A 54,841-nucleotide genomic window follows, 5' to 3' on the forward strand; every position below is an offset into this window, starting at 1 on the left:
TCCCCTCTCTCTAATAAATAAATAAATAAAATATTAAAAGGGAGGAAAAAAAGGCCAAAAAGCCAAACAAGGTCATGTGGTTTCCGTTGCAACTCCTCAGTGATGCGTTTGTAGCACAAAAGCAACTGTAAATGAACGAGGTGGCTGGTTCCAATTAAACTTCATGGTCTCTGAACTTGAATTTTATATAATTTGTCACATGTTATAAAATATTATTTTTCTTTTGATTTTTTAAACTATTAAAAAATGCACATTTTTAACTCACAGTTTGTAAATAATTCAGCAGAAGGTTGGACTTTTGGGCCATAATTTGCTGACTTCTCTTCCATAAAATTAATAGACATTATTATGTCTATTATCTTTATATAAACTGTTTTTAATGGTTGCTTATAACAAGATTGTTTGGATGTCCTATAATTTACTTAGTTCCCTAATGTTAGAATTTAGATTATTTCCAGGATTCATTATATAAGTCACACTCCAATGAATATCCATGCAAAATCTTTGTGTACATTTATCAGTACATCTGCATCCTAAAGTGTATTTAGTGGTAGCTACCAAAATAGCTGGCAGAGCATCAAGAAAGAAATACTTGGAAGAAATGGCCTTGGAAACTAATCTTATGTAGTTAGAGCAAATTTCAAACATGTTAGAGGAGCTTTGTAACATATATTTATATACACAGACCTATGTATCATGTGCCATTCTAAGTCATATATGTGTGTATACATATATATACACACACATACATACACACACAAAATAATCTATTAGTCTTCAGATAATTCTAGGAGGTACAGTTGCAGTTGTCACCAGGAGCAGCAGTAGCAGCCCCATAGAACAAAAGAAGAAGAAACTGAGGCATAGTAAAGCCCAGTAACTTCCCCAAGGTTACACAGGTAGCTGGTAGCACAGGCAGAATTCAAACCTGGTCTGTCCAGCCTGTGATTGAACCCAATGCTGAACTGACCCTTCACGGGTGAGACTTGGCACTCCTAGCTACATTATACTGTACCTATAGTCTTTTGTATATTTTGAGCATGTTTGGCACGCACGAGGGACCTCAGACTCTAACAGGCACAAATTTTATCCCATAATGGGACCTTGTGTGGGAACTGTGAACGCCCACCTAACCTTCTTCTTTTGTCCTCCAACCCTCCCCTCATGCCAACTCTTCATTAATTTGCCCTGCATGTCTTACCCAAATAGTTGTCCTCTATAAACAGTAAAGATTGATTGGAGCATCTTTTCACATCTTCTTTTCCAATTTAAGGCCCCAAATATATCAAATTTACGCGGCAAATTTGGTGAAGCTTTGCTTATAATGGAGGGACCTGCAACGCAACTGGAATGCAAATTTCGGGGAAACACTTTCCTTTGAAAGCGGCTGGTGTCAAAAGTCTCCAGCTTGGCGACAGCAGCGGCAGCAGCAGCAGCAGCAGCAGCAGCAGCAGCAGCGGGGCGGGCTTGCTCGGCCCCTGCCGAGTCCCCGAGGGAGGTGTCCTGCTTCTGGGGACCAAACCGCCAGCCTCCGCGGGAAAGCTCAGACGGAGTGCGTGCTCTCCTGGCCGTTCCCTGCTCGTGCTGTAGGCGACTGTCCCAGAAAGGAGTTATGGGAGTGAGTCGCTTGACTTTTGAGGGGAAATGCAGATCATAGTTCTCATTTCTTATCCTGACTTCTCTCTCCGCTGGGACTTTACTGCTCGAGTTGTACCCCCGGTATAAAGGACCGACGCCGCCGGTCCCAAGATGCCGCCCCCCACTCGTGCCCAAACAAGGATAGACTCGAGAAGTCGGGAGGAAACCAGGAAAGACTGAAGCGGGTGTTTCAAAGTGACCACCGTTGTGCCCTAGGCGGTGCGGGTCACGGAGCCGGAGGGGGAGTCCGGTGGCAGCCCCGGCTCCGCCCGCCGGGGGACGCGGGGGCGCCGGGCGCGTGCGCGGTGAGGCCCCGGCCCGGACGCGCGGCGGCGATGCCTATTTTAGTCAAAGGCACTGCCCGCGCGGGGATCCCACCCAAGCCGGGGAGCCACCGATCGGCGCGGGCTCTCTCCTCGGGCGCCCGTGGAACCGGCGCACCCGCGTCCCTGCGCCCCGCTGGCGGCTGCCCCAAACTTTGGCCGGCGCCGGGGACAAGCCAGGTAAGGAGCCGAGGCGCAGCCGCCAGCGAGAGCCCGGCGGTGTGCAGCCTCGCGCTCCCAGGGCTGAATCGGGACGCGAAAGTTGGGTCCCCGCTCGGCTGTGAACTTCTCCGTCCCGGCGGCGGCTGCGTGCTCTCCGCGCCCCGGCCGCCCGGCCGCGCCCTCTCCTGGCCGGCCGCGCCCTCTCGGGGTTCCCTGCCCTTGGAAGCCGCTCCTCTCCCCGGGTGTCGGCGCGGAGGCCACAGACCCTCCGGACTCAGCTTCGGCAACTCGGGTTTGGGAGCGCCGGCGTCCCCGGGCGCTCGGGTCCCCTCGCGTGCGGGTTCCCGCGCTTTGCCCGGGGCTTATCCTGGTGACCTCGGCCTGTCTCTTCCTGCTGGGCTCCGGGGGTTCCCTGCCCCTGAACCGCTACGGCTCCTCCTCTCGCCCTGTAGGGCCGCCGGGTCCTGCTCGGAGGCGGTGTACGGTGGTGCGAGGTGGAGGTGGAACACCGCGCTCAGTCCCGGTCTCTCGTGGTCCGAGAGCTTCGGGTCGAGGAGAACCGTGGGCACTGACCCTCCTTTAAGGAACCAGGTGAGCGGGGCCTTTGCGGGCGGAGAAGGCTAGAGATCCTCGCCACTACTACCCCCACCACACACACAGACACACACACACACACACACACACACACACACACACACACACCGCTTGTCCAGACAAGTCATAGAAACTGCTTGTTTTTAAGTGATAAAAGACTCAACGACATAATGCCCTTTGGGATTCCGAAGATGTACAAAGCTTCAGTTATAATGACAGAATGAACTGAATAACTATACTAGCACGACTTCTGCTCGCTGCTGTTATCTTTTTCATTTTCATAGTTCGGTGCAAGGCTAAGGTTAGTTTCAGCATTTAGCTTTGTAGCCCTGCAGACACCTATTTGAAAACCAATAGATAAGCAGGACTTTACTAAACAGGTAGTTTTAGGAATTAGACCCTGAAAACTAATAGAAGAAAGCAAAGTTTTCGCAATTTAATCAAAATTAACCTGAACGTTTATCAATTTACCAGTCTAATCTTCATCATTAGACCCACTCATTCTCTGTGTAAGGATAGTTGAGTGCAAACCACTTTTATCATGAATACCGTTCAAAGGGAACTGATACTGGCAAGATCCTATCAATATTTATTGACAGTAGGTAACTGACACTTCAAAATAGGCATACAGGTAAAGATACATAGGCAAATAATAGACAATAGATAAATATACAAGTAAATAAATGATATATAATATTAATTAATATACAATGTAAAAATACATAGAATTTTAAATATATATACTGTATGTATATCTTTAATAAGGCATAGTGTATCAAAATATGTTGTAGGATGATGTCACCTTTTAAAAATTTATATTATTATTTCCCTTGTTCTTGGGTTAGTTGATTGTAGTTTTCCTATCATTTCTCTTGGACCAGGAATTGGTACCTTTAGTGCCCCTGCAGAAAATTTAAAAGCCTGAAATTGAACTGCAGTGACTTAGTTGGCAATACAAGTGTAACCCGGTGGATTGGGGGGGTGTATATGTAAATGTGTATTAGAGATGCAGGCTATTAAAACTCAAAGAGGTTCCACCTGGCCCAGCCTCCTTTGTTCCCAGAGAGAAGAAGACAGAAGGGGCAGAAGAGATTTTCCCTGGCTTAGGGGGCTCCCCAGAGCTGGTGCTATAGACACTAAGTCTCTCAATTCAGGAAGGGTAGGATTCTGTTATCCTTATTGCTGAGGTTTGGGAAGACCGAAAAACAATTTCAAGCTGTGTTCCCCATTGTTTATGTCCCTTTCCTATGGCCTTCACTCTGGCATCCTCTACACGGATGCGTACGACATCATCCCTGCCTCAAGGAGACCATAGGGTAGTCAGAAGAACAAATAGGACAATGGGAGTGGAAGCACATTCTAAAGTGCCATGGAAATGGTAGTCGTTGTTAGCTTATGTGATGCTAATGCATAGGCTGACATCGATGTTAGTTTATGAGTGATACAGGACATTTAATATCATTCTCCGTCCTGCAGAAAGTATTAGATTCATTCTGGTTTGGTCCTTGAAAGCAAAATTTGTATAAGTTATTAAAATAATGATGCTTCTCCCCAACCCCAGTAGGCTTATATTTTTATTGATTCAAACATTTGGAAAGTAGTTGAATTTTTATGATTTCTTTACTTTTGCAGAAAATCAATATCTAAGTCAATACAAGATTTCTTTTGTATTTATGAGCTATTTCAGAATTAGGTAAAAAGATCTTTAATGAATTTGATCATTTCATTCACAGTTTGTAAGTTGGTGTGTGTGTGTGTGTGTGTGTGTGTGTGTGTGTATTTAATCATCTTAAGAGGTGTGGAGTTCTTTACACATGTGTCTAATAACATCCTTTCAGCATGCCCAACTTGTGCCAATTATTCCTACTACTGACAACCTTTAGTATGACAAAAAAAGTGAATGGAAAAGTATGGTTAACTGACCTTATTTGGAAACAAATATATATTTTAAATTAAATTCAAAAGTATTTTTGGTTCCCATTTGGAATTCTTTTTTTGAACCACCATAATTAACCTATTCTGTAAATATACATAGTTTTCTTCAGGAACCAATTCATATAATTAATAACAGAAAAGTAGAAAAAAGTTTTTTTAATCTGTCCAGAGGTATAAATAAGTAAAAACAGTTTTTGTTCCTCAAATTTAATACCATTGCTTCTTATAGTGTCGAATACATGTCTTTACTAAGTAAAATTGTTCTAACTCTGTATGAAATGTATGGCTTTTTAAATACCAGAGTTGGAGGATAGGTAATATGGTCAGAAAGTAGTGCCACTTTATGTAAAATACATATTCTTTGACATGTATTTCCTACAGATTTTAATATTAAATAGTTAAATGTATATTTATGACCTACATGTAAGTAAAATGGAAGTTTATTACTTTTCAATTTGTGAAATGCAGCCAACTAGGATTTTTATGGGAAAGAAAGTAGAGATTTAAATTAAACACTAAAAGGAGTAAATGTTATATCTTTCTTTATATCTATAAGTGAACAACAATATAAAACTAGAACCTTCTAAATATCCTGTCTTCATATTTAAATATGAGGTTGTTCTTTTTTCTTAAGTTTTTCAAAAGATCAGTTATTCCAGTTATTCTTCCTGTTTTTATATTTAGTGTCACTATTGGAAATATGGCGGAAAACTATATTAAATACTCTGTAATTGTTGTAGATCATGAACATCAGCACTTATCTTTCAGACTAGCTAATTCCACCCTTCCATTTTCTCTCACCATCATGTATGTTTATATACAGATAAATAGTATTACAGATAGGTAGATATGCATATGTACACACATGTATATCAGAGAATAGTGTGTTATGCTAAATATTTTATGTATTCTATCTCATTTAATGGTAGAGACAAATATTAGTCATAACATCAGATGAGGTATTATTATAATTATTTAACAAATAAGGATTCAGTATGTGCCAGAGCTGGGGTTTGGACTTGGGTCTAACTCACACGTGGCGAACACCAGGCCCGAAGACCAAATTCAGCCCTCCACCTTGTTTCTACTGGGTGGTAGTGCCAAGCTCCTTGCCCCTAGTTAGGGAGTAGTTACATTTATACAATCCTAAAATTACGTTCAGCTCTCTGAAGACAATCTCAAGGCCAATGGGGCCCCTGGTGAAAATGAGCTTGACACCCCTGGTAACTCATTAGCCACAGAGAACTCTATTTACCAATGTTTATCTGCAGAAACAATGTTGGTATAACATCTATCAGGGTGATAAGATACAGCTGTCATTTTTATGATTGTCCTATTATTTGTTTTTACAGGACTTTTCAAGATGAATTACACCGAGTCCAGCCCATTGGCAGAATCAACAGCAATAGGTTTTACACCTGAGTTAGGAAGTATTATATCTGTGCCTTCCAATGAGACAACTTGTGAAAACTGGAGAGAGATACATCATCTAGTTTTTCATGTAGCAAATGTTTTTTTTGCAGTCGGGTTGATTATTCCAACTACTCTTCAGCTCCATATGATACTTCTTAGAGGGATGTTAGCTATAGGTAAGATACCTGATTGAGATTCTATGCAACTTTTCTGTAGCTGGCATCAGGCGGGATTTGTACTGAGAGCTTTAGAGAATTCCTTCTCAGATCTGCAGCGTACCAAAAATATGTCTTTGTCACTGAATTAGCTGTGTATCAGGTAACTTGGAACATAGGCCTTCACGTGCCATACTGTTCCCTTACTTTAGCTAAACCTTTGTATGTTTTTCATATGCTGTTTAGATTCCCCAGATATCAGAAAATCCATTCGCGTGTAGAAGTGTTGATTTTGGCGCCAGATTGTGTGATTTGAATCCTAGTCCCAACACTTGCTAACTATGTAACTGGAGCAAGTGATTTAACCTTTCTATACCTCAGTTTCCCTATGTCAAATAGGGTAAAAATAATACCACCACCTAGGGTTGTTGTGAATATTAAATGAGTGTGTGTGCACATTTGACTTATAATAGAACCTGACACATAGTCAGTACTACATAGTCTTAAATATTACTATTTGAACAGGCATACACTTGATATGGCAGCAAAGCAATGTTAGGAGCAAGAGCAATTACCCAGACACACAGTTTAAATAAAACTTTTTTTTTGGCCCCAGTAACCCTGATGACGCAGATTAAATTGATTCACCTCAAAGGATTAAACAATCAGATTTATTATTTGAGCCCATGATTCTTGGGAAATTACTCTGTGATTATTTCCCTAATGATTCATTCATTCAGGTGCATTTTTGAGCACCTGTATTAGGTCAGACAAAAATTGAAGAAGATGCTCTCCATCCTTGAGGAAGACACTCTTTTGGGGGCTGGAGAAAAACAGATGGGTGGTCACACGCGATGCAGGCGTACTCCGTGTCAGGGAGCAATGGAGAATGATAGGCTTAGCAAGAACGGTGGAGCAGGGTTTCCCTAAGGAAACGGCATTGGAGCTGGCTTTTGGGAGATGAGAATTTCTTTGAGTATCAGAATATGTGGTATGCAGGTAAAGGCACAGAGGAGAAGGAAATTCAGCATGTTTAGAGAGAACAAAGAGTAGCTTATTGTACATATGAATGATGACATGAAATGACCAGGGAAGAGGGACCAGCGTGTTGAATGGAAAAATAATAATATACATTACAAAATCAAAAGCTAACTATAAATTTGAAGACAGAGTTTTGGAGGTGGAATGAACCAAAGAGATCATTTAGTCCAACACATAATGAAGAAACCGAGGCCTGACTATGTTGAATGACTCACCCAAAACTACGGTCCTGGCCTGACTGGGACTGTAATTCTGCTCCTCCCCCATTGCTTTGGCCTTTCCATTATGTTACCTTGTCTCATTTAAGTAATTTTTTTTTTCAAATTTTGCCATGAAATATTTAAAGAACATTTAAAACTTTACATTTTATGCTGTTATTCAGCTGCCTCAGATTAATCTGAGGAAATAAAAAATTGCAAATGAATAACTTTTAAACATGAGGTTAGCTTTTATGTCTGTGTTATTGATATGTACCATATTGATCATTTTATTTTAAGTTAGAAATGTATATTGATGCTCTCACCATAAAATTAATCAAAAGAAGCTTTTGCTATTTTATTTAAAGTAAGAATCAAAAAGAAAAACTAGGAAGACTCTCATAGATGAATGGGTAACCACCAAGTGAAAATCAGGATGGTCAGAAGATTTGGGTAAAGTAGTCCAAACTCACCAAAGTCAGGGAAATGCAAAATATAATTATACAAATTATATAAAACTCCTTACTATCAAATTAAGAGTTTTCAAATTTTATAAAATTGACAGCGTGATACTGGCATTCTCAACTAGTAGGATTGCAAATTGCTGGAAAATGATTCTTCAATGTCATCAAAAGCACTGAAGTTCACTCCCTGGACTCACTGTCAAGTAAACCACCCAAAGCAAAGAGCCACAAAAACATCAATTTTTACATATAAAGATGTTTTGGCTGCTTATCAAAAATGACAACTCATACAAGTCTCATCTGTCCACCAATAGGAAGATGGTTGAATAAATTATGGTATAATCAGTTCTAGTTGTTAAAAACTACATACACAGAGAGTTTTTAATACAATGGGAATATTGCTGCCATAAGTAAAAGAGTAGGTTTTAAAATTATATACGGTAGTTTTGCCATCAGGTAAAAATGCATAGAGACTAAAGTATTAAATATCAATATTGGTTTTCTTTAAGTGATAGAATTATGGATTTTTTCCTTATTTAAAAAATATGCTCTACCTACAAATTTTCGGCAAGAAAGCATGTTTTTCTTTTTTCATAATCAGACAAAAAACCAAAATGAAACTTAATGGGACATTTGGCTTATGCATTTTTAGAATGTGTTTGGTTTATTTTACAAATTTATTAAGCTTCGCACTGAAGCTTTTCTGAACATCTAACGTTTCATTTTTTCAACAGGATGCTCCCTTTACATTGTCTGGGCCACTCTCTACCGATGCGCCCTGGATGTCATGGTCTGGAACTCCGTGTTCCTCAGTGTCAACATTCTGCATCTCTCATATCTTTTGTACAAGAAGAGACCGGTAATTACTTAAAGTTAATTAGTGAGGAAGAGATTTTAAAGCTAAGAAGCTTTTAGAGTACTTTGTTCAGACTTGACAATGAGCATCTGACATTTTCAGTCCCTTCAATATCATTGCAGATGAGGCCGTCTGTTTACAACGCGCCTGGACGTGAAACATGTGAACACCATGCAATGTGTTCTGCAGATGAGGCTTTTAAACTTTTTTAAATCATTAGGGCAGTTTAGACAGGAAGCAGCGTGACAATATTGTCTCTTTCTTGACATAACTTCATCATTTCCTTGTTGATATTCAAGTGTCACTAAAGAATATCTTTGCCTAGTTATAAAATTATTCATAGGCAACTTCTATAAATATACAAGCGATTTACAAATAGCTCATGCAATATTTTTCATGCTAATTTTTCTTAATAAATCAAGTTTATTAATTAATTATTTGTTTGTTAGTTTATTTTTAGCGAGCGAGAGGAAGGGAGGGAGGAAGAGAGGGAGAGAAACATCAATGTGTGGTTGCCTCTCAGGTGGCCCCCACTGGGGACCTAGCCTGCAACCCAGGCATGTGCCCTGACTGAGAATCAAACTGGCAACCCTCTGATTGGCAGCCTGTGCTCAATCCACTGAGCTACACCAGCCAGGGCTTTGCTAGTTGTTTTTTTTTTTAATCCTCACCCAGGATATATTTAGAGAGGAAAGTAGAGAGGGAGGGGAAAAAACACTGGTGGGAGAGAGAAGCATCAATTGGTTGCCTCCCCTCCTCACCCTTCCTGGGGACCAAACCTGCACAGCCTTTCGGTGTCCAGGATCCAGCTGGGCCTCATGCTGGTTTTTAAATTAATGATGGTGTTTTTTTCTTATGCCCAAAATATTCATTTAAAGATTTCATCATCTTTAGTGAGTTGTCATCAAAACACAAGGATTTAACTTTTTCTTTTCAATGCTGATTTATCTTGCTGTGTTTCTTTGGTCATACCACGAACAAAAAGATACCAATAGAATAGGAAAATAGCATGGCTCCTAGAAATCACCTCATACAGGTTTACTGACTATCCAAAGCACACACAAATATTCAATCAAGTAAAAAATACAATGCTTACCCTAATCTTACATTCAAGGCCAGATATGTGTGGAAAACTGTTAGAAAACAGGACAATTTATGGGGAATTACAGTTTGAATGACACAGATGATATATATGTGATAGGCATTCGGCTAGACTGTAACCCAGTCTGTTTTCCATGTTGTGTTAGTTTTTCTCTGTGTTATGCTGTAAATACAGCCAGCCTCCAGAGAGGCTGTAAATTGAACAACCAGAAACCTCAGTGACAGACACCAGCAACAGGTTTTTTCCTCTCCCACCTTCTGTGTAGACTGGCAGCTGTGTGGCCCTGTGACTGTTTCATGTGTCGTCTTCATTTCAGGCTGTCTGCTGAGGTAGCGGGTTCCATTTGGGCATGCATTCTCATAGCAGAGAGAGGACAAGAGAACAAGAGAGAAACACTCAGTGTCTCTTCAAATGTCTGCTCAGAAGGGGCATCTGTCCATTCTGCTCACATTTTATTGGCCACAGCCAGTGCCATGGCCACGCCCGATAATGTGGGGCTAGGGTGGGGTAAAGGCATGTATAATCCTCCTGCAGGAGGTGGGAACAGCAAATAGTTGGGAGATACACCACACTTACCATTGTACTCCCTTTCAACCATGCGTGGCACATAATGCGTGCTCAAAAAGCACATTTGGTGAGTGGACGCGTTCGAAGAGAAGAATTGAAGGTGCGTCATGAAGGAATTAGGACTTGAGCTAAGACTTGCAGGATGAGCAGAGTATGAATATGAGTCAACAGATTTTTCAGTTTGTGTATTCATTACTGTGCCACACTGGCTAGTGTACCTACTGGAAGTGAGACTTATTTGTGAATAAGTTATTTTAAACACTCATTACTGCCGCTCTGCAGTGGAGGAGGTAGATGGTTGGAATAATGAGGATTACTTGGGGTTGCAAGTAACCCCAAGTTTTGAACAGAAGGTTTAGAAGTTGCCAATGTGATGGTAGCATCTAGTGAGTAAATCACTTAGTGTCTGAGCTTTTGCTTGTTCTCAGACTATAAACCTACTTTAAGAAAATGTATAATTTTTTTTTGTTACAATGAAACAGCAGGACAAGTAAGAACACTGCAAAGGCTGCCTTGACCTCTGAGCAGCTCTCATCCTCCGGGTCTTTAAGCTTCACTGTGTGACTGCCATAGATTTCGTTGGGACTGATGATCACTTAAACCCCAAAGTTCTTTGATACGCGCAGTCCAGCTTTCCCACACTAATGCTGGGCCCGAAGGTGGATGTGACCTGAGCCTCGATTGTCTGGCAACAGAGCCAGCTGAGCCATTTCGCTTTTCCCTTCTTCCAGTAGCCAGCCTTTCTCACTAGTGGTTCCCTAGTCTACAGGTTCTATTTTAGCTTAGGATGACGTTGCTACCCTGAAACCTTTTTACACGCTGCACTTTGCTCCGGAATAGATGGGAAGCAGTGATTGCAGCTGTGGATGCTTGTTTTCCTGTACTGGTGCATTAAATGATCATTACATGTAGGTAGAACACTTGATGTGTGCATTTTCATAAATGTGTTCCCATGTAGATTCCAATTTTGTGTGTTTATTTTCTTGCTAAATATTTTCAAGTTAGTGTAATTTCTGCAAAACAATGTTGTCCTAAAAATGAAAAGGTTTTGTGTTAATGATAAAAAATACTAAGAGTGGGAAGGTGAATGCTGTAACAACATTCAGAGTTGCTTTGTAGCACTTGGGAAGAGATGGAATCAATAGTGCAAGCCTTCCCCATCAGCTGTCCGATCCGTTTAACTGCAGAAGTGCTCTTTTAGCGTCGAGACTTCTATCACCACTTACTTACCCTCTGTGTAAGATTCCATTGACTGAGATACGGAAGGGTGATGGTACATATTACAAATTTACTCTCTAAATCATAGACCACGGAAGCCAGTGTTTTGGTGTTGCTGCATTTGTACGGCTTCTTGTCATTGCTGCATTTTAGGTGAAGATTGAAAAGGAACTCAATGGCATCTACCGGCGGTTATTTGAACCACTCCGTGTGCCTCCAGAGTTGTTCAGAAGATTAACTGGACAGTTTTGTATGATCCAAACCTTGAAAAAGGACCAGACTTATGCTGTAGAGGATAAAACCTCCGTTGATGACCGCCTGAGTATTCTCCTGAAGGGAAAGTAAGTGATCTTCTCGTGGTCTCTGGGCAGGACGTGAATGGGAGGGAGTATTGGGGGAAGTGGTCTGAGAGTTTGTTGGTGGTGAACTCTCCTTTTATGACTGCATTTTGAAATGCTACAGACCAACATATTAGTTATGTAGAATTTGCTGCTCTCAGTCTTGTATGTGTCAGGATTTTCAATTGTAAACCTTGTTAATCTTTTTTGACCTTTTATTTAAAGTTAATGAGTCATGCCCTGGCTAAGTAGCTAAGTTGGTTAGAGCTTTGTCCAGATACACCAAGGTTGTGGGTTCATCCTCAGTCAGAGCACATCTAGGAGGCAACCAATGAATGTATAAATGGGTAGAACAGCAAATCATTCTCTCTCTAATTCGTAAATAAATCTTTTAAAGTTATGAGTCAAAATTGAAGTAGGTTTAAAGTAGGCATTGAAGTTCAAGAAACTTGTTTGTGTTTCAGAGGTGATTATTTGTTGAATATCACAAATATAACTTCTAGGAGTATCGGTTTTCTGGAGAGAAAGATTGTATATTGTTCTGGCATAATAATTACTACTGCCCTTTCTCTCTCAGAAGTGTCTGAGTTTGGATGTAGTTACTGAAGTAGATGTAAGAGCAAAGACACCCGTGGGAAGGCATATGTCTGGCTCGGTACTGGAACCTGTCTTATTGTTGGTGAAATTTATTTTGAAATAAATAGTTATCTTCAGGAAGTACTTTTAATTATGTCAGTCATCTGTGGAGTCTTTAAAACTTTAGTACAAAATACAAGCCCATAAGATTATGAGGACTTTAAGGATTGTTATGTTGTTTGTGAAATATTATACACTTATTAACGTTAATTTCTGTTATCAGAATGAAGGTCTCCTATAGAGGACATTTTCTGCATAACATTTACCCCTGTGCCTTTATAGATTCTCCTGAATTTAGATCAACTCAGATGCACAAAGGTGAAAAATTCCAGGTATGTTTTGGCCTGGGTTTTATTTTGGTTTTTATTTATTTACTTATTTACTTTATTTATATATTTATTTTAAATTGAGGTAGACTCAATTTAGACTCAAACAATTAAATATTTGAGTCTATAGCCACACCACCCAGAACACTCCTGGTCTCATCTAAATTGAGATATATTTGATGTGTAACATTATATTTGTTTCAGGTATACAACATAATGGTCCAATATTTGTATATATTGCAAAATGACACCCCAATCAGTCTAGTTAACATTCATTACCATACAGTTATATATATTTTTTTGTGATAAGATTTTAAAATCTGGCATGATTTTTACAAAGATTGAAACTGGTTTATGTCTCATTAAATTTCATAGGATATAGAACGTGACCACGATTTATTGAAAAAAGAGTTTACTGTGTGGTATATACAGCATGATCTCATTTTTATATGACTTTGAATAGTGAATATCTGTGCACAAAAGAAGTCCAGAAAGATCTATCCTAATTTGTTTGGTGAGCGCTTTTGGTCAAGTGTTAACACAGTTACTTGGTTTGTTGAGTTTGATTGCTTTTTTGTTTTCTTTCTTTTTGCCTGTTTGAATTTTTATAATTTTCCATGGAAAACATCTAATGCGTTTATTACAGGAAGAAGGAAAATGTTAGAGGTGAATAATCAGTGTCCCTAAAACGTGTAACTGGTTACTTTTACTGGGGAAAAATGGAAAATGGGCTTTGCCCTAGGAAATTTATGTTGTTGAAAATCATCGTGCAAATCTAATCACTTTACTCTTTTATATTTAATGGATGTATTTGAGGGCAAAGAATGAGGTTTTTCATAGTTATAACAATTTGAACATGGACTACTCAGCATGATTTTTTTGTACCTTGAAAAAAGTTGCTGTGTGCTGTGGCACTTAGTTGTGACTCTTTCTGTAAGTGCCCACCCTCCTATTCTACTTCCTCATTCTTGGTAAGGAAGTCACCAAGGAAGTGGGTGACAGCTTCCTGTAGTCCCAGCCTCTAGACGCACAGCAGTAAGGGAAGACCCTCTGAACAGGGTTGCGTATGGGCAGGAGGGTAAGCCTGTCTCCGTAGGTTTAGAAACGGGGTAGAAGGGAGTGTTACTGCCTGAGGGAGGAAGAGCCAGTGATTCTCGAGGATGGATTATTTTTGTCTCATTTTGAGATGCTGTTCCATTTGGTTGGGATGCTGCATGGAGATCAAAGGGCATTTTACAGACACACTGCTTAGCCCTGCTCCCACGAACAGCATGACTCGTTAAAGGGATGTACACTTACTAGAGGATCTCAGAGAAGTCCACTAGCTGGCTGCAATGCTGCTCCCAAGCTGGTTGAGCTTAAGCTGCAGAAGAAAGCAAATGCTATATCCCGGCCCCTCTGATTTTCATCTTGTGCTTACCAGAGTCAGCTGTGCACTGAGGTTTATGTTCCTGTTGTCTCCATGATCACCATCGTCTGCAAACTAGAATGGGGCCAGTTCCTTCCTCTGTCCTTCTTTCTTCCGACCTCCTTACAGTTTTCTTTTTCCAAAGCCCGACTTTTGTCTGTTGCGTCTGTTTCTGTGTGTGTAGTAGTATCAGTGAGATTCTTCCCAAGAAGTCACACATGGCACTGCTGAGGTACCCTACTAACTCAAGAAGCAAATTTATTTTACAGAGCTTTAAATGTCTCAGTATTGACTTATAAAAATTCCTCATTAAAATATGTTTTACCAGACTGTTGTGGCAGGAAATCATTAACTACCCACTTCCAACTAAGTACCTGCTCTTACGGACTTGTAAGTTACTCCTACATACTGCTGTGATAGCTTATTATTAGAATACTATTATTAAGTTTGAATTTAATAATAATTTAAACATGTTTAAAGAATTTTTCAACCAGAAGAAATGGATTTGCTAAGTAAATTATATTATCATATTAAAAGTATCATTGCCTCCGTGGAAATGAGGTTATTAAAATGGTTGAAAAGAAGTTCTAAATGCCTTAATTGTCACCTGGATACAATTTCTTCTTCTCTTCTCCTGGATGCTTTCCAGCTCCTTTTAAACTTTTTGTCCCATTGTACGTGAATTATATTTTCCAAAGTCATGGATAAAATCTTTGCACAGTGAAGGCACCTCAACTCTGCAAAGCCTTTCTTCAGCCCTTACAGGCATGGCTGGGCTGCCGTGAATACCCAGGGCTCAGCTTCCTCTAATCACTCCCGTGGATATTATTCAGGCGCCTTGCACCTGTTCTGGGAACTCCTACTGTTTCTGGGAACTCCTAAGGACTGGAGTTGACCTTACACGTCTCATCCTATAAATCTTATCTTTTTTGTTATATGTTCTTACTTATTATGGCTTCTTCCACTGGAATATAGGCTTTATGACATGCGCTCAGCTATTCTTTGTCTGAGGGACTTTCAATGGACTGTGAGCCCACTTTGTGGTCACTTGGTCAGATTACTCTGTTTTTGATCAACTCAGAGAATATTAGACACAGTGGGTGGGATGTGGCCTGGCAGGAAAATATGCCTGGTCTGAAAGTGCTCACTCCCCCACTGATTAACATGTGTTCATGAATACGTGTTTTGGTGCATCTCATGTGTTATCTGAAAAATAGGGAAGAATATTACCTGTCTTGTCTTAAAGGCAGTTTTGAGGATCCATTTATATGATAGATATAAAAGCACCTTAAATGTTGAAATGTACAAAACACATAGACACTGAATGGTATTACATGCAACTGCCATTCCCTCACCATTCTGTATCACTTTCCCCTGTTTTATATTCGTGCAAAATACTTAGTGCCTCCCGAGGGTGTCATACTTTATTTATTTATTATCAGCTCCCTTTGTTAAAATGTCAGCTTCACGGGGCCAGGATCTTGGCTCTCTCGTTCACTGTTGTACCAGAGCCATATTTGTTCGTAACGGCCTGGACCCTCAACCAATTCACGAGTCGCTGTTCTCCTTCTCTAGCGTATGTTTGCAGAGTTGGCTGAAGGAGGCCTTTCATCTGTAACTTGGCCTCATGAATTTCATCTCGGTGCAGTGTTATTTGTTATTTTATGTGAGGCTATATTCTCGAACCTCTGTTCTCATCTTTAGCCATAAATTGTACATCCAGTTGGAACAGCGGCCCAATCCACTCCACAGCAGCGCTGCTGACACAGTGGTTACTCCTCCATCCCCAGGCCGCGAAAACCACCACTACGGAGCTCGGAGAGTGCTTTTGTTTAGTCTTCAGGTTGTGTGGTTTGTAACATGATTTTATACATAGTTATAGAAGTTTAGAAAGTATGGATGGATCTCCTTTTAATATGACAAATCATTGCTATAATATTATTCATTAAATTCTTCTTCTCCTCCCCCAAATTACTACAGTCATAATTCATGTACAAAGATGTACTTGTTTCTTTCTGTGTTTCTTCATCAGGTCACCATTGTTGCCGACGATAACTGCAGGATTTTATGCTGGTCAAGAGAAAGATTAACTTACTTTCTGGAATCTGAACCTTTCCTATATGAAATATTTAGGTATCTTATAGGAAAAGACATTACAAATAAGCTCTACTCATTGAATGATCCCACCTTAAATGATAAAGTAAGTGTTTTACTGAGTGTGTTTATTTTGTTAAAGAAATATGTATGGTGAAATATACCTCACTTAATACAGCATATGAGGGAGATCCCCCAAAACTGGAAGGCTTCCCCCCCTAGGTGAGTGTTCTAGGAACCCATCTGTAGCAGTGCACCAGCTGGTGGTGTGCGAGAGGCTGTGTTGGGCTTCAGTGGATTTGTTTTGAAGACTCTTTCAGTGTGTGGGCCTGCTGCATGATGGGTGATTTCCAAGCACACCTGCCCACACAGGCTGAGTGTTCAGCAGTTTGGGGCCAGAAATGGCGTGACCCCCATGCCTCACCCTCCGGATCTCGTCCCGAAGCAATCTTTTTTTGCTTTCCTGGATGAAAAAGAGTCCTCAAAAAGAAACATTTTTGCCTATGTGGAGGAGGTGAAACAAAAAACAGCAGAAGCACTAACAGGCATCAAAATCGATGAGTTCGAGAACTGTTTTGAGCAGTGGAAAAAACATCTTGATATGTGTTTCAAATAGTACTTTGAGGGTGCTGAAGTTTAAACATGTAAGAATTAATACACAATTTTTAATAAATAATATCCATTTTGGGGGGTCCCCATGAATTTTCATTATTCAGTCATATGTTAAATGAAGTGGAAAAGCCTTCAGGCAATTATTTCTCAGGAGGGAGGAAACGTTTTGTAACTATTATATTTGCCATTACCTAGTGAGGTGTCTCTAAATGTCAGGGACCTGCACAGATGGTGAACAGGTGCTGTCCTCTTCATAAAGGGTCATTTGAGGACTCTACAGGAGATGGTCAGTGAGTTGTCATATGAGCTTGGGAGGAGTAAGCCAGGGAAGGCGGGGCAGTGGGGACGGTGCCTACTGAGAAAGGCCAGCAAACCCCGGGGAGCAGGAAGCTGCCTTTTAACCCTGGGTCTTCCATCTTGCACATCCTCCTGGCCCGTCACTTTCCAGAAAGCCCACAAGTGACAAGAGAGGTATAGGATGGAGGTCTGTAGCAATTCAGTTTAGATTTTCAGAGCTGTACAGATCTTCAACAACTTACAATTACATATTCCTTTTCCCCTCTTTGCTTAGAAGGAAATTAAAATGATCACCGAAGAGAACTTGCAAAACATCATTCCAGGGATAAGCACTGCTCTCCAGGGACTAGGAGTGTGGGAGTGGGCTCTCTTAAGGTCGCCTTTTCTAAGCTGGTTATTAAAGTAGGTTGGTGCTTATTATTGTTAGAGGAATAAATAGGCTATTTATGATATTAAATTTATTATAATATATTTATAGTAATAGAAAATAAAAATTATAGCTAACATTTATTGGGCACTTACTATGTACGAGGTAACCTTTTATTTCAAGGAAAAGTAAATGCCGCTGATAGGGAGAATGTGGTGTAAGTCCCATGGATGTCAGAAACCTCAAAACTTTGCATTTTAGAAGGCCAAGAAGTTGGAGCACCAGCTCAGCCTTTGCACGCAGATCTCCATGCTGGAAATGAGGAACAGCATCGCCAGCTCCAGCGACAGCGAAGACGGCTTACACCAGTTCCTTCGGGGCCCCTCCAGTGTGTCCTCTCTTCGTAAGTTATCCCAAAACTGATACTGCTTCGGGATTCCGATGGAGTTCATGGGAAACAGACCAATGACAACTTCGTTCACAAAAAGAACTTTGCAAGTAACTACTTAGCAGCCTACAGGTATCATTAGAAATAATCAGACTTTTTCTATCTCTGCTCCCCATATTTCATATCAGTTAAATCCAACTTTAGAGCTCTTCTTTCTGTTTCAGAAAGTGTTCACTTCTTTTGCCATGTACTTTTCTTAAATACTGGTTTACTAGAATACTGTGAAAGAGTACTTATGGTTTGCCGTATGTTCAGCTTTGTTGTTTTTATGACTTTAGTTCTAGCAAAAGCCTAGACCCGGCAGCGTGCTGAAAAGGCTAGCAAGCAACTGCTGGGTATTTTACTGCTGGCTGCCTATCTCAGTGTGAGCACCAGGAGTTAACAGGTGACCAGGTCATGGGATACCCCTGAAGGCGAAGGAGGCCACTCAGCACCCCTGAGACTCACCTCACCCACACAGGACAGAGAGGCAAGTTTTGCGAGTCCCTTCCGTAGTTTAGGTTGTTTGGAGTCATTGCAAGCACACTGATGACACAGCTGTTAAAGATCAGTAAGTAAAAGGGGAGCAGCTAGGTTATTTTAACAATTAAATGCTTAGAATTATTTTAAGAATTATTCTAAGAATGATAGTAAAAGAACTTTAAACAAATTCATCTGCAGTAGCAAAAGGACAAATTCTCCTATTGCAGAAACCAAAAACGACTTATATTTCCAATTGTATGTTAATCCAGTATAACACGTGTATCCAGGTAACTATAGATACACATTCAGCAATCCTAATTGTTATGTAAATGATCTTGTAACTTTGGATGCTTGAGATGAATTGGATAAGTATTCTAACTGTTGCATAGTTTAACAAAGGTTTGACACAGCCATGTAATTGGCGTAAGCTTTCAAAGCAAGGCTAAGCATAGGAATGCTTTGTGGATCGAAAGGAGATTTCAGGAGCAACACAAATGAGAAATTGGGAGTGGTTGTATTTTATTCCAAAGCTACTTTTTGAAAATAACTGAGGTTGACCAAAGTCTGCAGTCTACTAGCATATCGAAGGTATTGAAACAGTTTGGTGGTCCATAAGCATTTTCGAATGGGCCCATCTTCATTACCTGTATAGTGATTACATGCTACAAAAGGTCAGCAGAAAGGAAATTACAGTTAATATTGTATGGGATTATTTTTCCTATAGAAGAGCTTATTTTGTAGTTCTTGCTTTGGTTACATTTTACAGTCTTGCTCAGGAAGCATGAGAAATGGCAGTGTATATTGTATGAGCATTTGTTGACTTAAAACCAGTTTTGTTTTTCCTGTAGTATTTTATTGTATAATATAAATATTTGGGGGGGTAAAACATTTTAGGGGGAAAGGTTATGTAGAGTATGTTGTTTAAATAGAATTAAAACATGTTTTCACCATTAACATTTGTACTTTACTTGCTTTGAGAAATCTCTGTTTGCTGGTGTTCCATGGATCGGTCACATATGTTGTTGATACCGACCTGGGCTCTTGCTCTAATAATTATTAGCTCTGTGACCTGGAGGAAGTCACAACACCTTTCTTGAGTGACAGGAGCTGTCATATCTCAGTACAGGCCAGGATCTGGTCACAACTCCTGCTCTGCTGTCCTCCCTCTTCCTTGTAGTAAGTCACAAAACCACGAGTTTGATCCCGTCATTCCCCGCATGGATGATGCAGGCGCAGTGTTCGCACAGACCTGCGCTGCCCTTGCGCACAGGGTTGCATTTTCACTTCTGGTTTCCTTGTTCCCTTGTCTACCTAGACTCTAGGGATTTGCTGTACTAAAAATGTGTACAGCCTGCATAAGTTGCTCATTTAATTATTTAGCCTCAGATTTATTATGCAAAATCTTACGTGTCAATATAAATGCGTCCAGCTACATGTGTGCTTCTCTTTGACTGTGTGTGTGAGCTGCACCGCAAGTCCACATTCGTACCTGCTCCCCAGGACCAGTCTTCCTTCTGAGTCTCTTGGCCTCACTCCTGCAGTTTCATGAAAGATGTTAGGACTTGAGCCCAACATTGACACTAACTATGAACTACTTAACTCACTCCAGCATGTGATTCATTAAAAACTGGTTCTTGTTTCTCTCACTTAGGTTTTAGCTCAGAATTACTGAAGGCTGTCATTTTTCTTTCGCCAGTCCTATCAATAAGCCATCTACTTTTTCATGTTACAAATTACGCTCCTTGTAAAACAGAATGCAAAATCAATCTCCTAGGACTGTTAGGCTGAAATAACAAAATTAATCACATTTTGAGCATGTGTTCCATCTTCGTAAATGGTGGGTCCCTAACACTGGTGACTAAGCTCTTATTATTCTGAGTTTCTGATGTGCAAATGGGACAGCCTGGCAGCTGCTCTCAGCAGCGCGGCAGTTTTGTGAAAGCGAATGGGGGGGAGGGAACAAACGGCCATTGACAACGGCAGCTCCTATTTTTTCAGGTGCTCTCTATACATAATCGCATTGACTATTCACTGTAATCCTGCCCAGAGGGGGGTAAATTACTTGTTGCTAGAAGATGTGGCACTGACAGTCCCCCAGTCTCTGGCTGTGATGAAGAGGCTGCTTTCTTGCTCACGTGCATGCTGGATGCTGCTCCAGGCCCACGTCCAACTCACCCTGGGACACCACCGAAGGAGCTGTCACTGTTTGGGTCACTGCCACTCGTGGCAGAGGGAAGACGGTGGTGGCAGAATCACGCCATGGCTCTTAGAGCTCCCTCATCGAAGTGGCTCATGTTCTCTGCACCAGGGAAGTCATTTGGCCAGAACCACCGTCACTGCATGGACTTTTAATCCTCCTGCAGGGGCTGTGCTGGGAGGGGCCTGGTGAGGGAGGGAAAGCGGGGATTTTGACAGTAACACAACCTATCACAGTGAGTACTATTTCATTTTACAGATGAGGACATTGGGAAATATGAGGTGCTTATCCGCTCGTTCCAGTGTTCCAGTGCCACAGGGGGAGGTGCTGGAATGCCGACCCAGGTGTCCAGTCTGGTCCCAAAGCCCATGCTGTTAGGGCATATTGTCTCTGTGTTCGAAAAAGAAAAAATGCAAATAACATTTGACTAAGTGCTTTATAGTTGACAGGTCACTTTCACACCTGTTCTTGCATTCGAACCTTACAGCTCTGCTAGGGAGGAACAGCACTGTGGATGAGTCCACCTACCCTCCGAGAGAAGGTAGTGCTGGCCCAAAGTCACTTTCTTCCCCTCTGACCTGCTTCCTGAGAGAAACCTACCATCCCCCATCCGCCATTAGGACCAAGCAGTGCTGCCGATCGGATTTCCTAGACTGGTTAATTTCCATTTCAATGAAATTTTTGTCTTATTCTTTGTATGAGGGTTCGACATAGGAACATTAAAAATTAACCAATGGGGAGGAGGGAGGATGGGAGGGAGGCGGAGGAGGGTAAAGTGGGATAAATGGTCATTGAAAAATATAATAAAAACTGAACTATTCAATTTTTTTAACAAAGCAATCATATTTTTCAGTCTTTCAGCTTTTGGTTAGCTACCTCTTTGTCTCTCGTGTTCTTACAGAATTACGAGCAAAGCTACTCTCTAAAAGTTAAATTTATGTTGTATACTTTTCTAACTAAACAACTTTTACATTATCCCCTTTAGTCATTAACTGAAATAAAGAAGTAGACTTAGTATTCAAATGCATGTGAACACTTCTCATCATTTTTATTCAAATCGGGATCAGCATGCATCTCTTGCATTTCGTTTGGCCAGTGCATCTCCAAAGTCTCTTTTATTCTCTGAGCTTCCCTTTCATCTTTTTTCCCCATTGTATATATGTCTTTTATTTTATTTATTTTTATTTTTATTTTTTGATTTTATTTTAATTGTTGTTCAAGTAGTTTTCTGCCCTTTACCCCCATCCCAGCCCTCCCCACCTCCCTCCCATCTCCACCCCGCCCCCTTGTTATTGTCCATGTGTCCTTCATCCTTGTCTGATTCTCCGTGTGAGTGCCTCTGCGTTTTTGTTCTGTTTGGGTGTTTTTGTTTGTCCTGTAGAACACTGATTCTTAACCACAAATGAGCATATGCATCACTTGGAGAGCCCATCAAAGATTCTCATGCAGACCTGGGTGGGGCAGGGGCCTGCCAGGTTAACGAAGACCGTGCAGTGCCCATGTGCCTGCTCCCTGGGCTACACTTTTGGGCAGTGAGGCTGTAGAATTCCCTATGTTCTGGAATTTTGTTGATTTCATATATGTTACTTGTGTTTTCTGTCTAGGGACTTGCATAGAACCTGATGAAGACACTATTTTAAAGACCTCGACCAGTATGGGCTATAGTGCTTCAAACATATTTCAGAACATTACACAGCATATGTTCAGTCTAACAGATATGCAGTTCAGAAAAAGGTGAAGGGGAACTTCGGGTGAACTATTTCAGTGAAATTTCCGCTGGTCCCATTTCTGACGTTGTGCTTTGTTCTTACACATCGCACAATGCCAAACTCAGAGCAAGATCCCTGCTGCCTGCCACCCAGATGCTGTATTCACCTCAAATTGTTATTCAAAGGGATGAAAGTGAGGCAACAAGGTAGTCTAAGAAAAAGTGGTTTCTACTTGTTTATCCAGTAGCTCATCATCCAATTCATTTCACTCTTCTCACTTGCTTCATTTACTTGAGTTTCATGGTTGGAAGTGTCAGAGGAAGACAAGAAGGGACAAGACACTCAGAACGAGTGAGAAAGATACAAGCTTTCCTCTCTCTGCTCCTGGACCCAGGGGCTTCTCAGGTACCTGTCATCTTGTCTTCCTCAGGAGGTTTAGTTCCCCACATGGAATATGTCAAACACACACACTTATGCAGATTGATCGGCCTTGGCTGTTCCATCACCAGTAAATGGTGCTGAACACAGGCATTGTCATGGCAACAAGGAGGACATATCGTTTTCTCTTTAAAGTTACAGAACTTTATTTTAGTTCATTGGAGTCAACCTATTGTTTGGCTTGCTTGTTTTTTAAATCCTGAGGCAATATAAGCAGTATATTCCATTGGAAGTCATTTTTAGAAGGTTCTGTTAGTTTAAACCATCTATTTTTTTTCTGAAATTATACTTAAAATTTATGATTTTTTAAAAGATACTACAAAATATTTAAAGATATTTCTTATTGACAAAAAACACTTTCAAGTAATTTTTCTTATTAAAGTCAAGATGGTGCTCCGGACAGCCTACTAATTTATGTGTTTTGTGTCAAATATGTACAAATGTGCTTTAAGTCAAATTAGCCTGCATCTGGTCAGCATTCTTGTCTGCAAATACCGGCAACATACCTGACGTAAGGACTTTCTCTCAGCTCTGTCTGTTTACTAACCTGGGATGATACAGAAAGACCACCCAGCATTCTTAGTTTCAAGGCTAGTTGCATGAAATAGTCTGTTCAACTCAATTTGTATTTCATTCCCGCCCTGAACAAGTGTAGACTTAGAAACAATGAGCTTTACATGAACTGCGGACGGGTGGCGAGGAGATGTGACCAGGCAGCAGGACTGGGGAGGAAGAGCCAGTGAACAGGTCTCAGACCAGGTGGCTGGTGAGAAGCGGTCCCCCCACTATGGTGAGTGGAGCGCGGTGGCGGGCATTTAAGTAACATTCGAGGCTCCGGCTGCCCCTGCAACAAAGAAGCGCAGACATTTGTTTTCATTTCTGGCTTTGCTGTTTTTCTTACAAATACCCTGCCCGCATGTGGGCGTGAACTCGTTCAGGGATGTTTAACCACTGCTGCTGCAGCAGCCGACGCACCCGCACGCTTTCACGGTCTCCTCCAATCTGCACCGCAACCGGCCAGTGAGTGTGGTGCTGGTTCCCCCTTCAGGGCTGAGGACCGTGAACGCGTCTCCTCTGCGTCCTGGGTTCCCCAGGCCCCGGGGACTGCGCCGTCCCCTGAACCCGGCCCTCAGCCACCCTTCAGAGGGCCTGCATCCTCACACAGCATTTTCTCATCTGTAAAATGACGATCGCGGCATTTCATACAGTTATACGTTTTCATGTTTTAATAAAAAAATTTTTTAAATTATCAAGGTAGTATGCACACATATATATTAAATCTTTCAGTGAAAAGAACTAACCCCCCCAACCTAATTGCTCCCTAGGAAGCATTACATTGGAACAATTTTTGTCTAAAAATGTGGAATTGTGTGCTGTTATTTATTCATTTAACCACATAACTTTTATCTACTAACCTGACTCAGTGCACTTTTAACTCCCCTCTGCCTTCTGCTCAGGACAGTGTTGTCGCTGGTTTTGTTCTTTTATTGTTTACCTTCCTAAAGCTGAATAACACCGTAAGCCCCACTTCCCTTTCACTCTGCAGCATTTTTATTCTTTCCCCCTTCTACCTTCAAGCTATTCCGGGGATCTTCTTTAACTTTTAAACAGTCAAGACTGATAGCAAATGCCTTCTGTTCTCTCTTCTTTTTTCAGTTTTTAAAAATTTATGATAGAATGCACATAACATACAATCTACCATCTTAACCATTTTTTAAGTGCGCAGTTCAGTGGTATGAAGACTCTGTTCCCTTTGGTAACAGTAAGTGGGTCTTCCTTTGTCTGTGGGTTGTTTTACAGAGTTTAAAGCAAATAAAAAACGTTGACGTTGTGATGTCTTCCTGAAAGCCGAACAGTTGGCCATGACTCCATTTTTCTTTTTGGTTCCAGCGTCATGATTCCTGTTTGTTCAAAGGAGGCTGTTCCTAATGTCAGGCACTAATGGGTTCTGCTTTTGTACACAACGGGAAAATCATGCCACAGTTTACTCCATATTTTGGCCTTCCTTTTCCCCCTGAAGTTCGTTTTCTTGTTTTGCTTGTGGGGCCATTTTATTTACTATATCTCCAGTATCTCCTAGCTTCTTACTCATTCCTTTAGGTGAAATCCTTTTACTTCTTATAAAAATCGGAGTGGTTCTTTCTGTTTGAATCATGCCTTTTCACACTGCTTTCTGTTTTTATGGGTCTCTCTAGTTGGCTTACTTATTTCTTATCCTTGCATTTTCTTGTCTCTTCACTCTCTCAGTTCTTCAGTTCTGTGTTTCCTTTTGCAGGAAACCTCTCTCACCGCCTCCCCTCCCCCGCCTCCCCCTGGACTGGTGATTCTCTGGGTCTGTTTCCTGGCTGCCACACTGGAATCTTCTTCCCAGTCCCCGAATCTGTCCACCCTTCCGCAGGCCTGTAGCTTCCTTTCTGGGACAGGAAGGGTCAGCAGGACCATCCCTGTTCCTTGGCTACTCCAACCAGTTGCCATGCAGCCCCCGGCCCTCAGCACCCCTCTGAGTAGTCAGGCGTTGGCCAGAGAAAACCTTCACACAGAAGCCCCCAACTTCCGCACCCTCACCCTTTCCCTGATCTGTACACGTCTTTGCCTGAGGCCCTCGCTGCTGGTGTGAGTCCCGCCAAGAGGAGTTAGGTGCACAGGCCATACCTAGTCTTCAGCATTATTGTTCAGAAAGCTTTGATCCAAACTCAGTTTATTAGTTTAATCAATAAACTAATCAACAAACTCAGTCAATTTCTTAATTAAAATAGCTTATGATTCATTAAGTTTCTTAAATTAAAAAAATGTATAGTATAAAAAATCAAAGTCAGGAAAAGGGATGGTAGTCTTTTCTAGCAAAGAAGCCATTAAATCCTTCCCCATCCCCATTCATCAAAGATTGTATAATTAAAACTCTGAACCCCTGTAAGGTTTTTAATTACTTGCTAAAGCAGTTGTCCAGATGGTGAAGCACAATAAAAATAAGAACACCTTGAAAGGAATCAAGAAAATGTCACCAAAGTTAAACAGGAGGCGGGAGCCCGTTACATTATATTGAATAGTTTACAGAAATGTCGCTCCTTTTTAATAAGTGTTTCTAAAGCAGAGAGAAGTGTCACTTGAGAAACTTCATGTCATGGTACTGCATTTATCTGAAGATCGAACTTGATGTCGCTTATTTATTTCCTAGAACAGGGATGACCTTCACTCTGGGTTTAAGAACAACAGGTGTGTCTTTTTACTTCGACTGCTAGGAGAGGCTCTTGGTCCCTCGTAATGAGAAGACACTGAAACAGAAAAAGCTTAAGAAAGACAGAATTCTGTCAAAGGCAAAATCTCTTGTCTAATCTTTTATGACCCCATACCAGAATTTTGCCCATTACGTAGGATCTCCCTGGTGCAGGTATCAAAGGCTTCCTGTGGTCCCCTCTCTCTTTTCAAGATTGGTTGGCATTATATGTATTAGTTTCAGGTGTATGCGTAGTGGTTAGACATGTTATAACTTGTGAGATGATTCCCCTGATAAGCCCAGTACCCACCTGACACCACACATAATTATTACAATATTATGGACTATATTTCCTGTGCTATACTTCACATCCCTGTGACTTTTTGTGGCCCTTTGACTCAGGACTTTAGGGAGACAAAGGGGCCTGGTGGGGAGTGGGGCCCATGGATAACTAGCACTTTGTAAAAGACCCCTCATGCTAGCCAGCTTCTGCCCACTTCAACTAGGGTCTGACACCAGCTGCTGTGTGAACAGGTCTTTGGGGACAGACCGCTTCCCAGATCCACATGTCCCTGTGGGTGTCCACGGTGTAGTCGCCCCTGTGCTCTGGCACAAGTGGAGGTGTCCACTGCTTGGTTCAGGCCTCTTCTAAGCCTCAGCCTTTCACATTGGCTCCGGCCTGTGTTTCTGAGCTTGAGGTTTTTCTGTCTAACCCTCAGAGCAGCTGCCCCAGGTCCTTCTCACCTGAGCCCGCGCGGAAGGGGGTACGGCTCTCAGTACATTCTGCTCCACTATCTTTGCCTCCTGGGCGCACTGACGTCTATGGCAGGGACCTGCCAGTCTTTGGGGCAGATTTTCTTTCTACCTGGTGTACTATGAAACAGTCCCCAAGCAACCATAACTCTTCATGTAACTGTTTAACAATTTCACACCAGGTAAGTCTGGATTGCAGTTCAGTCTGAGACTCTTTGTTTTACATACTTTTATAATTGTTAATTGGTAGCCGGAGCCAATGGGAAGGTGGCTATACCTAATAGTGAAAAAAAGTAATGCTAGTTATCTCTTTTAGATTATAATAAGTACCAAAGGAAACAGTTTACCACTTTTAACTCCCAGCTGTAAAACTGGTTTTATTAAAAGGATAAAAATCAGTTTTCTGGAAAATTTATGGAATTATTTGCTTCTCTAGAATTTGAAGTAAGTGAAAAGTAACAATGTTATACAGAGGTCATGGCCTCATAGTAATGCCCGTGAGGGGCAAAGGCAGTTTGAAAAGCACTTCCCTGAAGATGAGCTCAGTCCCTTCCCCTCTCCTGTGCGTGCTCCCTCGTCTGGGTAAGACACTGGGTTTTCTGGGCAAATGTCTGGGGACACATTGGTGCCTAAAATTAATGAGAAGCCAGGCAAACTTGTAGAAAGAATGTATTAATGTTCAACTTGTGAAACGTAAGGTAGTTCCCTCAAGGCAGAGTATTCCTTCTCTCTCTGCAGACTCCACATTGGGTTTGGATTTGTCAGTGGACAAAATAGTATGTCTAGCAGCATAGTGATGGCCCCTGAGTCTTTCCACAGAACCGGCAGGACTCCTGCTGAGGTTGGAGAACACCAGGTCTAGGGAACAGGTGAGCTCCTTGCTCTTGGAAGCCTGCCTTCCCTCCGGCCACGACAGTGGCAGCTTCCCAGGTGGGGCCAGGTGAACGTCCTTCTTGGCCCTCGGTGCTGCAGGAGGGTAATCGAGGTTGGTACCAAGTGTGGGAACTCTCTGTGACCACGATTCCTATCAAGGTGTCAGGCAGCCAGCTGGCTCTGGGTAGCTCCCGGTGGTTACAGCGAGGCCGCGTTTCTGTTGCAAAGCTCAGGTGTATCTGCTCGGTGGGGAACGAGCAACAGGCACTGTTGCTGTGGGAACTGGGACCTGGGGACTTGGGGGTTCTGACCCAGCCACGAAGCCTGAAATGAAAGTGGATCTGGTACTCTCCACATGAAAGTGCTTTAGCAGAGAACAGTGCAGCCATGTGGGGCTATTAGGGCCACCTGGTTTCTCCTTCCAGAACGTGTTTCGAAGTAGTTCGCTCCCTGGTGGGGAAGGCATTCATCCACAGCAGCTGCCCCACTTCGTTTGTTTCACAGGTTGTGCAGATTTAGCTTCTGGGTATAAACTAGGAATAATTGTATGAATGTGATGAATGACTCTGGGAGCTGTGTTGAGCTCCTGACAAATAAAGGAGTCAGAGACTATGCCCGATTTGGTCTTATTCCCCCAACATTTAGGCCACCCTCCAGCACCTTGTAATCACTCAGAAATTTGTATGGCTGATTAGATGAAAACCTTGTAGCAGGTGCTGGTACTGACGCACCTTGCTTGGCAGACAGTGCTCTTTGCTGTAAACACCATCAAGTCAGCCAATTACGTGAAAGTGATTGACCTCAGAACATGGCGCAGCACACAGTGGTAACCGTCCTTCTCCGTGGTGAGGGCTTCCTGCCTGCACTTGCATGCTGCTGGTGCTCCCGGGGCGGGGGGGCTCGACACAGGAGAGAGAAGTGTTCTGGCCCTGTGTCTGTTCAGAGGACACATTTTCTTCGTGTACTAGGTAGTCATCAAGGACCTGCTGTGCATGGGGTATTTCTGAGACGCCTTTCCCAATAAGGCAGAGATGCACATATTTATGACCACAACAGAGTGTGTAAGGGCTGCCGCTGTCTAGAAGGGAATAGACTCTCCCCACAGAAGGAATTAGGGAAGACTACAAACAAAGGAGGTGAGGTTTGAACTCCACCTTGAGGAATGGGTAAGAACTTGGTGAGTAGAGGTGGGAGTGGAAAGACCATTCCAGGTGGAGAGGAAAGCAAGAGGAGAAGAGAAAGAGGATGGGTGGGATTTGGGGATCAGCTGAGTCTGCCAGAGCTTGGACTAGAAGGTGGCCCAACCTGGAGACCCCTGGATGCCACTCCAGGGCTGTAGATGACACTTGCCTTATACGTTCTGTAGCAAACACCCCAGCTCTTTCTTTCCCAGGCAAATACAGTGGGAACAGAGTAAGTTCTTTCACAGAGAACTTACGTTCCTGGCGAGTTTTCACCAGGCCATTTCCACTTGTTTGGGGCCCCTCTTCATTTTCTCTCAGTGGGAAAATGCGGCGATTAGTGAGGTAGTGAGAGGGTCAGCACATTTTGGCCCCATTGTAGACAGTAGTCTCGGGATACTATAGATTGTCGCCCCTGCTTTGATAGATGGGCTTAAAAACGGGAGGTCAGTTGGTCCCACTTCCCCAGTCAAAGTAAACTAGACTTGTTTCCGTGTAGCATACAGCTATTTCTGAATGCTCTACAGTATTGACTTGGTTCAGTGCTCTTAGACATGCCATCTTCTTTGTTCAGGGTTGTATCTGATTGCAAATACTCAGCCTAAGGTTAATATTTTATGAGACTCAATTGTAACTTGAGGCCCTGACTGGTGTGGCTCAGTGGGCTGGCCATCATCCTACAAACCAAAAGGTTACCAGTTTGATTCCCAGGCAGGGCACATGCCTGGGTTGCGGGTCAGGTCCCTGGTTTGGGGTGTGTGAGAGGCAGCCAGTCGATGTTTCTCTTGCACATTGATGTTCCTCTCCCTCTTTTTCTCTCTCCCTTCTCCTCTCTCTAAAATAAATAAATAAAATCTTTTTTAAAAAATCATAACTTGAGGCTGGAAATGTAATGACAGGCATGGCTATCATTAAAAAAGACAGCTATGCTTGCACGCAAGGCCATTTAGACTGAGCAACGCAAACCCCTGTTGGAGCACTAGTCCCGGGTCCTTCCTTTGCTATCTCCGTGGGCGCTGATGAACTTCAACACGTTATCTAGTTATTTCCTTATTGCCCATGAAGACCATATTAACACACTCCTTGACTGACATGTAAACATTTACAAAATGTTTATCATATCCCACACACTGACCTAAGGAAGAACTTTACAAACGTTAAGACATTTGTTCCCCCTGACAGCCATACGAAGTAGATAATATCATTACTGTTCCTGTTTTACAGGGGGGGAGATCAAGGCACAGAGAAGTGAGCAACTCGCCCAAGGTCACACAGCGAGTGTTCATCGCTGCTGGAGTACACGTGTGACTTGGAGGCTGTGACTGGTGTGTTTGGTGTCCCCTCTGTGGAAAAGGATGCACAGACCTTGCCTGGGTGGACTCTGTCAAGCTGTGCTCTGCGATAGAACTAAGTTCTTGCACCATTTTAATAGAGGCCTATCTTTTACAGTTCGTCACCAGCTGTCTTTCAAGAGACTCGGTATTCTAATCGACTGTAGCTGTTTGAAAGTGAATGGTTTCGGTGCAGGCACACCCCACATTTCAGCAACACCATGGCCCAGGGCTGCAGAGTGTGGCCTTGTATTTTGGAAGATGTGGCTGGTGGCTGTTGGTAGTGGCATTCCCCCAGATGCATGGCAGTGACTATATAGTTAATAAGAAATGACATTTTCTTAAAAAAATTTTTTTGGAAAGAGAGGAAGGGAGAGAGAGAGACACTGATGAGAGAAATAAGCATCAGTTGGTTGCTTCCTATAACAGGCCTGGACCTGGGATCGCTCGCACCAGACTGGGAATCTTGCACACCACGACTGGGTATCAAACCCGAAACCTAGGCGTGTGCCCTGACCTGGAATTGAACCCACAACCCTTCAATTATGGGACATCGCTCCAACCAACTGAGCCACACCAGCCACGGCCATTAAGTGACATTTTCTCTGTGCCTAGCACCCTGCTAAGCACATTATATGATTACTTATTTAATCCTCCCAACAACCCCATAAAGCAGGTCCTGTGAATGTCTCTTTTCTCTGGATATGGCAGCTGAGGCCTAGAGAGGCATATGCGGCACCTGCCACATAGCTAGGAAACAGCAGAGCAGGGACCTGAACCCTGGAACTGTTTCCTGAGCCTCTGGCCCAGACTACTGTGCACCCTGCCTGCTCCTGTGCCTGCTGCTGGTCTCTGACCCTCCGCGCCGACTGCCGCATGCTCTCGGGTCTGGCCCGCCCTGCTCGCTGCTGCGGAGTCTTGCCAAGGATCAACAGTTGATCTGGATAAATTTCTTGTAGCCATTCTGCCTCCTGTCTTCATAGGATCCCACTGCTTGCCTTTGCTTTACAGCAAGTGTTTGAAGAGTCAGATTTCACTCATTATTCTTCCATAGTCAACCTTACACCCCACCTGCGTTCAGCATTTGCTGAACACCACTCTGTCTTGCTAGCAGGCACCAAGAAGGTGGCACAGGTGTGGGAGGGGCAGATGGACCTGACAGGATACATCCTGACATGGAATGTGGGAACCATATGGAGGGGGCTTATGTTTATGATCTCATGTGAGCTGCTCATTAAGCACCTTGAGGGGTCTGTGCACCTATTTATAATACGTTTTGTTACTTTTAGACAATATTTTTCTGCATCAGGCATGGTATCCATTCTGTGGCAGATGCTCAGTAAGCTTTTGGTGAATGTGTGAACAAATTAGGGGCCGGATGAATGGATCATTTATTGCTTGGTTCCTTTGGTTAAATGGCATCCTAAAAGTTCCTGAGATGTTCTTGCCTTTGTCGCTACTGGGAATTGTATTTCCTCCACCTGGCTCTGCCCCCTGCATGCCTGGGCCCTCTCTCTGTCCTGCGTGTTCCCTGCCCCCCTCCATCTCCTATCAGTTCAGGAAGTGGCTGCACAGGTGGGGTTATGACCTGTCCTCATAGGTGGTGCCACAGATGGTGTTAGGTTCTATAGACAGAACCTATAGTTTTAGTTTAAATTCTATAGTTTTAGAATTCTATAGTTTTAGAATAAAACCAGCCTTTAGGGAAATTAGGAGTTAAATCGACTTCCTAAAGACTCCAATCACCATGTATGATATTAATGTAGGAACTTTCTGAGCCCTAAACAGACTTCAGGGCAACCTGCTGGGAACAGCCCGTGTTGGAGAAAGTCCTACCATGCAAGCACACACAGGGCAATTTGGGCCACCTCTGTTCTCAGGACTGAGAGTCACTTCTCAACTTGGCTGTTTTATTGAAAAGCTGGATTGAAAATACAATGTTAGAGAAACTACGTTCCTGGTACCAGCGATAGATTCCCAGGCGGGGTTTATATTCCAGTTGCAGTTTAAAGGTGATACATCCCGTCAGCCTCAGGACAGGCCGACATTAAGTGGCTTTCCTTTCTGTGTCTCTGACAGATGTGCCGTCCCCACACCAACGAGCCTCTGCCAAGATGAAACCAATAGAAGAGGGGGTGGAAGATGACGACGAGGTCTTTGAGCCCACGTCTCCCAAGACAGTTCAAGTCCATCAGTTGCCTTGATCGGAGAGAAGAGTCGAGTTACCAAGAGGGAAAAAAAGCTGTCTTGAAGAGATCCTGGAAAATACCAGTGCTTTTTCGCCGCTTTTAGATTATTCTGCTTTAGGACACCCAGACGGGTAGAGTGTGAGGCAGAAAAGAGAGGGAGATCCCAAAACAGAAAGGGTGTTTTCACTCTCCTTTTTGTTGGTCAGCTTTCCAAGTGGTCGTCTTCCTGAGCCTTCTGACTAAAACCTGCTCTATTCTGAGATATGTATTTTCACAGTATTTTCTAGATACACTATTATTTTAACTAAAAAAAAAAAAAATCTTAGTGTTCTGTCAAATGCTGTCTCACTTATTTTTCCAAGTGTGGTTCATCTTCCTTACAGGCGACTTTTTCACAATAGTGTTGTCCATTTGATAGCTTTAACAAACAACGTCAGTTTGAAATTGAAATGGAAGTAACATTAAAAAGCAGGGCATCTCAGGCTTTGCTCAAGTGATTTTTTTAGGTGGAAAATTTTCAAGAAAAATGTGATTTGACTGGAGTTTATTTTCTCCCAGGATAGACACACGACTCCACGGGATGGCCTGACTTGTCTGGGCATCGTGTGGATGGCTTGCTAATGAACAAAACTCATCGGGCTTTGTTCACATGACCCTTCTATTATCTATTTAAGAATTGGTCTGAAACGTCCCAGCTGGGAAGGTAACAGATGGAAGCAGTTCTGGACTTGGCAGCGGCCTTCAGTCGGACTCCCCTGGGCTGGGCGCCCTCCTGTCCCCCGTGTCCCGGTGAGGAAAGCACTGTCCTTGGGTGGGGAGGGCAGGAGAGTGAGGCGCCGAGCAAGTGGCCCGGAGCGAGGTGACTGACAGCGCAGCCTCGTTCTTTGGTCCCCGGGATTCGGAGGTTTCACACTGTCCTCCAGCCACAGATCGCTCTTAAACTGTGAGCTGCGGGTGGACCCCGCTGTGGGGGCGGAGGTGGCCACGGGCTGTGCCGTGGGCGCACGGCCTGGACAGCGCTGCGAGGGCCTTGGTTCCACTCTCTTTGCTACCTGAATCACGTGTTAGGAAACAGTGGTGTTGGCTGGTGGGAGAGGAAAAGTTGGTTTGAACCATGTGTCAGCCCGGTCAGTGTGACTGCGGCGCCGAGTTGGGTGAAGCCCACGGATCGGCTGTGTAGCATCATTCCCCACCGCGGTTTATTGTGTTTCAGCCACTAGACCCAACTTCAAGTCTGGCCTGTCTTAAGTTAAACAGCTAAGAGAAGCTCCACATGAAAAGTTTCAGGTGAGCTGAGCCAAACGCAGCATCTCTTGTCATTTCCGTGAAAGAAGGTAACTAAGCTACTCCAGAGCCACCTCCTTTTCCTGCAGCCCTCTTTTTATTAACGCTAATTGTTTTAGTAATTTCACTTGAGTTTGCGTGCTCGGTCACTCGCTGAGAAAGTTTCCAAGGACTGGGACTCCAGCTCCTAATGCCTGCACCAGGTGTCGGCTCATTAGCGTCCGGGTGGAAACACTCTTCAAGGGCCGCGTTAGAAGTTCACTCTGGAGAACGGGGCGAAGGCGGACGACTGAGCCTTGGCTTTAAGATTGCAGAGATATGTCGGGTCTCACTGTCTCTTGCTGTGGCTGAGACCACGTGCACGACTATAAAGGCCTGGCGTTAACACCGCTGCCTTTCCTATTGGAGTGAGGTCATGCAGACCCTTTAGTTTACCCGTGCATAAGAATAATTACAAAATCGCTCTGTGGAGTAATTAGATATTACATTCTCCCCTAAGTAGACAGTAATTTTCGACTCTGCTGAGTCCACGTGTTTCATGTTCTGTGGGCGGACAGAAACTTGGGGTTTCCTTACTGACCCCCGTCCAGGTTTGTCTCACTTTGTTAAGCTCAGACAGAGAAATGGGTCATCTCTGATGACCGGCCTGGATGTGATGGGAGGTGATTCAGCTGATGTAGTGCTGGGGACACACATTTTTAAAGGCACACTGCTGTAACTAGGCGATACAAAGTCATCTACTGTGTTTACAAAATGTGTGTGTGCCCCATGCATCAGCACCCTTGATAAGATGGCTGTGGTCTCAAGATTAGGAATACTGAAGGAGTCTCTGAGCCGGAACAAAACACAAAATTATTTTCCAGTACAGACCTCTACGGGAGACAGTGACCCTCAGAGAAAAGGAGCCGCAGGCTGCCGAGTGGCCCTCACACGTTGACATGATAGCAGAGAAGCAGATAAGAGAACAGAAACGAGTTCTAAGATCTCCTCTCAATGGCATTCAGTTCGTTTACACAAATGAACAGTGTGTCTTTGTATGAGGCATGAATACAAAGACAAAAAACATGTTTGCTGCCAAAGCCACCAATAAGATGCTTTCTGTGTTGTTCGATATTCAGTTTTCTGCGTGACCGAGGATCAGAAAGTGGTCTGGAAAAATTATTCTGTATACAACCCAAAGTCTGTGTTAAAATGTAACATCAAGTCTGTTGTATGCCTCTGGAGTGGGACATTTATACCAGAATGTATGTAGCATTTATAGTATTTTGAAAGCCCTCATAAATATTTGTATTTATAAAATAAAAGCACAGACACTAGATAGATTCTCAGCGATGTTTATGTGTCTTAAATTAGTAGTAGTGGGTGCTACATAATTATTTTGTAGTTACCATCCTCTGCATTCTGGGATCTTTTCTGTATCTTCCTATGGTTCCTCTTTAGTCATTGTGTTACAGAACAGACTGGAGCAGGGTGGGGGTAAACGATATACTATTACCAAATGGACCCACCCTTGGCTCCACAGGTCCCTACCCCATACTAAGTTCACTTAGCCTGCCACCAGAAAAAGATGTCTCTCAATGCCAGAGATTGGTAAAAAGGAAAGGGATTATTTATTTAAAGAGTTATACAAACTGAAGAGTAATGACTTAATGTCTCATTGAGATCCCAAAGTCCCTTAGAATACCCACAAACATACAGTTCTTCCTTCCCCCTCTGCCCAGTCTGGGGTACCATGTCTCAAAAAAGAAATAGAAGTCCATGGTGCTTCTCTGCCCAACCTGAGTGGTCCCCAAAAGACCCCACATGGCTGCTGCTCCTGGGTTTAAATCCCAGTGCCGATCTTCTTCTGCTGCACCATTTCCTACTCCTCCCACAATTGGCCACAGCTGCCAACATTCCCATATTTTTCCAGCTTTACTGGGCTGCCATAGTAAGTCCGGGCAGGTGTGGCTCTGTGGTTTGGAGCCAATCATCTCCAAGCTCTTATGCAGGCTCTGTAACCAGGGGGATTTGCCTCCCAGTTATATCAGGGGTTGAAGTCACTCCCATCCCCCTGCTTAAACCATGGCCACAGCTATTTAACATATCCATGAAACCAGTTAAAGGTTATAGATATGTTAAATGACTGTTCTAGAGGTTATCTGCAAAACTTGCTATGCAAAACAACTCTCAATGGCCCTGCTCCATGTGTCCCATCCCCTAGTTCAGACTTGTGGGGGTGAGGACATCCCATATTTTTAACATTTTCTGGACACCCTGAGTTCTGGACCCCATTACAAATCCCTGTTTGGCACCCCTGCCTTGGCTGCACCCTGTTGCAATCGGATGCATTGTGCTTTGCTGCCAACAGTGTGCGTACTAGGGACGTCACCGTTTCACACAGTTCTTCACCCACACGTCTGGAGCTTTTTCTGGTTTTATGACTTGCAGCTGCTGACTCTTGTGTCCCAGGTCCTATCTTGGCCCTCAAAAGAGTCATTTGAATACTGAAAAAGTTTTTGGGGAAAGTTGGTGTAACCTATGCACTCTGCCCTGTTCCTGATGCACCCAGGTAATGACTCTGCCCTCCAGTGAAGACTTTTACACTAGTGTGTGGTGGCCCCAGCTGTGAACCTGGGCATGCAGGTCAGTTCTGACCTTTGGGGTCCTGCTGCCTCTCAGCATGCAGCTTCAAGGAGTCACTGTTATTTTTTTCATCATTTCCTTGGTCATTTCTATGCTCTATAGAAACCTCTGATCTTGCCATGCCTTTGTTTCCCCTCCCCTCCCTCTGTCCAACCCTAGTTTCCCAACTTGTTTTTCTAATTATCTTCAACTAGACTGACCAGGAATTCCCACCCACTCCGTGCAGATCCCCAAGGGGTTGCAAGGAAAGGACACTGTGTAGGGAGCTGGAGGTTGCGGCACAATCATGGCTTCGGCTCTGCTCATAAGATGACATGTTTTCTACTGAAGGTAGCTAGGCTTTGATTGTCACAGAACCCCAAGTGCCCTGCATAGAATGACAAATGGTGAGTGTCACTTAAGGAACCTGCTTCTAAGTACTATGTACAGGTTCTTCTGTTATAATTGCAGCCCAGTTTTAAAGTACACGAGGATTTTATGAATGATTTATACAGTCACATTATGTACAGGAAACTTTGTTTTCAGGTGCCATTTACACTGAGAACACTTACTTTATAATAAATACACATTTTGTCTGAATAGAACCTTATGGTTTAAAATATCTTCATGTATTGTCATTTAATTAAATAAATTTCTTAGAAAATGTGTATTTTTTATTCTTCTTACTTATATAGTAAGTCCTCAATGCTGTCCATAGCTTCTGTGACTGTAAGAGAAATGACATATAAGAAAACAAGATCTATTGTCAGATAATTGACATAAATAAGAATTAGGATCCTATGGCATCTCATCAGTGTTATAATGAAATAACATTGAAGAAAATGATGTTATTGAGGACCTGCTGTAGTTGTTTGCTCTAACTCCACACCTAAAGGCTAGGGTTGGTTGGGTTATCCCCAGAGGGTATGGGAATCACTCTGGTCATCTCAGCAGACCTGCAGAGGGAGGGCTCCTGGGTCAATTCCACTTAATTCCGAAGGTCTGCCATCTCCGTGGCCTTTGACTCTGAAAAGAGGGTGCCGTGAGGCAGTGCAGACAGCATTGGCTGGAAACGGCAGCTGAGACGCCTTCAAAGTTTCACTGTGGGGCCACATAGATTTCTACTTTGTATTCCACCTGCTTTGAGCATTCTCTTCTAGTTTCTAAGGTTCGACAGCCTAAGAAGTCACATGAAGTAAGTGGGAAATCCCCCCGGGGTCTATTCTATGGTGGGCAGGAGCAGCCAATCTTTCTATGCTTGATGAAACCCACAATTCCCCCATCATCTGTCCTGGGTATTGGAATGGGAAATTGAGAGCCCATCATTCCTCAGCTCTTGGTGGCAGCTACTTGCCACAATCAGCCCCAAGACCAGACCCAAATGGAAGGAGCATCTTATACTACCAGAAAAGGAATTAATTCTTTTACTCAATAAGCCATGACACCTCAGTCTGAAGTCCCTTCCGACCATTGTCAAATTTGGCAGAGCCCCTCCCTTACCCACTGAATATCTGAACAGCGCACAGTGCCTGAAGATAGCAGGACAGGCACTGGCCTCCCCGTTTGGGGAGGGAACTGCAGAGAGGATGAGTGAGTGGACCAGTCACTCCAGGTCATCCAGGTGACACAGCTGGACGTGAGCAACCAGGTCCCAATAGCATGTTCGTTCTGGCACTTTCTAGTTCCACCTTCCAACTCAGAAGCCTCTTTCTTTCCAACCACGCTCTTAATCTACTCTTAGGCCTCTTCCCCATTCTACTTTGGGGCCCTTTCCACAGCTCTAACATCGTCTGTACTGTTGAAGGGTGAGAAAGTGAAGAAGAGTGCATAATAAAAGCTTGCTTTAGACTTAGGCAGGAAACCCCACCCAGCTAGGCGGCAGAAGATTTGAAAATTTTACCCCAGGGCATGACTTGACCACGAGCCCCAGAACCAATCACCAACCAGAGCACGAGCTGATCACGAGCTCTGCGGGCCAATCCTTAGTAAGACCACGAGCCCAGGTATAGCCCTGAGCCAATTGCTAACCACCACCTCTTGCTTCTGCAAAACTGCTTGCTTGCTCCGCTCCTATAAAAACCCTAGCTTGTAAGCGCCAGGCGTGACTCTCATTTGCAGCCATTTTGGCACCCGGGTTTCCGGAGACTCGCCTAGAGTTCGCCCCTGCGCAGGTAAAACCTTGAAACTTTGGCCAATGAACCATCTTTGACTACCCGACAGTCTCCAACCCTTCTTGACCCTTCTTGCTCGCAAGGACTGGATGTAACATTTTGGAGGCCCCAGCGAGATTTCTTTGGGCCGAGGACTGGACTGGCTGCTCGAGCACACGTAAGTAACGAGGATCCTCTTTCGGTTTTGTAAGTCTAGACTATCTGACTCTGAGGTAGTAGGTGAGACGTCGCTGGAAGTCCACCCAGGGGCTCCCAGAAGAGGGGACACCCTCGGGAGTTGCAACTAGGTCGCTTTGTGTTTAGTTTCGCTGTGCTGCGCTGCGACAAAACATATGCCTGAGAACCGCGGTTCGCCTGTGTATGAGAGGAGAGTGTATGATAGGAAATTGTGGTGTTTGGGACGTGTTTTGTGTTAGCTCTGGTTATTTCTTTTCTTGTTTCTGAAATTCCTAAGGTTGTCCAGCACTTCAGGATGGGCCAGAACGGATCAGTGCCTAGATCGCCCCTCGATTGTCTATTGAACAACTTTTCTGATTTTCAGAAGCGGGCTAGTGGGTACGGTGGGCCTCCGCCCAACCCGGAGTTCCTGCGGACCCTCAGCCAGATTGAGTGGCCGACCTTTGACGTGGGGTGGCCCAGCGAGGGGACTTCCGATCTTCCCCTCTTGTTCGCTGTCCGAGCCACGGTGTATCAGGTGCCCCATCCCGATCAGTTTGTCTGTATTGACGTTTGGGTAGATATAGCTACTGAACGTCCCCGGTACATTCGGAAATGCATGCAGGCCAACAAGAGGGGGAAGAGGGCAATTTGTATAACTGCGGGGCAGAGAGAGAGAGTAAAGGGGCGAGAGAGAAACCTGATGGGGGAAGGTCACGTGCTGCTGCCCCCGCCAGACCCAGGTTATACCCCGTACTGCCCGGTCAGCCTGAGGATCCCTTGGACCCAGCCCTCGCACCGCCCCATAGCCAACCCAGCCACTGCCAGACTCTTCCGAGGAGGGTAAAAGGATTCAGAGTCCGCCCCATACTCGAGGCGGCACTCAGTACGGTAGAGCGCGGGCCTTCCGGGCGGGGTGCGGTAGAGGGGCGGGCCTTCCGGGCGGGGTGCGGTAGAGGGGCGGGCCTTCCGGGCGGGGTGCGGTAGAGGGGTGGGCCTTCCGGGCGGGGCGGAGGCCGCGGCCGCCATTTTACCTCCTCGGACAGTGGCGGTCGTCTCACCGCTGCGAGAGGCTCCCCCCGCGCCGGATGCGCCACGGGCTCCCCCGCGCCTGATTTATGTGCCCTTCTCCACTAGTGATTTATACAGTTGGAAACACCAGAACCCCCCCTTCTCGGAAAAGCCTCAGGGGTTGATTTCCCTTTTGGAGACTATTTTTAGGACACACCAGCCCACTGGGGATGACTGCCAGCAAGTTCTGCAAACCCTGTTTACCTCAGAGGAGAGAGAGAGGATCATGAGGGAAGCAGCAAAAGCTATCATGGGGGAAGAGGGGGTAACTGCGGGAGGGAGAGGAGAGCTGGAGGATATGCTGCCCTCCCAACCCCCTAATTGGGACCCGAATTCGAGCGGGGGAAGGGAAGCGCTTCTCCAATATCGCCGGGCTCTGTTGCGGGGTCTCAAGGCAGCAGCTAGGAAGCCCACTAATTTTAGTAAGGTCAGTGAAGTTGTGCAAGGACGAGATGAGTCGCCTGGGGCTTTCTTAGAGCGCTTGACGGAGGCATACAGGGTGTATACCCCACTAGATCCAGAGGCACCGGAAAATAGATTAGTCAATATAGCCTTTGTGACTCAGGCAGCCTCAGACATCAGAAAGAAGCTACAGAAGCTCGAAGGGTTCGAGGGAGAAAATATAAGCAAGCTCCTAGAAATAGCACAGAAAGTATATATCAATAGAGATGACCCGGAAGTAGGGAGAGCAAAAGAAGTAGCCAAAATCCTGCTCACGGCACAGAAGGTACCCCTGAAAGGAGAAGGAAGCAAAAAGCAACAAAGGGGCCCGAGGCAGCGTTTAGACAAAGACCAGTGTGCCTACTGTAAGGAGAAAGGACATTGGAAACGGGATTGCCCAAAGATAGGAGGCGCAAGTAAGGGCCCGAAGCATGGCCCGGAGGTCCTCCTCCAGACTCTGGATTGACGGGGCCAGGGCTCCATACCCGTTGGCTCCCAGGAGCCCATGGTCACTTTAACCATGGAGGGCAAGCAAATAGACTTCCTGGTCGACACAGGAGCCACTTATTCCGTCCTAAAGCAGCCCCGAGGGCAAATACAGAGGGCAACCGCCAAGATTGTGGGGGCAACAGGTAAGGCAGAAGCTTACCCATGGACAACTGCTAGAATCACGGACTTGGGTCGGGGCACGATCACTCATTCCTTCTTAGTTATCCCAGACTGTCCACACCCGCTGCTGGGGAGGGACCTGTTGCAGAAGCTCCAAGCTACTATAACCTTCAAGCAACAAGAAGACCCCGCGGCAGGAGCCAGCATGGAGGTAACAGTTCCCCTCTCTGAGGAGTACTTGCTGGCGACACTCCAAGAAGAGAGGTCGGGGGACGACAGAGTCTCTGCAGCGCTGCAGTCGAAGGTACCAGGGGTGTGGGCAGAGACTAACCTGCCTGGGCTGGCCGTTCACCAGCCACCGGTGCTGGTCCAGCTATCCAGTACAGCGAGCCCAGTCAGAATAAGACAGTACCCGGTTCCAGCACGGGCTAGGCAGGGGATTGCGAGACACTTGCGGCGCCTGCTGGAGGCAGGCATTCTGAGAGAGTATCAATCTGCATGGAGTACCCCTTTATTGCCTGTGCAGAAGCCCGGGACCCAGGATTACCGACCAGTGCAGGACTTGCAGGAAGGTAAATGCCCGAGTCGAGACAATACACCCTACTGTCCCCAACCCTTACACGCTGTTGAGCTCATTGCCCCCAACTCATACCTATTACTCTGTTTTGGACTTGAAGGATGCCTTCTTTTGTATACCCCTGGCTCCTCAGAGCCAGGAGATTTTTGCCTTTGAATGGAACGACCCTGAAAATGGACTAGTGGGGCAATTCACGTGGACTAGACTGCCCCAGGGATATAAAAACTCACCTACAATTTTTAACAAGGCCCTCAGCAAAGACCTCCAGGAGTTCCGAGAAACTCACCCCACCATAGTTCTCCTCCAGTATGTAGATGACATCTTAATAGCAGCCCAAGAGCGAGAAGAATGTGAAACAGCCACCCTAGACCTGCTGCAAGACCTTGAAAGGATGGGATACCGAGTCTCAGCCAAGAAAGCTCAAATCGTGACTCAAACTGCAAGTTACCTGGGGTATAACTTGCAGGGGGGACAAAGGACCCTATCCAGCCAGCGGATTCAGGCGGTTCTGCAAATTCCAGAACCGACCACCAAAAGGCAAGTGCGCGAATTCCTAGGGGCTGTAGGATATTGCAGACTGTGGATACTGGGCTTTGCAGAAATAGCGAGGCCCTCGCACCAGCTAACCAGGGGTAAAGAGGACTCATTCACTTGGACTGAAAAAGAGAGACAAGCCTTTCAGACCTTAAAAGAGGTCTTGGTAGCTGCCCCAGCCCTAGCCTTGCCAGACTTGACCAAGCCTTTCCAATTGTTTGTGGCAGAAAAGGAAGGAGTGGCCCTAGGGGTTTTGAGCCAAACGCTAGGGCCGTGGAAGAGGCCCATAGCCTATTTATCCAAGAAGCTTGACCCAGTTGCTTCTGGGTGGCCGGCCTGCCTGAGGGCCATTGCAGCCACGTCACTACTAGTTAAAGAAGCAAGCAAGCTAACTCTGGAGCAGGATATACAGGTCATTGGTGAACATTATATAGAGCAAGTCCTACGGTCGCCCCCAGACAGGTGGTTATCTAATGCGCGGCTGACACAATATCAGGCACAACTGTTAAACCCTCCAGCAGTGCAGTTCCTCAAGACCACTGCCTTGAACCCAGCCACCCTGCTGCCGATACCAGATGTTGAAATTGTCCATAACTGCACCCAGGTCCTTGATACAGTGACCGGGGCCCACCCAGACTTGCGGGACCAGGCCCACGAGAAGGCAGACCTGACCTTATTTACTGATGGGAGCAGTTTTATCAAAGATGGACAGCGGTATGCGGGAGCAGCAGTGACCACGGAAGATAGGGTGCTGTGGCCAAAGGCACTGCTCAAAGGAACGTCTGCACAGAGAGCAGAGTTGATAGGGCTGATCCAAGCCCTACGGCTGGCTGAAGGGAAAGTTGCCCACATCTATACTGATAGCCGCTATGCATTTGCCACTGCCCATGTCCATGGAGCCATCTACAAGGAAAGAGGCCTCCTAACCGCAGGAGGAAAGGACATTAAAAACCATGAGGAAATCCTCACCCTCTTGGAAGCCATATGGCTACCCAAGAAAGTTGCTATTATACACTGCAAGGGCCACCAGAACGGGGATTCCCCAGTCATAAGAGGAAATAACTTAGCTGACATTGCCGCCAAGAAGACTGCAGCAGGTCATGGTGACAATCTGCTCTCCCTAGTACCCCAGCCAGAGTTGCCTCCAGATCCTAAGTACTCTACCGAAGAAGAGCAAGAGGGAACGAAATTGGGTGGAAGAAAGGATAAGCAAGGATGGATAGTGCTCCCAGACGCTAGGATATACTTACCCCAAGGAGTAATGAGGCAAATAGTGCAAGACATCCATATCAGTACCCACTTAGGTCAGAATAAGTTGGAGCAGCTAATCAGAAAGTACTACCTGGGGCCGCACCTCAGAGAGATAGTTCACTCGATCACCTCACGGTGTAGGGCATGCGCCCAGGTAAGTGCGCGAAACAAGAAGCTGCCCTGCTTCGTGAGATATCGGGGGACAGCCCCAGGAGAGCTCTGGGAAGTAGACTTTACTGAAGTAACTAGAGGGAAGTCAGGCTATAAGTACTTACTAGTCCTAGTTGACACCTACTCAGGGTGGGTCGAGGCTTTCCCCACAAGAGGAGAGACAGCATCCATAGTTTGCCAGATTTTGATGAGAGAGATTATACCTAGATATGGGGTACCCCTAGCCATAGGATCTGATAATGGACCTGCATTTGTTTCTAAGGTTTCACAAGAGTTAGCAGCTAGGCTAGGGATTAATTGGAAACTTCATTGTATTTATAGACCCCAGAGTTTGGGGCAGGTAGAAAGGATGAATAGAACCCTCAAAGAAACTCTAATAAAGCTAAAGGAGGAGACCGGAGAAAATTGGGTAGAGCTACTCCCTTTCACCCTTTTCCGTGTGAGATGCACCCCATATATTAAGACTTGGGCCCCTTTTGAGATACTATTTGGTCAACCTATACCTCTAGTTCCCCGCCTAACCAAAGAGGAAATAGAAGTCTCTAATCACAACTACCTTAGGCCCTTGCAGGCGCTACAGAAGATCCGAAGTGAGGTGCGCGCCCTTCAACAGACCCGGCACCAAGAAGGAGGAGGAGGCGCAGCGCTTGAGCCGTTGGAGCCCGGACAGTGGGTGTGGATCCTCAACCACAGAAAGGGGAGTTTGGAGCCTCAATGGACTGGCCCCTTCCAGGTACTGCTAAGCACTCCCACTGCAGTTCGAGTGGCTGAGAAGCCATATTGGATCCACCTGTCCCATACCAAGGCGCCTCAAGCACCAGAAGAGGGATCTCAAAGATGGCGAGTTCGACAACATCCAAAAGATCCCCTGAGACTATCCTTCTCTCGCTTCTAGGGATGTGTTTCGCCCTCTGGGTTAGGCTTGTAGACGGAAGCACTCACCAATGGGTAATAGTAAGAGACTCAGATGGAGAGGTTTTTGCCCAAAAGAATGAAGGGAAAGATGGCCGTATAACATTGCAAGCCGATCTCTCACAATGGTTTGGCCCTAGGGGTTGGTGTGATGGGGTTGGTATGACTTCCAGCAACCCCGATAAGGCACAAACCTTAAAAGGGGAAAAGAATAAGACACCAGATTGTAATGACAATGAAAACCTGAACAGAGACCTGTTCCATACAGACCTCTATGCTTGCCCAGAACCAGAGGGGGCATGGAGGGATCCTGAAGACATTCAAGACATAAACTGTGGAATTAATGGTACTCTCTCAGCCCTATACCATACTCCCGTCTGACGAAGGTGAGTCAAGGGTTTGACTCTCTGCCTAAGTGGATGGGGGAATGTTGAAGGGTGAGAAAGTGAAGAAGAGTGCATAATAAAGGCTTGCTTTAGACTTAGGCGGGAAACCCCACCCAGCTAGGCAGCAGAAGATTTGAAAATTTTACCCCAGGGCATGACTTGACCACGAGCCCCAGAACCAATCACCAACCAGAGCACGAGCTGATCACGAGCTCTGCGGGCCAATCCTTAGTAAGACCACGAGCCCTGGTATAGCCCTGAGCCAATTGCTAACCGCCACCTCTCGCTTCTGCAAAACTGCTTGCTTGCTCCGCTCCTATAAAAACCCTAGCCTGTAAGCGTTAGGCGCGACTCTCATTTGCAGCCATTTTGGCACCCGTGTTTCCGGAGACTCGCCTAGAGTTCGCCCCTGCGCAGGTAAAACCTTGAAACTTTGGCCAATAAACCATCTTTGACTACCCGACAGTCTCCGACCCTTCTTGCTCGCAAGGACTGGATGTAACAGTACCAGCCTTCTCTGCTTGCTATGTCCTTGGGTCCAGGACATTAGACACCATTTACCGGGGCCAAAGGCATCTCCACTGACCTTCAAGATCTGCCAGCCTCCTGCTTCATTCTGTCAAGAGAGACTTCACCTCTTTCCAGTTTTCAGCTGAGCCTTTCTGTTTTTCTGCCCCTCTTTGCGGGTCACAGCGGCTTGTTACACTGCGGCACTTACCGCAGCAGGGCTGCTCCCTGGAGGAGGGAGCAGAGAGAACCGAGACTCGGGATTTTCCGCACCAGCTCCTTTCCGGACAGGCCAGCAGAACCAAAGTGGCCTGAGCTGAGCCGAACTACCCTGCCCCCCAGCAAGTGGACGCCCCAGCACCACACCACAGCTCTTATATTGGAAGCTGGCTTTGGAGGAAAACAGCCTTGAAGGGAGAATATTTTTTTTGCAAATGATGAAAACACCGCTCATGTCTGTCGACAGTTACATATAATTAAGCCATGTGCACAGAGCCTGGCTGAGGAGAAACCACATGATCCCTTTGAGGGGCTCAGACAGGGAGCAAACCTCAGGCCCCACTCTCCAAGGGGCCGACGGTACTGCACGCAGAACAGAACGACCGGATATTCATCGGCTCCATCGGCTCCGAATTCACTTCTGTTCCAATAGCGTCTGTTACCTTGGGGACCTAGCCAATCTTCTTCAAGATGCCTTCCATTATTTCTGTTGTTCTCATCTGATCTCTTTGAGCTCTTGTTATTAGTACTGATATGTGAGTAAGAATAATAATACTTTATTTTTTTGTCCATGCACTTATATAGAGAGGCATACTTTTAGAAAAAAAATAAAATCTGATATTGCCCTTTAAAACTATCTGTTCATGTGAAAATGTGGGGGCCGAGTTACATGTCGCTCCAGACAGATTTCTTATCTCTGTTGTCTGCCTCCACCACCCTCCCAGCTGAAAGCTGCTCTGTATCACCAACCCAGAAAGGAAGAAGAATTTTTCTCCTTGGACTTGGCTTTGAGGTTAGACAAATGCTATTCTGAATGCTGTCTTTGACCATGTGATCTTCGGCAAGTCGTTAAACCTTTGAAAGCCACTGTGACCCCATGTGTACATGAGAACCTTTCCCAACACATAGTTGGTGCTCAGTAAATATTAGTTCTCATCTCCCTTTCCTTTTTCCTTAGGTTGTCAAGTCACATCCTTTAGGTTCTGGCATCTTGGCAACCACAGCCTTTGTAAAGGGCCAGAGGGTCAGTGCCAGGACCTCAGGTAGAGGCAGGGTGGGGAGACCAAACCCTCATGCTGACAGCAGGTGCAGCTGAAGGTGCTGGAGCCTAGCGCTCACAGGCCATACTCTCTTTCCGTGCTGGACTGGGGCAGAGAGGGAGCCATTCCTGAAGTCAGTGAGTGGCCCCAGAAAGCCCTGGGCAGGAAAGGAGGCCGCAGGCCCCCCTGGCTGTCTTTCCTGTCTAGGTCAGTCCCATCCTGGTGCCGTCCTTCTCAAATGCTATGTTGGCTTCAGTCATGTTGCCATTGTCATCAACACCAGAACCATGTGAGGTCCTTTTATCCCCGAGCATTTGAATTCAATAAGGGTTTCTCAGACGTTCTCCTCAAAGCAGTCAGCTTGCTGAAAATCCTCCTCTGGCCCTTTCAAAATGGTGTTGAGATTTTGGAAAGCAAATTTCGGAGATATGGAGTATGTCAATTTTAACTAGTTCAGAAGTTCATGAACTTGAGTGGCAATCGGGAGAATCACCAAGGGCCCCTTAAAAACTAGCGGGCTGGGCCTCACCCCAGGGTTTGATCCATCACATCTTGGGTGACGCTGGACTTCTCAGTTTCTAGATAATGTCCTCACTGCCATCAGGGGCCACACTCCCTCATCAGCAGATGAGGGGACTGGCTGGGAGATTAAAGTCAAGATAAACCAGAACCCGTGTAGTCTCATTTAGAGTCTCTCACTTAAAAGGAGCTTGCTTGTTTTCTTTATTTTGTGGTTTTTTTGTTTTTGTTTTTTTTTGCTCTAGGAGAGTAGTTCTCAAACTTTTACAGGGGTGTCAAACGCATTTTCACTGGGGGCCACATCAGCCTCGCAGTTGCCCTCAAAGGGCCAAATGTAATTTTAGGACGGTATAAATGTAACTACTCCTTAACTAGGGGCAAGGAGCTCAGCACTGCCACTGGGTAGAAACAAGGTGCCATACCGGATAAAACAAAGTGGAGGGCCGGACTCGCCCCATGGGCCTTGTATTTGCCATCTGTGTTTTTATAAGAGCCACGTAGGGAACTAGTTAAAATCTCACTCCAGGAAACGAATACACCTGTAACAGTGATTCCCAACCCTGGCTGCATGTTAGATCAGTAATTCACTGGGGCATCTGGAGTCTTAAAAGCTCCGCAGGTGATTCAAGTGTATTAAATTTGAGATTCTCCAGTTAGAGGAAGGTCAGAGACTGTCACTTGTGCAGACATCCCAGGTGGTTTGGGTACGGTGTCGCACTGGGGAACACTCCCCTGGGCTTGCTTCTGCTGTAGGAAACATAGAGCACAGCAGGGGGAGCGATAGAGTCGGGTTTGAAGCGAGAATGGTGGGGAGCAGAAATGGAAACGTTCAGATGAAAGCAAGTGTAGGTAGTCTTGTTGGCCTGATTTTTTTCCTGCATGTATCATTTCTTTTTGGAACACTTATTTTTATTCATATGTAATTGACCTATAGCATTATATTACTTTCAACTGTACAACATAATGATCCGATATATGTATATATATATTGAGAAATGACAAGTCTAGTTAACATTCATCACAACACATGTCTCCAATTGTTTTCTTGTGATGAGAACTTCTAAGACCTCCTCTCCCAGTAACTTTTAAATGCTGACATGCAATACAGAATTATTAACTTCAGTCCCCACGGTGTACATCGGATCCTGGAGCTTACTTAAAACTGAAAGTCTGTACCTTTTGACCGCCGTTGGTGTGTGATTTTGGTCAACTCCCCTTAGTCTCTCTCTTTGGCTCCCTGTGCTTCTTAGATAACAGTCAGAAAGAAGCTTTGCAAGCTGGTTCTGGAGTTTGGGAGAGGAGGATAATTAGAATCAGAATTCGGAGGTGTCCTTCTTAGCTCCAAGCAAGGTTGTATGACCTGTGCAGTTGGGGTTGTCTCCTGAGCCCGGTTGCTCTTCCTTTGTGTGGGAATATTGATACCTGCCCCCTTTACCTTGGGAGAGTTTTGCGAGAGCCAGATTTCAAAGCCTATGTAAAACAAGAAATCACTAGAAAAGTCGAAGTTGGAATTGTGTCAACCAGCGATGCATAAATGGAAGCTGAAGATAAAAGAAGCAGCTCTTCACTATGTTATACCTGAAATTTCTCTGGGAACTTGTAACTAATTTGCTTCCTTGTGGGCACACAATTCAAATCTCAGCCCCAGGCCCTGGGCATGAGTGTGTGAACACTTCCCACAACACGGCTTCCTCTCAGACGACGGGACACGGACAGACCTGTGAAGATGTCTAAGCGAGAGGCACCCACCTCAGGGTTCTGCGCAATGAAATCTCAAATGAAAATTTTAGAAGTCTTACATTTCTTGCATCTTGAAAACTGGATGAGAAATTTATGGGACAGTAATGCACATAAGTATTTAATGCAATGTGGGAGTTTACAGTTTTGAAGTCTCTTATTATAAGAAGACCTAGAAAAACTCATTAATATACTTTGTCCTAGCCAAGTTACCCATATCGGTATCTCCTTCAGCACCACAAACTCCACATTCACAGCCTCCGTGTTCTGCACAAGGGCCCATGAAATTACTTGCTAGGATTACATATTTTTCCTAGTTAAGTTTATCAAACACATTCAATAGTCAGAAATCCAAATGGCAGCCCAGGGATGGCAAGTGTTTGTTTCGGAGCACAAGTCAAGAGTGCCCTCTGGTGACAGCTTGCGGCAGGTGAAATGCATCATACTGCATCTTCAATCCCAGCATTATTGAACTATACAGTCTGACTAAGCTACAGTCAGATTTTCAATCTTCACCAAAGGGAATGTCTACGTTTCTGAAGACCCACTGTGCAGTGTACTTCTTAGGGCAGGCTATTTGGATTGTGTTTGTTATCTAGGTGATCTTTTATGGACCTCCTAGAGAAGGGGTGTCAAATTCATTTTCACCGGGGCCACATCAGCCTCGAGGTTGCCTTCAAAGGGCTGAATGTGATTTTAGGACTGTGTAAATGTAAATACCCCTTAACCAGGGGCGAGGAGCTCAGCACTGCTGCCACGTAGAAACAAGGTGCCAGGCTGGATAAAACAAGGCGGAGGCCAGACTCGGCCTGCGGGCCTTGTGTCTGCCACCTGTGCCCTAGTTTTATTTGGGGCAGTGTTCCATGAAGACATAATTTTTAATTTAAAAGAAGTACTGTGGATGAACATGGCACTTACACATGGGATTTCTTGAATAATATGACCCTGGCTCACAGTTCTTTTTATTACGTGTTTTTTGTTTTGGGGTGGCATGGGCTTGTACTGGAACATTTAGACTTTGTGGTGGGTTCTAACGGAACATGCTGAATCTTCTACAGCAGGTTTTGGGAATGACTCTCTGGGATGATCTGGTGTGATCCTAGATGAAAATAGAATATTGGACCAATGACATTCCAAGGGTCCTTCCAAACATTTTGTTCTGTCAGACTCTCCCTGGCAGTCTGGTCTGTCTCCTCACCAATGCTGTGCAGGATTCACAAGCACAGGAACACACAGGCCTGAGGTGACAGCCAGCACCGGCACACCTCCCTGGTATTTTCCAAACTTTATACCACGAGAAAGTTCATTATGGGCATAATTAGATTTTACTATGATTGTTTTAAATGGATTATTTTGGGTGAGTGGCAGAAGCAAACTTAACACAGAACTAGCTGAAGTAATATCTGGACTAGTTAATGAAAATATTTGTATAGAATTAATTTTATGAAGCAATAAGAGAATTTGAATAGCCAATGTGGAAATAACTATAATGGCTTGAATAGGTGACCTGACAATCTAAACGAAAGAAGTGATCGATAGAACTTGAAATATCTAACCTGCCAGTAGTGAAGTCACACTTCTAAAAAAAACTCTGGAAAAGCAATAAGAAGGTCAAATGTAAATATGGTTTGATTTCCTTACACTTTGATTTTATGCCATTGTTGCTAGTATAATACAAGAGACAAGTCCAGTTTTCTCAATAAAAATGCAGAACAAACCATGTCATCTGGGGTGTAATTACCCCGAGGTTGGAGTTGGTACTTCAAAGAATCTGTATAACCCGAAGCAGACAGGTGGCTACGGATGCTGAGCAGCTCAGAAATGAAACAGAAATCGAGGCCCTTGACCTTCAGGAAACAGCTCACATCTTCAAGGAACTTTGGTTAATTTTAGAAACAAAGTACATACATAGATCTTAAAGACAAGAAACTTTTTAAAGTGGAAATTGTTTTGAGTAACATGCCTGATAGGCAGCCTCGGAAACATTTACCATTTCCAGAGAAACCAAAGCCGCTTCAGAAAAAGTGTGTGTGTGTGTGTGTGTGTGTGTGAGAGAGAGAGAGAGAGAGAAAGAGAGAGAGGGAGAGAGAGGGAGACGGGGTGGGCGGTAGGGGGCTGATTTCTAAACCGAGGATGACAAATTATATTTAAATAACAGTAAAAGTGTCTTTTATCATTTCAGATGTTTCTAGAGAGCAAAGCAGACAAGAGAACCTCAGAAAGTGTTTGTGAGAGAAAAAACCAATTTCATGAAAATAACATGAGAAAACAGGAGCAGGATCTATCACAAAATGATACATCGTCACATAAGCAAGGTTTTGATGGAGTAACCTGGCAAGCCCAAGCTTCACATAAGGCTCTTACAAATGCTGACACATGAGGCCCAGGAGACTGGTGCAAACCCAGTGCTCTGCGTATGGGAATCCTGGAATCCGGGGCTTCCTATGATCCTGAATGGGACTCACATTTGTTCTTTTATTAGGAGGAAGAAAAGAAACCTTAATTGTTGCAAAAGCATATTAGACTATGTATATTTTAGTTGTCAAATTCACCTATCATTCAAACACTGTAACTTCTTCCCTCCCTGGAGTTTGGAGAGGACAAATGTGGTGACGTTTCTGTAAATCAGCATGTGGGTTTGCCAGTAGAACGTGCTGTTATTTCTCAGCATATATAAAAAATTTTCATCATCCTATTCAGTGATGGTTAAAGGGTGCCGTTAAAATACCCAAAATAAGTATCCTTCTTCCCTCACCCCATAAATGCCATTTAGAACCCAAAGAAGTGGTGAGAAGTCCTTTCCCCATCTTCTCTCATGAAAGTGAGTCGTTTTAGTCTTAGTCCATCTTCCAGAGCCTTCTGTCTCTCTCTAATGGTTCTATTCTGTTTTCAAATGCATGCTTTGTATCCTTAAAAAGTAGGTGCTAAGGTCATACAAAGACACTATTTAATGTATAGACCCAAAGGGCTGCTTTTTCCTGGCATTAGGATCAGTTTCTGTTGTCTGATTGCCTGTTTCATTATCAGAGTCACTAGCATTCAAACCCACAGCGAGGTGCTGGGAGAGGCAGCCACCTTCAGGAGGAGACACAAAGAGCGGAATCCAACAGGGCTACCATTTTAGCAAACAAGGTGGGAAGCAAGACTGTAAGAACATCACAATAACTTGGTTGAGGAAGCAACTTTATAATAATTGTAGTAATTTCATTAAACACCTGTAGCTTTTCCACATTATAGCACATTATTTTTGTTATTTTATGAAAATTTCCCCATAATAAGACAGTAAACAAAATAGCATTTGGTATTTTTTTGGTCTTCAAAATTTCTGAACTCTTAGTTTCCCTAGTTGCTGCACTGATTGTGTGCAGGCTTCCACTCATTCCCATTTCAAACAAGTAATACGGGCCATGTTGCTGTGCCTTAGCCTCTGCAATTTGGTTCCACCCATTTTGCTCCATTTAAAATTTTCTGTCCATAATTCTGGATACTTTTTATTGACCCGTCTTCCTGTTTATTAAGCTTCTATTCCGTTGCTTTTCTGCTCACCTGCTCCCTCCCATTCTCTTCACAGTTAACATGCTCTCTATCTGTTGAATACTTTTAGTTATTATAATTTTTGGTCTTAAAGTTACTGACTTCTGTCTCTTCTCTACTTGCCAGTTATTTTTAACATCCTTATATAGTAATTGCAACATCTGAATCACCTGTGTGTATGTCTGTAGTTTGCCTTTGTCCCCAGCGAACTGGTTCTGTTGATTAACATGCTTCATGTTATTCGATTGGATGCTGGGCATTGTGGATGAGCATTTGTAGAGGCTTTGGGTCATGTTGTCTTCTAAGGAGAGTTAAATTTTGGTAGGTAGGTATTGTGCCTGCTGGTTACCTTGTCACGTCCAGAGTGAATCTATTTTAATTTTGACTCTTCCCTGGTGTGTGTCCTGTACCCTTAGGGCAGACGCTTATTCCTGGGACCCAAACAAAAAGCCCAGGTGTTCACCGAGGTCCATTCACTTTCTCTCAAATCCCATCGCTATTAGTCCAGCACAGGTGGCCGAGGAGAGTGTTACCTCCTTTCGTCTCGCAGCCAGAGGGCAGAGGAGGGTGAGGGGCCTGGAGCAAGCACCGCTTTACCTTTGCGCCCGGGCACCTCTCCCGCCTCGCCGTGGTGGAGTCTAAGGCTTCGCTGACTTGCAAGACGCCTGTCTATGCAAGGGTCTGGGGGGCCTCATTCTCCGTGAGCTGTCCTGTGGACTTTCTCTTCAATGTTGTTTCTCCGGCAGCTCTGAATGTATGTTTTCCTCGGCTCACTCTGCAAGCTCCCGCTTCCGCTTCGGTTCTAGCCCGGGGCGCCCCCGGGAACTGGCAAGTGCCCTCGAGGGAAACGCTGGCAGCGGCCGGGACCCTGAATCGGGCTTTTGTCGTTTTTCAAAGTCCGTAGCCCCTCAAGTTCCTGGTCGCCTCGCCTTCCCTCCAACGCATTCAAAACGTTTTTGTTCGTTATCTCACCGAATTCGTCTCTTGGCTGACAAGTGTGCACTGCGTGTTCTCCACTGGGACCTTTGGCACATGCCGTTTTCTCGGCCTGCAAGCCCCTTTCTTCCCCCATCCAAATCAAGCTCATTTTCCTGAACCTCGGTCCCTCAAACCCCTAGTGCGTTTGTCAAAAATGCTGAACGATTTTTAGTGGTGACATAACATTATGAGAGGAAAAGTGTAAAGTTTCAAAACATATATAACCTCACTTTATTTTAAAAATTTGTCTAATTTAGTGAAAAAAAAAAAAAGACCAGAAAAAATTAACATAAATGTTCATGGTTATTTCTAAGTGGCAAGTTAATGTTTTTAAAAAGATTTTCCATAATTGAAATAAAAAATATTATTACTAGGGGATGGGATTGTGTAAGAATTTTATTTATTAAGGTTCTCTCTATTCTATAAAGTACAATGTTACTTTTACAATAGCTACTCTTCTATTAAAACAATAAATGTGGCTGAAGTGTTCATGCAATCGTGCCGTCACAAGCAGTCACGGTGGAGGCCCTTCACACCCTCAAAGGGAGTCAATGTTTCACAACCACCTGAGCATGCAGAACACTATGGGGTGTGATTTAAAATGGTTAAGTTGGGAAAATGTACTTTTACCACAATTAACAAAAATGCAGGACTCCTAGTAGAAACCCGAACACCCACACAGTGAATCACCCAGGTGCTGACTAGAGCTGACACAGTGAGTTAAATGGTGGACTGGACGGGTTACAAACCTCAAGTTTTACGCATCTCTCTGCAGTGTATCGACACCACACACGTCGTTTGACAAATCCACACCCACATTTTTGGTATTGGTACTAGTGTAACCTGGCTTTGATTATTCTTTTCAAATACTTTTACAAGGAAAAATTATAGGAAAATTGTAAAATGGTTCCTCCAACGGGGCCTGAACATCCTGTTTCAGGCGACTTTTCCTGAAGACAGGAAGGGCACGTTTTGATTGACGAGCTCCCACTATCCACACTGGCCAAACCCGGACAAGTCCTGATGATGGCAGAACCCGCCTTTCCTGCTCCGTGCATTCATTCACCGCCTTTGCTGTCACAAGGCAGACCCGTGTTTATAACAAGGACGTCTATCTGAAGATGTGTTACAGTTACTTGGTTTACGCTCAGACCCATGCACACTGCCCAAATGGCCTTTTACCCTCTCGTTCAAGTGAGCAATCATACAAGTCATGAAAACACTCCAAAACTCATCATAAATGCCAACGTTATATGCTTTATTTTTAATCATGTAATTTTTTAGACCTCAAAATATCCATAGTTGACAGAGTAAGACACTAGGCATTGATAGAATAAGACATTAGGCATAAAATGAGGATATAAAACCCACGGTCTGCAGAAAGGCCAACAGGACTTGAGCCGGTCAGAGCGACTCTACATGAGTGAAGCGCCATTTGCAACATCTCCTTTTTTGTCCTGTAAAAACATACAGTTCAAGTGTTTCATTTATTTCCCCTTGTAAACAACATGAGTTACATTGGACAATGAGGCAATCTAAATACTACACAGGATAATTTAAAAACACTAGATAAAACTGTATTAAAGACATATAGAAATCAGT

General features: G+C 44.3%; 1 protein-coding gene across 1 annotated transcript; it reads left to right on the forward strand.

Moving 5' to 3' along the window:
- Positions 1-1,972: 1,972 nt before the first annotated feature.
- Positions 1,973-35,150, forward strand: BVES (blood vessel epicardial substance). The gene is made up of 9 exons (XM_037159058.2): positions 1,973-2,141; positions 2,576-2,714; positions 6,005-6,241; positions 8,657-8,781; positions 11,819-12,006; positions 12,863-12,971; positions 16,406-16,573; positions 18,005-18,146; positions 32,429-35,150. The coding sequence occupies exons 3-9, from the start codon at positions 6,016-6,018 to the stop codon at positions 32,551-32,553; spliced, it is 1,083 nt and encodes a 360-aa protein (XP_037014953.1). The 5' UTR covers positions 1,973-2,141; positions 2,576-2,714; positions 6,005-6,015; the 3' UTR covers positions 32,554-35,150.
- Positions 35,151-54,841: the final 19,691 nt, after the last annotated feature.

The sequence above is a fragment of the Artibeus jamaicensis genome, unplaced genomic scaffold, assembly GCF_021234435.1.
Source record: "Artibeus jamaicensis isolate MK-2021 breed Jamaican fruit bat unplaced genomic scaffold, CSHL_Jam_final contig_387, whole genome shotgun sequence".
Classification (NCBI taxonomy): domain Eukaryota; kingdom Metazoa; phylum Chordata; class Mammalia; order Chiroptera; family Phyllostomidae; genus Artibeus; species Artibeus jamaicensis.

Coding starts and splice junctions, on each gene's coding strand:
- BVES (XM_037159058.2), top strand. CDS start 6,016: ATGAATTACACCGAGTCCAGCCCATTGGCAGAATCAACAGCAATAGGT. Junction 8,782..11,818: donor TTTTGTACAAGAAGAGACCG/GTAATTACTTAA, acceptor GCTGCATTTTAG/GTGAAGATTGAAAAGGAACT. Junction 12,007..12,862: donor AGTATTCTCCTGAAGGGAAA/GTAAGTGATCTT, acceptor TTCTGTTATCAG/AATGAAGGTCTCCTATAGAG.